At 43.8% G+C, this 69,120-nt stretch overlaps 3 protein-coding genes and 2 pseudogenes across 4 annotated transcripts; 3 read left to right on the forward strand and 2 right to left on the reverse strand.

Moving 5' to 3' along the window:
• Window positions 1-13,985: 13,985 nt before the first annotated feature.
• LOC136489863 (uncharacterized) lies at window positions 13,986-15,089 on the reverse strand. Its single transcript, XM_066486384.1, has 2 exons — window positions 14,511-15,089; window positions 13,986-14,435 (listed from the first exon to the last, which is right to left on the reverse strand). Exons 1-2 carry the CDS (start codon window positions 15,087-15,089, stop codon window positions 13,986-13,988), a joined length of 1,029 nt encoding a protein of 342 aa, XP_066342481.1.
• A 1,056-nt stretch (window positions 15,090-16,145) lies between these two features.
• On the forward strand, window positions 16,146-17,759 carry LOC136489864 (uncharacterized; annotated as a pseudogene).
• Window positions 17,760-26,675: 8,916 nt separating this feature from the next.
• Window positions 26,676-29,735, reverse strand: LOC136487387 (L-type lectin-domain containing receptor kinase IX.1-like). The gene is made up of 2 exons (XM_066484546.1): window positions 28,210-29,735; window positions 26,676-27,621 (listed from the first exon to the last, which is right to left on the reverse strand). The coding sequence occupies exons 1-2, from the start codon at window positions 29,733-29,735 to the stop codon at window positions 26,871-26,873; spliced, it is 2,277 nt and encodes a 758-aa protein (XP_066340643.1). The 3' UTR covers window positions 26,676-26,870.
• Window positions 29,736-30,587: 852 nt separating this feature from the next.
• LOC136487388 (uncharacterized) lies at window positions 30,588-31,642 on the forward strand. Of its 2 annotated transcripts, XM_066484548.1 has the most exons (3): window positions 30,588-30,911; window positions 30,998-31,216; window positions 31,502-31,642. In XM_066484548.1, exons 1-3 carry the CDS (start codon window positions 30,588-30,590, stop codon window positions 31,640-31,642), a joined length of 684 nt encoding a protein of 227 aa, XP_066340645.1. The 2 variants fall into 2 exon arrangements, with proteins under 2 accessions (XP_066340645.1, XP_066340644.1); XM_066484547.1 differs by having other exon boundaries at window positions 30,998-31,642.
• Window positions 31,643-43,387: 11,745 nt separating this feature from the next.
• On the forward strand, window positions 43,388-60,571 carry LOC136485916 (uncharacterized; annotated as a pseudogene).
• The last annotated feature ends 8,549 nt before the right edge of the window (window positions 60,572-69,120 follow it).

The following is a 69,120-nucleotide window of genomic DNA, read 5'->3' on the forward strand; positions in this document are numbered from 1 at the left end:
AGGTGCTCGTGGTTCGGACCTCACATGGGATCAAGTTGATGAAGCCATTGGTGCATCACGTGAGCTTCGAGGTCGTAATCTTCCTAGGACCTACGCTCGTCGTGCAAGGCAAACATCAAGAGTGGTTGAAGAAGATGAGGAAGAGGGAGAGGAAGAAGAGATCATTTTGGATGATGATGATATAGATGATTTTGGTGAACAACCAATGGATGCTACTGAAGATGGTGGAGAGAACGTGGATGCTTCTAACGATCTCGATGAATTTGCATTGGACGACTTTTGAGAGATGAGAGATTTGGAAGTTTGAGAGATGAGAGATTTGGAAGTTTGTGCTACATTTACATTGCTATTTTGATTTGCTAATATTGTAGACTATACCTTTTAAGCTACATTTGCATTACCATTTGTCAATATAATTTGCTAATATCCTAGACTATAATGTATGGTGTCGCCACGCCGATGTGTGTACGGCGTCGCCACGCCGCGCGCCATAGACGCTGTAAAGGTGTGAAGGTGGTGGGTCGCCGTGCCTCGCCACGCCGCCGTAAAAACTATGCTCTAAACACACCTAAGCATGTGGACAAGTTTATTTGGACTGAGCCTAATCATCACCTTAAACTTGCTTCCTCTAACACACAGCACACATCCCAAATTGTATGCTAGGGGTGGAAACTCTTGCATGTCCGTTTTGTGTGGCGTGAGCTACTTCCGGAAAGTGGCCATTTTATCTAGCGTAGCACCATAACATGCACTCTTATTATATTGTATGCAGCAGTCACCAAGCGTTTTTTCCCTTCACCACTCCATGCATAACTGATCTGTAATCATGCACATTGGCGCAAGATAAAGCTAATGGAGAACATGGATAGCAGAGCAGGTGGCTGCGGGTAACAATGGCTAGCGGGCTGCAAGGACAGCAGCGAGCAAGCTACCAGGCTGGGAACTATTCCCAGGAACAGAGCAAGAACGACGTACGCGACCCTAGCTTTATTGATTTGGCAAAGAATAAGACTATGGGTCGCAAAGCAGCACTAGATTAGGACAAAGCAAGTACTAAAAAACTGGAGGACCAAGCCAGATCTAGAGGATAAAGATATCACCTTTGAAAAGCACCTCGGTTGGGGAAGCAGGGACCATGCGCACATGCACGGGAGTGAGGACCAGCTAGTAGGACTCCCGTCGTGACCTTGAGGGAAAGCACGCGGTCACGTCGGGGGCCGCCGAGCACGCGGACGCAGCGAGCGTCAGCCGCATGGGCGCTAGCTACTGATGGGATGGGCCGCGGCGCGCAGACCGAGCGGGCGCTGGCAAGCGGCTGGAGCGAGAGCTGGCCGCACGAACGCAGCACGCGGCAGGGTGAAGATGGCCACGGCCGCGTGTCAGGGCCGGGAGGGCAACCGTCGCTAGCTGTCGCTGGCTAGGGGTTGGAGACCGACGTGCGGTCAGCAGGGCGAAGCTGCAACGCGTATTGGGGGCGGGTAAGAGAATCGTGCATGGGCCCCACGGGTAAGGGAATTCGGGCGTGGCCAGATCGATCTGAGCTAAACTAAAAATTTCAGTTGGGGTGGAGAAAAATTCCAAGGAAGGGTCGTCTGTACGTACACCGATATTTAACGAGAAATTCCAGCTCCGGAGGACAATAAGTCCAGAGAAGTGTCCTATGTACACGATCAATAATTAACTAGAATTTCCGGCTTGGGAGACGAATAATTCCAGGTAATGTACTGAAAAGAAGTGAGAAAACAAGTGCCCTGGACAGTAATGACCAACAAGCAAAAGGTGAGGTTAATTCTGTGTACTTATGAATTTTTCTGTATGCTTATGATGATCTGTCAAACTTACAGTTGTTGTATGTTTATAAATTAATTTGGTTGTATGCTTCTGATATATAGTCTGTGTACTTATATTTTGTAGGACCTAATTAATAAAAGCACAAACACATAAGTCATAGTACTAGTTCATAGGATATCAACTCAAAAGACAATAGTTCACAATATATGTTCAAATCACAAAAAAGAAACAGCCAAAGAATAATATATGTTCACAAACATAAATAGTTCACAACAGATTTAGGCAAGCACTCATAGTTCACAACATAAATAGATGGTTCACAAACCCAACACAATGATCTGGTCATACATCAGCTAGGACCAACTGCCAAAGATCAGTAACAACACTATCAAGTTTTGCCTTCATTACATCCAAATCATGCTTCAGGTCCAAATTGCGGTCGTTTTAATTGGACAGTGTTATACACAAGGATTGAAGCAGAACTAAATGTACCCTTCTGGTGACTCAAGTACTTCGGTTAATTGGTCCCAACTTGTTGGTCTGGACAAAGGTGCTGGTGAGGCAAATGGATCATACCCTTCTGGTGACTCAAGTACTTTGATTAATTGGTCCCAACTTGTTGGTCTAGACAAAGGTGCTGGTGAGGCAAATGGATCATCTTCCCCGTACAGTGGTGAGTCCGGTGGCGAGTCCAGTGTTAGGGCAAAACTTGAATCTCCTGATGAAGAGCCGAGTGATTGAACTGTGTAACCTGCATGACAATCCGCATGAGGTAGTTTAATAATTGGATTGTGATACATCTCAAGTATGTGGTTAGGGGCGATGTATAAGATGGTTGTACCATACCTAACTGCGGAAGAGCCAGTTGCTGTCCACCTCCACCGGCTTGTCCACCTCCACCTGCTTGCCCAGAAGTCCCTGCATCGTCCTTTGGGAACACTATGTATCGGAAAGGCGTGTTGATCATAGCTGCAATAAGAGTGAGATTTGTTAGAGCGAACAGTGTAACATTAATGTTGCAAAGGTTCTGTTGTAACTGCAGTTACCATTCTGTTGTGCTCAGATTGCCGAGTTGGGACCCGGTGCATATCCTTCTATGTCCATCCAAATTGGCCACATGTAGAGCATAGTGCCTCTGTGGATGGCTACATTCCATGTAGAAGGTATATCTTCTCGGGATGCATATGTCTTGAAGGTTGCAGTGAGATCCTCCTTATTCAATTTTGGATACAACACAACAACCTTGTTCGCGAAGATCGTACTTAAGGCTTTAGCGACGAGCAAATGTGGTGGCAGTCCGTGAACGGTAACCTTGAGATGTTCCATAACTTCTTCTCCTCGTTGGCATTTAGCTGGTGTCAGAGTTGGGGATGGGGGTGGCAGGCCATCGAAGGGTAGTATTGCACAACCATGCTGGGGAGTCCATGGATACGTGACAATCTTTGCGCCCCCAATGTCAATTCCTGGTGTTCTCAAGATTTCAGTGGCTTGCTCTGTTGAACTGCCCCACACCAGGTAATCTAGATCATGTCGTAGAATATTCTCCAAAGTAACATTAACCCCACAGATGTTGACAATTGCATGGTGTATCAGGATGCGATTAATCCGGTCCTGGTTTGCTGTTGTTGGGACCCTGAGAAGTATTGTGTAGCCAAACCATTTTTTCGCATCCATGGAGATCTCACTGTTGTGGAAGATTGTGATGGTGTCCATCCGGCAGAAAAACGCCATCACTCTCTCCTGCAAAATAAGGAACAAAAGATTGTCAATTAAGAAACACAATGTTATATAAGTTGAAAATTTCAGCAGCACCTCCCCTGTACTGGGAGGGTTCCCAAACCTGTAAGAAAAACGCCGGCACGAAGTCCGACAGCCACATTTCTGGCACAATGGCCCACACATCAACATTTACGGCATGAAGGCCAGCAACGACATACACAGCACGACGGCCGACAACCGGGGAGGGAGGGGGGCTTTACCTTGGGTGGCGGTGGAGTCGGGCGACACGGAGTCAGGATCACCTTCGTCTCCGGCTAGACGCGGGGAAAACAGCGTGGACGACCGCGGGGCGTGACACGCGGGCGCGGGGGCGTCACGGTCGTCGGCCTCTCCTTCTCCCCTCCTCTTCTCCCTTCCTCTTCTCCCCTCCTCTCTTCTCCTTCTCCTCTCCTTCTCCTCCTCCTCTTCTCCCCTCGTCCTCCCTTCTCCCTGCTCCTCTTCTTCTCCCCTTATCCTCTCTTCTCTCTTCCTCCTCCTCCGCCGCTCTGCAGAGCCGGGCCAGTGCGCGCGGGGCTGGCTGGGGAGCGTGGTCGGGTGGCGGCGGGGGTGGGCCGCCGGGGAGCGTGGCCGGGGGGCGGGGACAGTGGGCCACCGGCGAGCGTGGCCGGGGGGCGGCGCGGGGCCCGACCAGGAGGGGCGGGGCTGGGCTCGGGCGGCGCGGGGACGACGCGGGGACGACGGCGGCGCTCGGCGGGGCGGGCCAAGCTCGGCCGGGGCGGGGGCTGGGAGGGGCTGAGGCGGGGGGGTGGCGGGGACCACCCGTGGTGGTGGCGGCGGCACGGGCAAGGTGGCCGGGAGCGTGAGAGGGTGAGTGTGTGAGTGTGGGTGTGAGTGTGAGTGTGTGAGTGTGGGTGTGAGTGGCCGGATGAGGAAAAGGGAGGGGCAATTTAATTTATTGCCACTCTTACGGTTGCCACTCCTCCAGTTGCTAGCGTTAAAAGTGCTCCTACATATTTGCCACTGCATATAATTCGCCTCCTACGAATTTGCCATTTTCACCGACTTGTTGTGCCAGATGGACTCACCAGCGTGGAAGGCAGCCGGGGAACCCTATTTGGGCGTGGCAAATGACCATACTGCCCCTCCTCCACCTCACGTTCTTTTCTGGGCTAGGCAAAGGACCGATCCCGGACCGAGAAGCCACCGACTCTACTCCAACTCACGCAGCGCCCTCTCCCTGAACCTCATGGCGGCGGCGACAGATAAGCAGGAGGCGCTGGCGACCTCCCCGTCGGCGTAGCCAGGCCGGCCTCGGGCTGGGTTGCCACCCCCACTCTGGCTCCCGCCTCCATCCTCCTCTCCCCCATTTTTCTTCTGGTCGTGGCGGCGGTCAAGGCAGTGGCGGCGGTCAAGTCAGTGGTGGTGGCCAGGAAGGAGGCGCGGTGGCGGCCACTTCCCCAGCCACAGCCAACGTGTTGTCCCCATTCTTCGATGCACGACGAGCAGTAGGTACGAATCGTACTCCTTGAACACCATTTTGCCCAAATCTGCTGAACCTAGGGTTTCAATCTTATTTTTGTTACATCCAATGTAGTCACACTACGGTTATTGTTGATTCGTATGCATTAAGATGAAGGGGACTGGCTGCCCTCCTTGGTAAGTTCGAGCTTGCATGTGCTGTAGATTTTGGGATCCAGCAGTCCTTTCTTCTATATTTTTTTAATGTGCTTATGGTTCTGTCCAGGATTGATCCTAGAAATGCTTTTGGAATCCATGTTTGTGTTGATAAATACACAGCCACTGGTTATTATGATGACAGTGTGGAAATGGTTCAGCAAGAGCATGATGTGTGGTTTGATCTTAGCACCCAGTGCTCCCTGTCTAAGTTTGTGGAAGAAAAGAGGACAAACATCATTTGGGGTAGGGATCAGCAGTTACTTGTTTGGGGTGTGGACAAAGACAGTGGGATAGAGTGGAAGGTTACTACTGATGAGCAATTCATGGAGATGATAGAGGCCAGATGGGATGAGAAGGAAATGGATGTGAACTGTGAGGTGCTTGACAGAGACAAGGAATCATCCAGACAGCCTAGATGGGATGCAGGAAAGGCAAATGTGCCAAATGAGCATAGTGTTCATTCCACATCCGGTGTAACAGCAGAGCAAGCTAATGCTCAGGCTAATGTTGAATGCACTGATGATGCTTGTAGCAGTCCAGACCATACTAACTTAGATGATCGTGGAATTGATTGGTCAGCTTACACTATATTACAAGAGGAAGAATTAGATGGGGATGCCACTGTCTTAGTAGATGAGGACAAAATATATGAAGCCATGGGCTTCAAAGCTATAGATGATCTTGTAGATGGTGGTGATGGTCCAGCCGAGATACCTGTGGCAGTCATTCCTCCTGAGTTGCAAGCAGAGATGGATGCAGCAGCTATGCTTGTCGATGATAATGCTGAGTTTGAGCCTTTGTATTTCTATGACAGAGATAATCCTGATATGTCTGTAGGCCAAATCTATCCATCAATGCTTGAATTTAGAATGGCAGTGAAACAACATTCTATAGTTAAAGAGTTTGAGTTGGGCACTGAAAAATCAAACAAAAAGAGGTTTAGTTGGGCACTGAAACATTCTATAGTATAGATTCTCATATCTAAATCCTTTGAATATCAAGTTAGAGCCATCTACACTTATGATCTCTACATCATCCACACCAAATATGCACTTGAAACCAAGATCACACAATTGAGCTACCGACAATAGGTTGAAGTTCAAGCTCTCTACTAGTAGCACATTGGAAATGCTCAAGTCATTTGATGTTGCAATCTTACCAAGCCCTTTGACCTTGCCTTTGCCATTGTCACCAAATGTGATACTATCAATCCCATTGCTCTTGCTTTCATTGATTGAATTGAACATTCTTGGATCACCGGTCATGTGTTGTGTGCACCCACTATCAAGCACCCAATGCCTTCCTCTGGCTTTATAATTTACCTACAAAAGAAGATCAATTCTTTTTAGGTACCCAAACTTGCTTGGGTCCTTGTAGGTTAGTCACCAAGGTCTTTGGTACCCAAATGGCCTTCTTCTTTGGGCCCACAATTGGTGTACCAATAAACTTAGCCTTCACACCATTGGCACCCTTATAAAGCATGTAACAAGAATCAAATTTGATTGAGGATACATTAGGTAGCTTGTTCTTGTTAGTCTTGCAACTTTGCTCTATATGCCCAACTTGCTTGCATCTATTGCAAAACCGGCCATTGCCCTTCACAAAGCTAGCTTTGGGAGTGACAAAGGCTGCCTTGCCTTTCTTGGGGGTATAGCCTAATCCCTCTTTGTTGAGAGAAAATCTTTGGCTACCCAAGCACTTTAGCAAGTGGGCTTCTCCACCATAGGCATTGCCTAAGGCACGAGTGAGCTCATTTACCTCCTTCTTGATGTTCTCATTTTCCACCATTAGTGATGTATCATTCATAGGTGGAGTAGAAGTGGTAGTGCTACAAGAAGAGTTAGTGGGAGCAACTATAGTGGGCATAAAAGAATCATCAATAATATCACATGTTAGTCCCACATCATATGTAATTATCACTTGCTCCTTCTTGGCCTCCTCCTTCTTGACTTGCTCAATGAGAGAGGAGTGAGCTTTTTCAAGCTTAGAGTGAGTTTTGCCAAGCTTCTCATGGGCTCCCATTAGCCTCTCATGAGTGGCATTTAGCTCATCAAAGGATTGCTCAAGAGATTTTAATTTCTTGCGCAATTCTTTGCACTCCTTTCTCTTCATCTCATTGCAAGCGTGCACTTGCTCACACATGTCCAAGAGCTCCTCCTTGGAGTACTCCTCATCATCATCATCATCATCATCATCATTATCATTCCTACAAGAGTCACATTCACACTCATCATCATCACTCTCATCATATTTTACCTTGGTAGGCTTTGCCATGAAGCATGTTGATGGAGTGTCGAAGATGGAGGGCTTGTCGTTGATGGCGATGCTTGCTAGTGCTCTCTTGATAGACTTCTTGCCATCATCACTAGAGTCATCACTGTCTGATGAGCCATCACTATCCCAAGTGACTACATAGCCTCCACCCTTCTTCTTCTTTTGGAAGGTCATTCTCTTTTCCTTCTTCTCCTTTTCTTTCTTATCCTCCTTGTGCTTCTTCTTCTCATCCTCATCATTGTCACTATTGTATGCACAATTTGCTACTACATGATCGGGGCTCTTGCAATTGTAGCATCTTCTCACATACTCTTTCTTCTTGGTGTGATCTCTTCTCTTTCTTGCACCATAGCCCTTCTTCATGAACTTGCCCATCTTGCGCCCAAAGAGAGCCATAGCCTCATCATCAATATCACTTAGATCTTCATCATCACTTGATTCTTTCTTGGACTTGCCCTTGTTTTTGTATGATGATGAACTAGCCTTGAATGCTATGCTTTTCTTCTTCTTATCCTCTTCTTCCTTCTTGTCCTCCTTGTCATCCCCCTCCCTTTCCACACGGTATGTCTCTTGTGTCATGACATCACCTAGTACTTGGTTGGGGGTAATGTCCTTCAATCCTACTCTTATGATGAGCAATCTTAACATCTCAAATCTTGGAGGTAAGCACATCAAGAATCGATGGGAGACATCATCATCCTTGATCTTCTCTCCCAATACCTTCAAGTCGTTGACAATGACTTGCAATCGATGGAACATCTCTGGAATGCTCTCATCTTCCTTCATCTTGAAGCTTGTCAATTTATCCTTGAGGATATACAACTTGGCACTCTTCACCGCCGGTGTGCCCTCATATGTTTCCTCCAATCTCTTCCACACCTCATTTGCTCTATCACAATCCTTGATTTGCTCAAACACCTTGGAATCAATGGCATTGTATATGGTGTTGAGAGCCATTGTATTGCATTGCTTGTTGATCTTATCTTGATTGGTTGGATCATCGGGATCAATGATAGCATAGTCATTCTCGGTCACTTCTCATACTTGATCATTGATTGAACCAAGATACATCCTCATCTTTCTCTTCCAATAACCATAGCATGTGCCATCAAAGAACGGTGGTTTGCCCCCCACATGGTTGAACACAACTTGAGCTATAATTTGACACCGAGGTTGTTAAGCCTTTAATCAAACGGTGACCACGACTCCGATACCACTTGAAATGTCCTAATATGGTTAGAGGGGGGTGAATAGCCTATTTAAAAATCTACAAATCAACTAGAGCAATTTGATTAGTAAGACAAATGGCATAATGCAAACTTGCTCTAGCTCTACAAGGGATGCAAGCCACCTATCCAACAATTCTAGTTGCAATGATTACTTAGGCACCCAAACTTGCTATGTAACTACTCACTAAGAGCTCAACTAGATGAATGTAAATAATAAAGCAAGCTCTCAATTCTAATTACACTAAAGAGCTTGTATCAACTAGTTTGCAAGAATGTAAATGAGTGAGTAGGGTGATTATACCGCCGTGTAGGGGATGAACCAATCACAAGATGAAGATTAAGCCAATCACCGGGAGAATGCAAATGACAAGAGACAATCGATTTTTCTCCCGAGGTTCACGTGCTTGCCAACACGCTAGTCCCCGTTGTGTCGACCAACACTTTGGTGGTTCGGCGGCTAAGAGGTGTTTCACAAACTTCGTCCACATGATAGGACACCGCAAGAACCGACCCACAAGTGAGGTAACTCAATGACACGAGCAATTTACTAGAGTTACCTTTCGGCACTCCGCCGGGGAAGGTACAACTCCCCTTACAATCACCGAAGGTGGCCACGAACAATCACCAACTCGTGCCAATCCTTCACCGCTGCTCCAACCATCTAGGTGGTGGCAACCACCAAGAGAAACAAGCGAAATCCGCAGCGCAACACGAATACCAAGTGCCACTAGATGCAATCACTCAAGCAATGCACTTGAATTCTCTCCCAATCTCACAATGATGATGGATCAATGATGGAGATGAGTGGGAGGGCTTTGGCTAAGCTCACAAGGTTGCTATGTCAATGAAAATGTGCAAGAGTTGTTCCTTGAGCCGGCCATGGGGCTATAAATAGAGCCCCCATCAAATAGAGCCGTTATACCCCTTCACTAGGCAAAACGCGCTCTGACTAGACGCTCTGGTCAGACTGACCGGACCCTGGACTCAGCGTCCGGTCCACTGTCTTTTGCCACGTGTCACTCTGAGTTAAAACTGAACCGTCAGATCACAACGGCTACGAAGCTGACCGGATGCTCCGGCAAAACTGACCGGACGCTGAAGCCCCAGCGTCCGGTCATTTCCAGTAAGCTCCCCGAGGCGTATTTCTTCGATCGGACGTGTCCGGTCCACCTTGACTGAACATAGCCTAACAGTGTCCGATCGCTGAGTGACCCAGCGTCCAGTCAGTAGACCGATGCCAACATCATTTTGACCAACTCCATTTCAACTCTAACTTCTTCACCCTTGCTCATATGTGCCAATCACTAAGTGTATCACCTTGTGCACATGTGTTAGCATATTTTCACAAATATCTTCAAGGGTGTTAGTACTCCACTAGATCCTAAATGCATATGCAATGAATTAAAACATCTAGTGGCACTTTGATAACCGCGTTTCGATACGAGTTTCACTCCTCTTAATAGTACGGCTATCTATCCTAAATGTGATCACACTCACTAAGTGTCTTGATCACTAAAACAAAATGGCTCCTACATTTTATACCTTTGCCTTGAGCCTTTTGTTTTTCTCTTTCTTCTTTTCCAAGTTTAAGCATTTGATCATCACCATGCTATCACCATTGTCATGATCTTCGTCATTGCTTTATTACTTGGAATAGTGCTACCTATCTCATAATCACTTTGATAAACTAGGTTAGCACTTAGGGTTTCATCAATTATCCAAAACAAAACTAGAGCTTTCACAAGGGAGGCAAAGGCGGCGGCAGAAGCAGCAGGAGCAGCAAGAGAGGCAATAGCACAGCCACCATGTTTGGCTCTTGTCCCAGTAGCAGCATCAATGGAGGCAGTCCCACCATGCCAGAGGTTTGTTGCCACCATTGACTTGACAAAAAACCATAAATACAAATCTAACTATTTGTTCAATGTAGGAGGTTGGACTTGGAGGAACCGGTGGGATTGGAGATAGTACCAGCAGCTGCTCCAAAGAAAATGGCACCAAGGAAGAAACAACTAGCATCCAAGGTGAAGAAATCCACACCAACAAAGGCTGCCAACTAAGGCTTCCGTGTTGAATATTTTGCATGCGTGTTCTTTTTTGGATGGACCTGTTATGTATGGACATGTATAACTAATGGCTATCATGTGCCACTACTTTAATGAAACTATTCAGTTATGGATCAAGGACCTATTTTGTATGGCCATGTACCACTAATGGTTGTCATGTGCCACTGCTGTAAGAACTAATGTCAATGACCGTGGACTTCTTATGTATGGATCTATGCATGTTGTTGGATCAGTTATGTATGTTGTTATGGTAATTTGTGGCAGTTTGAGCTTGCATTTTTCAGCATATATGCACCATGTTCCAGCATGTATTTTTCACCATGTTCCATATACATGTTCCATCAGTAGTACACAGGTGGAGTGGGGGTGAGAGAAGCTACGAGAGTGCTGTGGGGTGCCTCTGACCCAACCGGGACCAGCCTGGGAACAAAAGAAAAGGGCGAGGGGCAGGAAGGTCATTTGACAGGCCCAAACAGGCCTCCCAGGCTGCCTTCCTCGCTGGCGAGTCCATCTGGCACGACACATCGGCGAAAATGGCAAATCCGTAGGAGGCGAATTGCATGCAGTGGCAAATATGTAGGAGCACTTTTAACGCTGGCAACTGGAGGAGTGGCAACCGTAAGAATAATAATAAGGCCCCGTTTGGCAGGGCTTCACTTCACTAGTGAAGCCATTTTTTTTGGCTTCAGCTCCACGAACAGTTCCACCGGTGGAGCTGAAGCGGTTTTGGTAAACCGTTTGGCAAAATGGCTTCCCTATGAGAGCATATTTTTAGGGGCCTGGAGGAGGAGCCGGGAGAAGCCACTTTTTTTGGCTCCATCCCACCCCAAATCACTATGAGAGCATGTTTTTAGGGGCTTCACAAGTGAAGCTATTTTACTTTACCCCATTTGGTAGAAAACGGCTCCAAACGGCTCCTGAAGCTGGTGGAGAAGCCCTGCCAAATGGGGCTCTATGTGACCCATAGAAAGTTGGTCATATAATACATACATAATTGTATGTATAACTATAAGAAAAAGGAAGGGAAATTGAATAAGATAAGAAAGATTTTGGGTTATACATATAGAAAAGCAAAAGTAGAAAAGAATGAAAAATAGAATAGAGGGGGTTTCGAATCCAATCAAAAAACCTATTTTGGTCTTAGTATGGATAAGAGATCTTCATATGTTATATTATTCCACTATCAACCATGAATTGATTTGATAGATCCAATATTCATAATATTGAATTGATTCAGTATTATCAGAATGCAAGTCCTCCTCTTGAATTTACAGGATACCCCTTTTTCCTCTCCATGGGATTACTTCCCGAGTTATTGTGAAAAAAATAAAGAAGTTATGGAAGTCAATATTCTCGCATTTATTGCTACAGCATTGTTCATTCTAGTCCCTACTGCCTTTTTACTTATTACTTATGTAAAAACAGCCAGTCAAAATGATTAATAGGAATTCCAATTAATCATTGAAGAAATGAAAAAGGGATTAAAGAAAATAAAAAATCCAAGTCTTAATTAAATTGCCCAAAAGGGAGAGGCGAACAGGCTGAAGCCGCATCCATCCATCTCCCGTGCTTTTCCCTTCTCCCTCCTGTGTTCTCTCTCCCTCTCGTCTCTCTCCCTCCCGTCTCTCCTCCCGTCTCTCTCCGTCCCGTGTTCTCTCTCCCTCCTGTGTTCTTCCCCTTTCTCCCTCAACAAACCCTAGAACTGGAGAGTGGAGATAGTGGGCGATTGGAAGCCGACACACAACGATAGGATCTGCGGCTGCGACGAACCCTAACCACCAGGGCGTGTCCAGTGGTGGCGATGGAGGCGCCCTGATGGAGGGACCGGAGTCGGGCGCGCCGATTTGCATGCGGCAACGATGGAGAACACTGCTCCTAGGTAATCTTTCCTCCTCCTTTCCCTTGTTTAATTGTGGTGACCACAGTTCCCTTGATTTGGTGGAATCGATTAGCTGTGCATGTATACACTTTGATTTGGAGTTTGATTTACTGCATGGTAGGGATGGGATGTTTGTGCTAGAGGTTAAAGTCCAAGGTTTTGCTTCCAAAGATTCTGCTAGTAGGAATCACCAAAGTTCCTTATTGTTAGAAGGGCTCTGTTTTCTTTCCTTACCTTTTGTTCTGGAAATCAAGGAAAAAATTGTTTCTACTTATACTTGCTCCTAGTGTTGTTGTAGTGCTCTTGATCTAGCAAGATACCAATACTTCCAGTGACACCTTTTTAAATGTATATTTTCTTATACTGCAAAGGTAATGACATTTCAAAATATGGATTGTGATAGGCCAAGAAGGATACAGTGGACAAGGTTTGTGAAATTGTGAAGAAGCAGCTTGCTCTTCCTGACCACACTGAAGTTTGTGGTGAATCCAAATTCTCTGAACTTGGCGTGGATTCACTGGACACGGTAAATCACAATATTTCTTGCTGATGCCATCTATATAGTCACTTTTTAAATGATTTTGTGATGGAAATGTATGGTTGTTAAATCCGTCAATAAACTTAGCCTAATGCAACTACATTGTCCCATTTTTTCTTTTTCCTGAATAATTAGATAGACTGCAAACTGTATGTAAGCTATGACCTATCCACTTCATACTTGGGAGTTAGGAACTTTGATATAACCACTGTACTCCATACTTACGCCTTCAGGACATTGTCAGCCAGTCTGTAATTTGTATTCCCTATAAGGACCAAAGAAGCGCTTCGAAAGAATGTTATGCCTAGTATCACAAATAATACGTACTCCCCCCTCCCTGGATGAATCAACTTCTAGAGTTGTCATAACTCAAATCTTTCTTAACTTTGACCAATTTTATACAAAAAGGTACTAACATCTCTGACAACAAAAAAAACATAACATGAAAATATATTTCATTTTGTATCTAACTATACTAATTTTGTGTCATAAATATCAGACTTTTTTCTATCAAATTCAGCCAAACTTAATAAAAAAAATAGACTTAGGACAACTCTAGAAATAGATTTATTCAGGCCGGAGGGAGGGGATCTAATTTGATAGACGAATGCTTGCTCTTTTGGATATTTTTTTCCTCAAGATTTTACTAAAGGTCCTTCCAAATTTGTCACAGGTTGAGATTGTCAGCAACCGGTAATTCCTTATGGTCTCTAATCCAGTTATTAAATGTCTCAGCAATGTTACTAGTTATATAGTCACACTTAATTTCTGGATTGAAACCACACCTGTACCATTAAGTGCTATAGCATCTACGCTCAAATATACCTCCCATTAAGTGCTGTAGCATCTACGCTCAAATGAGGCCTACAACCTTCCAGGAATCCATCAATGCATGGTTTCAGGGCACAGAAAAAACGGTGGAAATATACCTCACCATCTACCTCAAGAACATCGATCTGAACGACACTCCCAGGACTCCGCTTCATCACCTCGGCCTTCCACCTAAACAATAGCTCAAAGCTATCTGACCATTTCCCATAAATCTCTTCAAGAGCTCTTTTTTTACCCCGTTGTACAGTGTCATATCCAATTATACACCTATGTATTGGGTTTGTCTCCAACCTCGTTTTCAGTTCCTTGGTACCAATGTTTGGTTCAACTCTAAGGATATCCACAGCCCTGCTAGCTACCCACTTGCAACTTGGAGTTGTAACCTGCATCCTCTCACTAGACACACATTCATGTTTATCAACTAACACGGTTACCTACAAAAACAAAAAAAATATTCAATTACATAACAAGATGAATGATTGAATTAAGTGATACAAAAAATATTTTACCTCCACAGTAGCGCTGCCATCCAGTTTCGACCCATTTATCCTCCAAGGACAAGGGCCCGTCGATTCATCACCAGACTTGCAAAAACCCCTATATTTCTTCGTAGTTGACTTCTCTACTCCTAAATGGAACTCCTTGATGGCATATGTCCGCACTGCTAGCTTGAACTCTTCCATTGTTGGGTACTGTGTCCCAACCTCCATTGATGGGTTGTTCTTATCATATGAAATGACGATCTCACCCGGTACGGCATCATTAGTAGGAATGGCAGCACCATCAACATCTTGACCAAGCTCATTATCATTGCCTTCTTCATCCATTCGACGATCAGATGCTTGTGTAGGTATATTTGGTGTGCCCTCATCTCCCAATCCCAATAGCTCACACATCTGACTCTCGCTCATAAGTTCAATTCGACCTTCATCATCAACTGTCTCAACTATCTGTATGGTAGACCAATCAACTCTTTCTGTATTTTCGACATCATTTACTAGGGCTAGGGCAGCAGGCCCCGACGTTGCCTCGACGTCCATGGCAACCGCCCCAGCGTGGACATCTTTGGCTGGAGGCTCTTCCTCCATGGAGGGCAGATCACCGGCGTGGGGGAGGGAGAGGGCCGGCGGTCTTCACGACGAAGCGGCGGGCGCCGGTGTTCTCGCACAGGAAGGAGTAGCGTCGGTGTTCTCGTGACTGCGCGTATACGGAGTAGATGAAACGATGGAATCCAGAATAGATGAATCGATACATTGCTAGCCAATTTCTCTTGCTGAAGGGTAATAGGGTCAATACAAAAAATACATGTATTTTTAGATGACAAAAGAGATTAAAAATGAAACAAAATGTCATTAGAGCTTATTGTAATTGTTTGGAGTCCTATTTTGGAGAAACAAACGCTAGGAGTCCTATTATAGAGAAACACAACGTTTGGAGTCCTATAATAGCCAATTTCTCGATTGTAACTGACTGGCACTATTTCATGAGGTAATTGGTGTTATCCGAAAATCCTCAAGTCAAAATGAAGATATAAATGATTACTTGCTAGCATTTGGTTTTGGTGCCTGATGAGGTCTAGCTTTGGAGGATTTATTTGCTTTAATTTTGACTTTATGTCCTAGCAGATCAGTAATATTTGGGCTCCTAAGTAAATTGCTAACTCCTTGAATGAACCCAGGACTGGTCATAGTCCATTCGATTGACTCAGTAGTATCTCACATCCCACACATAGGGAGCCCTTCTTTTTACATACAAATAAAAGAAGGAAAATTATTAGGAATGACAGATATTAATCAGGAACATGCATCTGAAAGTTTAGCATCAGTGTCTTGGTGAGTTTCAGAATTCAGAGTTCAGTTACTTGGATTTGCACAATATTTCATTACTTGGGATGCTTGATTAGTATATTGACTTTACTTGTATCTTTCTAATTATTCGAAATATTTTTACTTATATAGTAGATGACGATCATGATTTCTGATATGTGTATAAACCAATATACTGAGAAATAATCTTTGATATCAATGTTATCAATTTCGCCACATCTAAATTTTTTTCCTTCCTCCGCCACTGGTCCATGTCCTCCATTAATAGCTTTATCTTGTGCCATATCTCATACTTGTTCTTGCTTTATCTACTGCAGGATGGGTCGCAAGAAGGTGGTTCGCCCTGAAGATGAGTCGGGTAATGGAGATGCTTCTCTGCCTCGCCCCAAGAGAGCGAAGCAGCCCACTGCTAAGCCTCCACGCAACAAGCGCAAGGTGTCAGCAGGACGTAGCAAGAACTCCTTCCACAAAGCAGCAGATGACTTGTACTTGCCCAATGTGGATGTCGAGTTGGTTCCTATGACTGAGCAATTATTCACCCATCCGAGCGATCGGCGTTTTATGGATGACGTTCATCCGCCTCGCCCTAAGGACTATTTTAGCAACCAAGGAGAGGTCTTTGGCAAAAGGTTTGAATGCCCATCTGAATCTCGAGATGCTGATTTTCATGATCCTCGCTTTGGGACTGTCTTTCAACTGGACTACTATGATTCAGTGATCCTTTCCAAGAGTCAGTCAGTGGTTTTACAGAAGTACATTGATTGGGATCATTGTGTCAAATTGGGTGATCCTGAGATGACTAGAGCTCTTGAAATGTTGGAAAGGCGTAATTTCAAGAATCTCATGACCATGCAGTATCCGTGGAGCAATGAGGTCATTGCACAGTTCTTTGCTACTGTTTGGTATGAGAAGGCCACAGCTGATCATTATGGTTATATGCATTTCTCCATCGAAGGTTAGCCCTATTATGTCTCTTATGCTCGCTTTGGCAAAATTCTTGGATTTGAGTTTGATGACATAGACAAACATCGGCTTAATTGCAACCCTCACCATGACATTGATCTCTCTTTTGCTTACAATGAGGATGCTACTGCCGATGACTTCTACACCGTCAACAACATGAGAAAGGTTTATCGCTATTTTAATTTGTTGGTCCAGCAAACTTTGGTTCCCAAGATTGGTGGTGCTTCAGTGATTTTATCTTCTATGGGTCCCTTCTTGAAAGCTTTTCAGGAGGGTAATGAGGAGGATTTCAGTGCTTTTGGCTTCATTTATAGGCAGATTCAGTTGACATCTTGGGATCCTAAGAAGTCATGTACTCATGCTCCCTATATCATGAAGATGATTGAGGTAGTCACTCAGAAGGAGTTCATCAAAGAAGTGAGCCATGAGCCTTACCGACCTGTGAGAATTAGTGAGACAGCAAAGAGGAGAGGCCGCAAGCCCAGTCAACCTCGGCCTCAGTCTGTGCCTTTGCCTTCCTCCTGTGCCATAGCTGCAGCTTATCCTGAAGACGTCCAAGGTCTTCTATTGCAGGGTATGCGCTCTGTGTTTGGGATGTCCATGGCCATCTATGAGGCCAACAGAGAGCACCACAGGTTCATCCAGGAGGAGCTTCACCGCGCTGAGGTCCAGCGCAAGATGATTGCCGAGCACGAAAGTGTGACTTTGTCCCCAGTTCATCCTCAACCTCCAGCACCTCAGCAGCCCGAATGGTGGAATCTGTTGTTTCAGCAGTCTTTTGTGCAGCCACAGCAGACACAGTTTGACACCGACGAGCAGCCATAGGCCTCGTCCCATGTTCAGCAGGGTGTTGGTGGCAGCTCGTCCTCGGGATGGGCTTCCGCCACCTATGGTATAGCTGGTCACTTCTTCGGCCCTGCCTTCGACGTTCTCTACTCCACCTCCTATCCTTCTACTTCCGGTGGATAGCAGCCCGGTGAGACCCAGGAGGATGACGGTGTCAACCCTTCTACTTCCGGTGGAGAGCAGCCCGGTGAGACCCAGGTGGATGACGGTGTCAACCCTTCTACTTCCGATGGACAGCAGCCCGCTGAGACCTAGGAGGATGACGGTGTCAACCACGACGAGTGAGGCGCACGTGTTCTTCAATGACATCTTTGTTTTTGGTGCTTGACGCCAGAGGGGGAGAAAATATATGTTTGCCTCATTTATCTATATGCTATTTATGTATGGACCTTGGACTTGTATCATGATCTATATCTCTTGTTGACTTCTATCTATATTTTGGGCTTGTATGACTATATATTGTGATGAACTATGTGTGATTTTTAGTTGGTACTTAATGGTTGTAAGGACATGTTAATGTTAGTTTGCTTATCTAATATCATATCACTTGTGATGGTGTATGCCTTCATTTATTTGTTGTGTGATATCCATGTCATATGCATCACAATTATTTTTGTGACACCTTTGCACACCTAGGAAAGCGTGCATGTATATGATTTGTTTCCTAGCACTTTCACTAAAATTGTGCATATATATGTGGCCTTTTATGCCAAATTGTAGATTCAAAACATATATGCATATATTTAGGGGGAGCTTGTCATATCCAAAGTGCCAATTTGTGAGCTTTATATGTGTTGTTATCAATCACCAAAAAGAGGGAGTTTGTAAGTGCAACAAATCCTATTTGTGAGTTTTGGTGAATATAATGACAAAGCAATAAAGAGCTAAGGATGTTTCGTGAGATTTTTATTTAATCATCGATGTGAAAAGTCCAAATGAGAAATGGGAACCCTCAATTATTACTTCAAAGCTAGTAAGTCATGCTTCAACTTGAGATAATTTCATTTTATTTTAACTTCTCTTGATCAGTGATAGGATGTCGTACTGTACAGAGGCCAGGATCAAAAGTATATCACTTGCAGGTGTCCTAAGTGCTCAAAAGATCAATTCTATTTTCTCTAGACGCCTTCCTAAAATCATCCTTGACTTATATTTTCTGGTCCAAGCTAGCTTAAAAATTCTTCTCAGCCGAAAATTCCTTTTCCTTCAACAAGAATTTTCGAAAGCCTACTCCTTTGAAATTTCTTACTTAGCCTCCTTAAATTTCCAGAGCACCCCTCTCTGTTAAAGACCGCAAATTAACTTGAATTTTATCCCTCCCAAGCAAGAAATTCAACAAGAATTTTTGAAAGCCTACTTCTTTGAAATTTCTTGCTGAGCCTACTTAAATTTCCAGAGAACCCCTCTCTGTTGAAGACCGCAAATTAACTGGAATTTTATCCCTCCCAAGCAGAAAATTCCAGTGCGGTAGTCTTCCTGGTTCGCTGTCTTATATTCATTTTGGCAATGCCCTTCTTCCCGGCCTTCTCACTTGACAAGCGTCATGCTATGGCCTCCTTTACCATTGCCGTGCTGCTACAGAGCCTTTGTTGCTAGCTAGCTGCTCTTGCTTAATTTTATCCTCTCTGTGTTTATTTATGATGAAAAACATTGTTGCTTGGTAACGACCGAACTAGTTCAACGGCATTTTAATAGAGTTCGTGGCATTATCTCTGTGAGTATATCTACTCAGTTACAGAATATATAGCTAATGAACATACAGTATGTTTATGCCAACTCCAACACCAATAATTTATTCCATATATATATAGTTATTAATTACTCAGTTCTAGAATTTTACACCAGAAAGCAACCAACTGCAAGAGTTAAACATATACATCCACATGCTAGCTCCTAGCTCTACCAAGTATATATATCATACATATCAGATTCCATTTGCCCGAATTTGAGCACCAGCAAATTAAGCAGTTGAGGAGCTCACCTGCACAAATAAACAACAAGTTAAGCAGTTTGCTAAATCACCTTGTTCTAAAAAAATCACAGGGCATATTCAAAACTCACATTAGCATTATTTTGTGTGTACTTGCCATTTTCGGTGTCTTTTTGCCATGGGGCCATCCTCCTTATGACCATCTCTTAGGTATGGTGTTAGTTCGCTCGCCGAAATCTTAGGGAGGATGGAAGTATCGAAAGGAGGGATTTCATTAGATTGAAAATTGAACTCTTCCTCCTCTACTTGATTTTCAACTCCGACAACCTGCTTCTTCCCAGGGAGAACCACTCGTCGTCTCTTGTTTCTAGTGTCACGCACATAGAAGACTTGGAAAACCTGACTTGCGAGTACAAATAGAAGCTAGATCGAGTAATTAAGCACGAGCACACACCCTGTTGCATAGACCGAGATAGAATTAAGCACACGGATTCCATCACGCAGTTGTAATTTGATCATGGTCACACAATCCCAAAAATTAATTACAATGCTATTATTAGCAAATTTGGTCGCTGCTACCTTATCTATCGAGCTGAGCTGAGCACACGCCCCAGGCAGGACCGACGCCTATGTGGTTGTTGTCGGTGGACAGACCGTATGCCAAGAAAGGAAGCCCCAGGATCGAGAGCAGAGCTGAGCTGAAGCGGACCAGATTTGGCCAGTCGGTGGCCTCAGCTCCACCCTTAGCGGAAGAGTTGATTTGGCTTTATTTTCTTCACACATCACAATGAATTAATTAGCTGAATCACCTGCCATTCATCAACTGGGCCGGGTTAGCTCAGGAGTTCGGACACCTGCAAGTAAACATCGATCGATTCGCTGTCTATACAAGCTATATGTCATGCTAACTTGACAAATTAATAGAGAGCATGCACAACATGCATGGCATGTGGTAGTAGTGTGCCAATGGAAGTACCTTTATACTCTACCGCTCGCTGATCTGTACATGCTCCAATGTCAATGATCGTTCAAGGAGTTAATATTAATACCACCAGATCCAAGGTTTAGGTAGGTCCTACCCATTCGAATCAAGAAACATATTAATACCAAAGATGAAAAGAACAGATCCCGCTGCATACTGTACTGGGTTAATTAGAAGTCTCAGATCGAGGTCAGGAATATATGTTTGCAATTAACCTCCACTAATAAAAGCCAGCCACATCATCACGATCCATTTCTCGCCACTTTCAAGATCAATGAGAGGGAAACAGAGTGATTTTTTTTTAGCTGAGCTTTGTTTCTGAAAGGGCCAAATAATATAGATATGGCCGGTCATGTTATTATCAAAAGCAAGAAAAGGCCAGGTAGATGTCTGGGTTTTAGGCATCCGACGTCACAACTTGCTCGAAACCTTCTCAATTTTTTATCATAGCATCTACATGCGATAACATGACGCCCCGACAAGTTTTGTGATTTTCGGACTTTGTTCGGATTTTATATGATTTAAATACACTTTTCCCGCAAGTACCTCGTCATGTTACGTCAACAAGATGCTCGACATTTCATGTGAGTTCCTAGATACGGCCTCAACATACACCAAATATCGTGAATATCATTTTTTGAATCACCAAATACAATTATTTCATGCACCTGCAGTTCAAATTTGAAGTATGCAAAAAAATCAACGAAACAAAAAAAATTAACGAAATATACCAAAAAAAGTCAAAATTGTCCCAAATTTGAACAAGGAGTTTTAAATAATGTGAGAAGGCCTCACAAAAAAAATGGTGCAAAAAAAACAAAAAAAAATTTCTTCCCCGAGTGCCTTCCCTGGCACTCGGCAAAGAGACCCTTTGCCGATTGCCATGACAGCGCACTCGGGGAAGCTAGCCTCTTTGCCGAGTGCCAGGGAAGGCACTCGGGGAAGAATTTTTTTTTTAACGGCGTGGGCAGATGTGCCGTCAAGTAACATTTTTCTTTGCCGAGTGCCGCTCTTCCCCGAGTGTTGCACTCGGGGAAGAGGGCCTTTGCCGAGTGCCGCTCTTTACCGAGTGCTAGGAACTCTTCGGCACTCGGCAAAGCCTCTCTTCCCCGAGTGCAACACTCGGGGAAGATTGGCTTTGCCAAGTGCCCAATTTTTGGCACTCGGGGAAGCCTGCGACACTCGGGGAATTTTGCCTCTCCCGTAGTGACACTGTATTAAAAGGCAGCCTGATGCCTTATTCTTTTTTTTTTGGAATTACGTAGTACAATATAGACGCCCACAACATGCACGTACACTCACCCCTATGAACACATGCGCACAAATCCTATTCTTTTGAGCAGCTCCGAAGGACTGAGCCGGCGGGGTCGTCGCCTACCACTGAGATTATAGGGCCGTTAAATCCTGGAATAAATTTAGAAAAATACGAGTACTCGTGCCAAGTCGAGAACTTACGCCCACCATAAAAAAAGTATTCCTTTCTCTTTCTCTTTTCGGGAGCAGAGCTTCAAAAGATGGACAGTAACGATCGCGTAATATCAATTTATCGGCCTCGTCATCGAAAGCGGCTTCCAATTGCTCGGAAATTCTCAGCTATATGGGGGACTTTGATGGTGAGCAAAAAGAATTGATCAAGAAATTGGTAAACTTTCGCATGATCGATGGTAAAAGAACGAGAGTTCGTGCTATTGTTTATAAAACTTTTCACCGCCTAGCTCGAACTGAACGCGATGTAATCAAACGAACTCGAGTGGTCATGTTCCACCACATGGAAGCCATATTAACTGATCTATGATCAGTTCACCTGATGCCTTATTCTTGTATACAGATTTAGTTTTGGAGCTCAGCTTTCATATGCAGCTTAAACCATAGAGTTTTCCAACTCGCAAAAAAGTATTGGGAGGAAAAAATAAGACCGTCTCCAACAGTTTTCTATAATTCACTTCTAAAATATAGAAGACAATTTTACATCAGGAATCCTATATACTATATATATATATATATATATATATATATATATATATATATATATATATATATATATATATATTGTATGTTTGTATCAGGAACCTTTTTCTACTTTTTATTCTTTCTCATGTCTTTCCACCTTAAATTGGGACGGTGATAAATCCGTGGAAGATATCTGCGCGTTCGGTAATTTTTTCTAAGTGGCAAAAGATTAAGAGGTGGTATTGAAAACGCTTGGAGATTGATTTTTTCTATTCTTGACAAAAATTCTAGATGCATGATTTATTGGGAACTCTTAGAGGTTGGTTGAAACAGGAAGGGATCAGAGCCGTTAATTTTATTTTACTGCGACTACCATATACACCAGAGTAGCAGACCAAGAAAAATATTCCTAGTATACTAAGCCCTTTTCTAAAATGTAGGTCCTATATAATCGAAGGCTAATTGGGTGGCCCGTCTTTGCCTGACACAGACCCATTAAGGCAAGGCCCGAGTAGAATTAGGTCGGGCCCTATTGCTCAGGGTGCCGTGCCTATCCATGGGCTATGCTTCCGGTCTATGCATGGCCCTACAAGGTATTGGTCGTATTTTTATATTTTTTGATTTGAAGGAAAGGTATTGGTCGTTGTGGCCTGTGGGTTGATCTAGGCTAGTTTGGGACCAAACCATGAATGAACAGGCCTATTTGTGGGCCACCATTGGCGCCACGTCCAGTTTCTGCTTCGCATCAGCCTTCTTAGGTAAGATTAGTGGTGACAGAGGATTGGCTTGGCAGCCAGAAGTATTATGTAGTAGTTACGTGGAGAGATGATTTAAATATTAAAGTGTGTAAATGAAAGGAAGTAAACAAAATACAAGAGATCACATATAGGGATGAAAAAGGCAGGGTATGGGATCCTGATATCACCTTTTACTACATTTTAATTCGAAATACAAATATGGATTTGGATATTTTTGAATAGAAATACAAAGTCTCGGATTTGAATAGGAATACAAAACAGCTGCACTCAACCAAAAGTTACCCAAACGGTCTAACTCCACGAAATCTAGATTCACCAAAATGGTGGATCGGGAGGCTAGATTCAACGTTTTGGTGGAGCTTCTCAATGGGTGCTCCACCAAACTCAAATTGGCGGAGTTAAGAAAAGTTACATGTCACTGCCACTAGTTATACATCTCCCTCCCGTACCAGTTGGTTTTCTATTCTATTCTTCTCCTTCTCGTGAACAACAGACTCCGTCACCCACCTCCTTCCTCCCGCCGCGACCAACAGGGAGGCCACTGCTCAACAGCAAGCTCCCCAACTCTGGAACTTGTCCCCCTTTTTCTCCCCAGCCCCTTTCTGCCCCCTGGATGCCGGCATGGCTGGTTTGGCTGGGGCACGGCCCTTTGAACGCCAGCACAACTCGCCTAGCCGTGGCTCGGCCCCCTTGGCCGCCCGCACGGCTGGCTTCGCCAGGGGCGTGGCACCGCTGGCAGCCGGCGCAGGTAGCCTGGCCGGGGCACAACCCTCCTGGCCGCCAACACAGTTGGCCTGCCTGCGGCGCAACCCCTTGGTTGTGAAGTTTTTTTAGACCACGAGGAAATAAAGAACACCGCGTAGTTTTTGGTCAGACACCAACACATGGGGCCTATCTCGAGGGCAGATCAGTGCATTCCAACCAGAATGTCTTGTGTGGATCTAAAGTTGCTCTAGCCAAATAGTTCCCTGGTAGGTCCATAGTGGATCTCAGATCCACTAGTGAAGTTGCTCTACGGTGAATCCCAGATCCAGATTCACTTGTTCAATGGTGGAGCTATCCCCAACAGCCCTAAATGCTTTCCTAATCGCACTTGCATATCTATGTGGGGGAGATGTGGCGGCAATGTGGTGGAGAATATTGGGACTCGAGAGATGGACAGAGGCGATGATGGAGCTTTGGATTGGGCAAAATCTGTCACAGATATAACCGTGTTGAGAAGAGATTATTAGATCATGGATACAAATGTTTTCCTCACACCGCCTGCGGATGCCAAGACACACCAAGTTACTCTGCCGTGTAAAGTGTGCTTCACCTGATGCCTCAGGTCCCAAGTGCGGTTCACAAGAGCCCAAGATAAAGAGCTCTCATTAAGTTATTTTTTTTTGGCTCTTACTCTATATTTTCTTGGATGTTGCGGTGTTGTCCTACATTCCTTGGCAGCCAACCAGCCTTCAAGAAAATCATCCTTGAGTGCCAAAACATACAAAGAAAACAGTTTCCTTTATCCTCTATCCATGACAGAATTTGCTTGATGGTTTAAGCATTTTTCCTGACGGTTTTTGGCTCTCAAGTTAATTCGGAATTCGTATAGTGATTTGATTTATTTTCTAGTTCCTCCCCGAACATAACCTTGATGACCATATGTCTTCTTACCTCATCGCATAGGTTGTATTTTGTTGTTTAGTTTCTTTTTTTTAACATGAAAGTTTCAGTAAAGACGCTCACAAACATACACGCACACTCATTCATATGAACACATACACACATGCTTTATATTGATGACCACCTCCAAAAGACTTAGCCGACAGATCTCGAATATGATGAAATAATTTGAAATAATAATAATTTTAAATCATAGAATAAATCTAAGAAAATCTGTGCATCTATGTTAGTTGAAGACTTGACCTGAATAAAAGAACCAATTTTTTTTATCTAAGTGCTTCGTTTTTTTTAAAGGGTTTGGTGGTTTTTTTGGAGTATCGAAGCATACTATCAAATATGCCCATGCGTTGCAACGGGAGAAAAAAAAAGACTGTTGTACATTCATGAAAATGATGACAAAAATGGTATATATCTATTCATATTTTACTTTTTTATAGAGATTCAAATCTACAATTTATATTCTGATGAGCATGACATCTATAATATAAGTTAATATTGGCAATAATACAACAATGTCTTATTAAGTCTGTATTGAATTTAAAATACAATCTTTATAGGTTTTTTTCGCTGGTTACAAAGCACATAAATATTTTCATACCCTCTATATGTATTGATATATTGATATAGTGAAATATTGAGTTCTATGACTTTCGCCCATAATCAAGAACCGACATATCTGCTGATGAATATGATGGATATGACGGGAGACTGGGAGATAAAATATAGAAAAAAGAACAAAACTAACAAACTCTTTATATATATATATATATATATATATATATATATATATATATATATATATATTTGAATTGGATTCCGTATCATCGTCGGACGCGAGTTGTTCTAACACATATGACGATGGACCCAATATATTTTGAAATCGGACTCCGTATCGCCCTATACAAGAGCTATTCTAACTCGTATCAGCATGAGCTATATTATAAGTCCGAACGTAAGGAACTCTCCATTATCTGGTAGTTAGAGGAAGACAGACAAAAAAATGGATGGATGAAAAAATGGGCTGAAATTTTGTCTATTTATTATTAGGTATAGATATAGATATAGATAGGAGGGGTCAGGACCCTACTGTTTATCCATAGTAGAATTTGGACAGGTAGCAAGATGTTATATTTTTTTTAGAATTATATAGTACACGTATATACACTAACCTCTATGAACACACGTGCACAAACCTACCCCTATGAGCATATCCGAAGAACTGAGCAAGCAGACCTCGAGATTCACGAAGTCACCATATATAGGTGCCTCGCTGTCGACGGAGACGTTGCCTACCATTGAAAGCATAGCACCGTTAAATTCTAAAATAAATCCAGAAAAATACGAGCATCCATGTCAAGTCGAGGACTTTGAACCCGGTTAGCCAGGTTCACATTTGTGTATTTAAAGGTTGGAACATGCCAAGTAACAGGAGACTATTCGCGGGCGACACAGACGAGACCCATGAGCCATGATTTCGTACGTGCAACCATACACTAGAGATTACATGGAAGGTCCACCAGCCTTACGGATCTTCTAGTGAGATACTTCATCCATTACAAATTATCAGGTTTTCTGATTTTTCTACAATACATAGGCAACTAATTAAGCCTCTTGCGCAAGTTGAGTGGAAATCAGGGGACACGTACTTTTGGGTATGAAGGTGAAACAGATGTTCTTTCATTTTGGAACGTTCATAATAAAAGATGGATCCCAAATTAGATGCTCGGAGGACAATTTGTTGGGAAGCAAAACACTTCGCGAACAATAATATTCATGCTTATACAACATAGCAAGAAATAAACAGGCTACAATTGCTGAAGTTCTTAGTTCATCCCCACCAAATTTGTCTTGGCGCAGGGATCTAATAGGCGCAAAGTTAGCTAAGAAATAAACAGGCTACAATTGCAGTTTGCTTATTAAAGTTTGAACAGTACACAACAATAATTATACTACCATGTAGAATGGGGTGGTAGTACTACTGGTAAAGTGGCAAACGACTCCGACGAGCCTGCCGTCGTGCCAGCGGTCTCTGCCGAGCGGACTCCGCTAGCGAAGGAGCTGCCGGAGACACCAGAGTCATCGACGACCGTCGAGGCAACGTTGCCAACAGATGGTGGCGTCGCCAGCTTGCTGTACATGTGTAACGAGAGCGCCGGCAGCTTCAACTCCTCGGACTGCAGGACCTGCATGGCCTCAGCGATGGATGGGCGCTGCCCGGGGTCACGGTGCGCGCACCAGAGCCCGACGAGCAGAGCACACTCCATCTGCCGGTCATGGGCTTCGTCTCCCCGCAGCCGCACATCAGCGGCATCCAGGACGCGGCCGACGCCCTGCTGGCAGTACAAGGTCTCTACCCACTTGAGGAGCGAGAAAGACGGATCCTGGCGGTCCACAGGTGACCGGCCGGAGACGATCTCGAGCAGGACGACGCCGAAGCTGTAGATGTCTGACTCTGTGCTTCGGCGGTGCGTGTTGACGAACTCCGGATCGATGTACCCCATGGTGCCCTTGACGAGGTCCGTCGTCTGCGGGCCGGTGCCATGGTCGCCGAGGCGGGCCAGACCGAAGTCTCCCAGCTTTGCGTTGTAGGACGAGTCAAGCAAGATGTTGCTTGGCTTTATGTCACCGTGCACAACACGTTGATCCCAGTCCCGATGGAGGTAGTGTAGTGCTGATCCCAATCCCAGAATAATCTTGTACCTATAGATAGTATTTGATTTAATCTTGTACCACGAAGTTAATTTGTAGTTTTAATATATACCAACGAATGCATTCATGCATGATTTTCCTATTAATAATTATGAACCAGCTTCCACATTAATAATCACAAGACACGATTGGAAAAATAATGATAAATCCCAAGAATCGTCACAAAATTCTGAAACACCAACCCATTAGTCTTATAGCATGTACTTAGTCCGTTCCAAATTATAAGTCGTCCTAGCTTTTCTATAGACAGTTTTTAGTAGGTGTTTAGACATGGTATATATTCTACATGGTCAAAGGGAAAAAAATTACAAAAATAGATGATGGATTTATTGCTAATTAGTTTGTAAAATTAACAAAGAAGAAAAAAAGAATATGAAGTATCCAATGGGTTTTGCGTTAGATAAAATGAAGAGAGAAATTATTCGCAAACATTAGTAAATTTGATTAGTTGTTGGAGTTAAATACAATTTCTTCTAGTGTTCTAAGCCAGTTCAGGAGTATTGGTTCGATAGAATAGTGAAGGAAAAAAGATATAACTATAACCGAGTAACAATGTTCTTGATAGGATGCATGTTGTACCTCTCGGGCCAATTTAAGACCTTGTCAGTGCTGTAGATGTGTTTGTCAAGGCTCCCTTCGGGCATGAGCTCGTAGACAAGCAAGAGTCCTCTACGGCTATCACACCAGCCTAGCAGTTGCACAAGATTGCGATGCCTTAGACGTGCTATGATCTTTACCTCAGCCTCGAACTCTTTCCGGCTCTGAGACGATGACTCCGAGTTGAACTTCTTGATGGCTACCTCCTGCCGCCGCCGCTGCAGCTGCAGCTGCTGCTGCTGCTGCTGGTCTTCATTGTCGTCCTCGTTAGAAGAACCGGGGAGCCGGCCCTGGTACACGCTGCCAAACCCCCCACGCCCAAGCAAATTCTCGTCTGCGAATCCGCCGGTTGCAGCGGCGAGATCGCGGTAGTAGTAACGTCTTGGACCGGCGACACTCATTTCGAAGGTGGCAGCCTCGCCGTTGTTTTGCTCGTCGGATTCCTCACTGTCGGAACCTTGACGTGGGCGGCGATTTCTTGCATGCGTCCTCCATAGGAGAAGGACCGCACCTGCACATACGAGAACAGATCCTGTAGGAACTAGTACCTCCAGTAGTAATTTCGCCGAGGGCTCTGGTTTGATGACTGCCCCGGCAACCTCTGCCAACTTGGGTTCTTGGAGTGTCGAGTTGAAGGACCAAGACAGGAGCTGGTGCAGCTCCACACAGTCGCCGGTCGATGCTGAGAATCCGACAGCCACAATCTCCGGCAAGCTTTGTGTAAGGTTGACGGTCGTGTTCAGGGCGTACGGAGTACCGTTGATCTGCAGATCAATGGCTAGCATCTTGGTCACGTTGTCGTAGCTGATCATGGCCGCCTTGGTGAAGGGGGATGTGAGGTTGTTCATCCCTGGAGTGTCCGTGCTCGCCACAGACACGATGGAGTTGACATCGATGCCGATGTGCTGGATGGTACTGTTGTCCCATCCTACATTATAGAATGTGTCGAACTCGACGGCAACAACCCGATTGTCACCCGTTGCGTTGAAATGGTTGCTGGGGTTGAAAAGGTAGAGGTCGCCGCCTTCCGTTGCGGTTGCGTTGGGCAGGACGATGCCGCCGCCGGTGCTCGAGTTAGAGTTAGGCCAAGGCGCAAGGAAGAAGGCCATGCCGTCGCCCGTCTGAGATGCCCACGTGTCCATGCACCGGTTGGAGTCGGACGGCGTGAGGTTGAAGGAGAAAGTGGTGGTGAAGCTCGCTACCTCGCCGGTGCTCTCTTTCCATAGCGGCACGGGCAGCTTGTACCACACCCGACCTTGGCTGTCGGTGATTTCTCCTCGGAGGTCCTTTGTCAGCTCGATGGCTGATGTGGTCTTGTCGAAATGCGCATCGCGGTAGCACATGAGCTCGAGTCCGCCGCAGGGGTCGTCACCAGTAGTGTTGGAAAAGTTGAAGCTGAATGAAACCGATGACGACGAAGGAACGTGCATGCATAGCACCAAGAAAGAGTAGCTGAGGCAGATGAAAGCGAGAGAATATAAGGGGGCTGATGCGCTCGCGCGAGCCATCGTTGGAGCTTGGCAAGAAAACAATGCTTCTCGTATATATATCGCGGTAGTAGTAACTCTGCCTTTTGTTTATTGACTGGCTCTGTTGGGGTGACCGTGACTTTGGCTGAAGAGAGGAGCAGTCCAAGTCGTCGTCTCTACGGTTCATATCTCTTCCACTGCTTCTCCACGACAGTCCAAGTCGTCGTCTCTACGTCCCGTCATAGGCCAACCCCAGTCAACACGTGAATTTACTTGCATGCCCATCACTGCAGCTTCCAGGAAGAAGCACTGATGATGATGATGATGCGGACACCAAAGGACGACGAGTCCCATCTGCCTATACAGTGTTTATCTTGTGCCACTACGGGAGAGACAAAATTCCCCGAGTGTCTCTGGCTTCCCCGAGTCCCACCAACCGTAATAGAAGAATGAACAGAACTCAGGCAAGAAGAGAGATAGAGATTCTGACAAGGGAGCAGTACCTACAGGTAAATAGAAAACATCTCCTATTGATCTCTTTTTAGATTAACTATGCCTAATTTGATCTTCTGATGGCTTGTAGGTGATTCTGAGCTGGTGCGCCACCTTTCCCAATTGCTGGGCTGCTATAGTGGACAAATGGTTGGACGCGGACTGGCAGAAGGCGCACCAAGAGAAAAGCGAGCACCGTATGCTGATGCCAGGTGTACCTCACCATCAGGGCAGCGCCAGCCTCAGCAAATACAAAAAGACATATGTAAGTCTCCACCACTTGTCTAATCTAGCCGCGCTCAATTCTACATGATTCCTAACCACATGTTGTCTTTCTCGCAGGAGACGGCGCACGGTGGCTAGCCAATTGGCCAACTCACGGCGTATGCTCTAGCCCACATGGGCCCGGCAAAGTCCAACATCGAGTACAACCCGGATGTGGGCCCAGAGGCGTACACCAACTCCAGCGTCCACACCCGCCTCAGTTCGTACACGGAGGCATCAAGGTTAGTCCACGGGTCGGACTACGATCCGAGGACCGAGGAGCGCCTTGATCCTGAGCTAGTGATGAGGATTGGGCAAGGCAAGAAGCATGGGCGGTTCTACATGGGCGACGGCATCCTCGAGATGGGCTGTACTCCTCCTCTCAACCGTCTACGAGCAGCGAGCACGAGCTCTAGCGTGCCCATAAGCCAACGGCCGACAGCGGTGGCTTCAATCCAAGTAAGTATTCTAGTTTCATTCGTCGTTCTTTCACTTTTACGTTCCTTAGCTCTGCATTATTGAAACATTGGGGTCAAATATTGCAGGCCGAGCTGCAGCAACTTTGGGATCAGCAAAAGAGTTTGCTGGCTGAGCGTAAGGCTGAGCGGGCCGAGCGGGACTCCGAGCGTCAGAGGGTACAAGCTTTGGAGGCCCAGCAAGATGGTTTGCTCAAGTTCGTGCAACAACTTGGGCAGCAACAAGGTTGGGAGATCCCAGCAGAGCTGCTTGCACCACCACCACCATATTGTCGAGAGTCTACTCCGGTGAGTATGAGTACGCATGTTTTACTTTCTTTGCTCATGCTTAGTGTCAAACCTAGTGATGGCCTTCGTGCCGGATTTGTTGATGTGTCGGCATTCGTGCCGGATTTGTTGATGTGTTGGCCTTCGTGCCGGAAATGTGGTTGTCGGCCTTCGTGCCGACGTTTTTCTTGCAGGTTTTGGAAACCTCCCCGTGCAGGGAAGGTGCTGCCGAAATTTTTAACTTTTCTTTACACTCCTTACATTTTTATCTTGTCACTCACGTGCAATCTCCTCTCTTTTTTGCAGCATCAATCGGGGCGGCGTCGAACCATGTCGAAGGGTCGCCGGCATCGCACGTCGAGCCATCCCCACCTGGACCGTCACCGGGATCGCACGCTAGGGCGTCCCACCCCTCACAGTCGCCGTGAGCCGCCTTCGGAGACGTGAAGGAAGGCAGATCATATTGCACAGCTAGGGAAGGAGGCAATCAGAACACTTTTCCCCTGGTGCTAATTAAATTCCATCCTCAAATATTGTAGTATTCCATAGTAGTTCCTGTAGTGATCACTGAATCAAGTAATATGATTTCTTTCACTAAATTTAGACTGAATCAAGTAATATGAGTGCTCTTCTAAATTCTGATCCCATGAATTCTCATGGTTTCAACATGGTGTGTTAAATGTCTGGTTCTTACAGTTTGCTAAATGTTTCAGGTGCACCACATTGGCTTTACCAAAAATGTGGTGGTGTGCTGGACTTCTAGATTTGATTGCTTACCATGATTTCTTTCATGTGATACATAAAACACATGGTAGCTATCTTACTGGTGAATCATGTTTTAGGACCCCATTGAGATCATGTTTGTAATATATTGTGGATTTCGGATAAATTTGGTCGTTTGTGATATATAAATGTGGTTTGTGACATATTGGTGTTGATTTGTGGTTTGTGATATATATATATATATATATATATATATATATATATATATATATATATATATATATATATATATATATATATACTCTGTTGTTTACATGGAAAAGCAAAAAACAAAAAAAAAGAATTTTAGAGGTGGCTTCCTCGTGCTGTGGCACTCGGGAAAGAGGGATTTTTAAAAAAAACAAATTTCTTTGCCGAGTGCCTGAGCTGCGGCACTCGGCAAAGAGTATTTAAAAAAAAATCAAAAATCTTCCCCGAGTGCCTGTGCTGTGGCACTCGGGAAAGAGGGATTTTTTTAAAAAAAACAAATTTCTTTGCCGAGTGCCTGAGCTGCGGCACTCGGCAAAGAGTATTTAAAAAAAATTAAAAATATTTCCCGAGTGTTGCACTCGGGGAAGAAAATAAAAAAAAAGCAAACGGCGTCGGCCGTCGGCCAACGGCGTCAAGTCTTCCCCGAGTGTCAGCACGGCACTTGGCAAAGCCTTCCCCGAGTGCACGATTTTCGACACTCGGGGAAGACGCCTTTCCCGTGAGAGGATTAGCCGGAGGGTCTTCCCCGAGTGTTGCACTCGGGGAAGGCTTCCCCGAGTGTAACTGGGCCTTCCCCGAGTGCAACTGGCACTCGGGGAAGCCAGCAGTTCCTGTAGTGTGCGTGAGACGAATAAGGTCCTGTTTGGTTATCCTAAAATTCCTATCACATCGAATGTTTGGACACATATATGGAGTATTAAATATAGATTAATTATGAAACTAATTGCACAACTTGCGACTAATTTGCGAGACGAATCTTTTTAGCCTAATTAGTCCATGATTTGACAACGTGGTGCTACAGTAAACATGTGCTAATGACAGATTAATTAGGCTTAAAAAATCATCTCGCAAATTAGCCTCCATCTATGCAATTGGTTTTGTAATTAATCTATATTTAATGCTCCTTATTAGTATCTAAACATTTGATGTGACATAAATTTTAGGAGCGACTAAAGAACCAAACACCCCCTAAGCCAGCTAATTGATACAGAGAGGCAAAGTCAAGCTGGTCGGCGTTGGGGAATTTTTTTTAACACTTTTTGTAAACTAATTTTAAATCTAACACTCTTTTATTTTTAAAAGTTTGTTGTAGAGCCTACTCATAAATTAGATCTGCGGTACAGACATGGGGTGTTTGGTTCCACCAACTAAAGTTTAGTCTATGTCACATCGAATGTTTGACACTAATTTAAAGTATTAAACGTAGACTAATTACAAAACTAATTGCACAGATTGAGACTAATTTGCAAGACGAATCTATTAAGTCTAATTAGTCTATGATTTGACAATGTGGTGCTACACTAAACATATGCTAATGATTGATTAATTAACCTTAATAGATTCATCTCACGAATTAGTCATGACTTCTGTAATTAATTTTATTATTAGTATGCGAACACCCGATGTGATATCTAATGTTGTACCCGATGTGACACCTCCTAAGTTGTGTGTTCTTTTCTGTGGGGGAGTCTAACCATGAGTGAAATAATGAATTTGGTTTGTGGAGGAAGGCTTGACTTGCATCGAGATCTCGTTTATGAGTATACAACAGTCGTAGTAATAACGAAGTTGGCTTTTTTGGGGAAGACTTGACTTGCATCGAGATGCGCCAGGCGTGCATAATTTTAAATACAAAAAAGGGAGATTAGTTCTCTGATCTTGTGCCAAAAAGATTGATCAACTTGTGCTTCGCCCTGACATACATTAATTTACAGTTGGATTAGGGCTCACTGCACAAGAAGGTGGTATCGAGTATGCCAACCATAACTTGTACTCCCTCTGTTCTAAATTATAAATTACTTTGACTTATTTAGTATATTAATTTGTTATGTATCTAGATATAATATATGTCTAGATATATAATAAAATGGATGTATAAAAAAAAAGTTAAAATAACTTGTAATTTGGAACGGATGTAGTATTTAAAAACTACCATTTGTCCTTCAGTGTGAAGGAAAGATCATAAACTAATTTCAAAATTTAAAATTTGAAATTTAAAATTTAAAATTATCAAACAATCTTGGATATTGATATGGTCTATATGAAAGTTATAGTTCTCAATACAATCTACAATTTGTAGTTGAAATTTTTTTGTTTGAAGTCATTTAGTATCCCAAAATTTAATTTTAAATTTCAAGTTTCAAAATCTATAAACATACAATAATATTTTGGGACCCAAAACAGTTTTAATTCAAAAACTTTTCAACTACAAAGTCGTAGATCGCGTCGAGGGCTTCAATTTTGATATAAAGTTTGTCTTCATTCAGGTTCATATAAAAAAAGTTATGAATTATTTTTTGATATAAAGTTTTTAGATCACCCTGTTTTGACCCAGATGAGACTAAGTTTAGGGAGCGGGATGACACAACTGAACAAGTTTGAGGACTTAAACGGTCGATTTGCAAGTTTTGAGACCGGGATGTCACAGCCGAACAAGTTTAGGGACCGAGATGACACAGATGAACAAGTTTGAGGACATAAACGGTCGATTTGCGAGTTTAGGGACCAGGATGACACAGCGGTACAAGTTTAGGGACCGCTAGTGCACTTTACTCATTTTTTTATGTTACGGTGGGTTCCATATATTGGTCCATATAGACTCTTGCACAAATAGTAGCTATAGCTCACTGATATAAAAGCTGACCATATGGACTACCAAGTTCATATTGTGGTTGCTCTCAGCTGCGTTTCACTTAACGTTGTATACTGAGGTCGTACTCATACAAGAACATGTATGCATGCATAGTAAAATAACATGATGATGGCATGGTTTGCTACAAATTTAAAAATCTATAGTTTACAAATTAAAAATGTAAATTAAATTTTGATTACACTATTGTGTTTATTGTAATAAATCCTTTAAAACAAGACCCGCATGGATATATGTAGATAAATTTTATTATCGAACATTTATCTCATAAAGAAAGAACATTCTCTTTTATTATATAGAGACCATGTTTAGGATTAGCAAACAATGTTCCATCTTCACAAGGGAACAATATCCCAGATCTGAGAGAACAAATTATAGGGTAATACGATAGTATTATAATATATGTGAAAATAATATATATGTTTTGTATTTACTATCTTGTATATAGAGTTGAGGCCAACAACAAGAAAAAAAAGAGATTTACCTGGGCTCCTAGAGCGCATGGGCCGCTGCCTCCACTTATCATTATTGGGTCTAGAAAAAGGAGTAGAGAAACAACCCAGGCAACTGCGCGCGTGGAAGTATGAAGTACTCAGCGCATGGTTCTAGGCCGACGTGTAACTGTTACTCGCTCCGTCCTAAATAAATATTGTTCAGCTTGAGAGACTTACCATCCATGTCGTCGTCAGGTTATCAATGTGATGGATGAATTATTGAGCGACGCCTCAGTCAGAGTTGAATCAGTCGAGTGGCAGAGCTGAGCGATTGATAACCTGACGACGACATGGATGGTAAGTCTCTCAAGCTGCACCACTCATTTGTTTATTGGAACCATTAAAATAAATTACCCATAGCAGTTTGCTCGGTTGGCAGCGTTCCCCGTAGTGACAAGTTCCAGGTCGGAAGTTGGACTCCCCACCTTCGCATGCGTAGGTTTACACATTATAAAAAAATCTCGTTGTCAGTCTCATGCTAAAAACACATGCGTCACAGTCTCACATGGACTGCACTGCCGCTATATATAAGTGGAACAGGGTTCGAAGATTTTCTCGATCAACGTTACGCACATGTTTAAGGGCTGGCACAGTCTCACGTGAGCTATGCTGCCTCATGTATACATATAAGTGGAGCAGAGGTTTGAGGATTTTCTCGATCTGCGTGAAGCACATGTCTAAAGGCAGGCACAATCTCACGTGAGCTACGCTGCCGCTATGCATAAGTGAAACATGAGTTCGAGGATTTTCTCGATCTACGTGAAAATAACTTTTTTCGATCTACGTGAGAAGATCACTTTTTATCTTAACTAGGAAACCGAGGGGTGTCTCCCACATGGATGATGTTTTTTTATTTATGAAAGTCCTGCCCCTTTTCTTGTCCCCAACTCCCCACCACCGCTCCTATCGGCTCCATGGAGTTCGCGACAGGGGCACCGGGCACTCTGCTTGATGCGTCTGATCTTTCATCATCATGCATGGATGATATAACAAAAAGAGGTGCGGGTATTATTTTTCATTTTTGCCTCGCTTCATTTCGCAGCAGATCTCTCATGTCACTTCATTTTTTTTATGTTACGGTGGGTTCCATATATTGGTCCATATAGACTCCTGCACAAATAGTAGCTATAGCTCACTGATATAAAAAGCTGACCATATGGACTACCAAGTTCATATTGTGGTTGCTCTCAGCTACGTTTCACTTAACGTTGTATACTGAGGTCGTACTCATACAAGAACATGTATGCATGCATAGTAAAATAACATGATGATGGCATGGTTTGCTACAAATTTAAAAATCTATAGTTTACAAATTAAAAATGTAAATTAAATTTTGATTACACTATTGTGTTTATTGTAATAAATCCTTTAAAACAAGACCCGCATGGATATATGTAGATAAATTTTATTATCGAACATTTATCCCATAAAGAAAGAACATTCTCTTTTATTATATGGGGACCATGTTTAGGATTAGCAAACAATGTTCCATCTTCACAAGGGAACAATATCCCAGATCTGAGAGAACAAATTATAGGGTAATACGATAGTATTATAATATATGTGAAAAATAATATATATGCTAGCTTTTGTATTTACTATCTTGTATATAGAGTTGAGGCCAACAACAAGAAAAAAAAAGAGATTTACCTGGGCTCCTAGAGCGCATGGGCCGCTGCCTCCACTTATCATTATTGGGTCTAGAAAAAGGAGTAGAGAAACAACCCAGGCAACTGCGCGCGTGGAAGTAGGAAGTACTCAGCGCATGGTTCTAGGCCGACGTGTAACTGTTACTCGCTCCGTCCTAAATAAATATTGTTCACTTCAATAAATAATTTTAACTAATTTTATATAAAAATATTAATATATATATATAAATATTAATATATATATATATATAGATCTTTCCTTCAATGTGATGGATGAATTATTGAGCGACGCCTCAGTCAGAGCTGAATCAGTCGAGTGGCAGAGCTGAGCGATTGATAACCTGACGACGACATGGATGATAAGGGGGTGTTCGGTTCCATGCACTAAATTTTAGTCCATATCACATCGGATGTTCGGATGCTATTTAGGAGAATTAAATATGAGTTAATTATAAAACTAATTACATAGATGGAGACTAATTTACGAGACGAATTTATTAAGCCTAATTAATCCGTCATTAGCATATATTTACTGTAGCACAACATTGTCAAATCATAGACTAATTAGGCTTAAAAAATTCGTCTCGCAAATTAGCCACAATCTGTGCAATTAGTTATTTTTTCGTCTATATTTAATACTTCATGCATGTGTCCAAACATTTGTTTATTGGAACCATTAAAATAAATTACCCATAGCAGTTTGCTCGGTTGGCAGCGTTCCCCGTAGTGACAAGCTCCAGGTCGGAAGTTGGACTCCCCACCTTCGCATGCGTAGGTTTACACATTATAAAAAAATCTCGTTGCCAGTCTCATGCTAAAAACACATGCGTCATAGTCTCACATGGACTGCACTGCCGCTATATATAAGTGGAACATGGTTCGAAGATTTTCTCGATCTACGTTAAGCACACGTTTAAGGGCTGGCACAGTCTCACGTGAGCTACGTTGCCTCATGTATACATATAAGTGGAGCAGAGGTTTCAGGATTTTCTCGATCTGCGTGAAGCACATGTCTAAAGGCAGGCACAGTCTCACGTGAGCTACGCTGCCGCTATGCATAAGTGAAACATGGGTTCGAGGATTTTCTCGATCTACGTGAAAATAACTTTTTTCGATCTACGTGAGAAGATCACTTTTTATCTTAACCAGGAAACCGAGGGGTGTCTCCCACATGGATGATGTTTTTTTATTTATGAAAGTCCTGCCCCTTTTCTTGTCCCCAACTCCCCACCACCGCTCCTATCGGCTCCATGGAGTTCGCGACAGGGGCACCGGGCACTCTGCTTGATGCGTCTGATCTTTCATCATCATGCATGGATGATATAACAAAAAGAGGTGCGGGTATTATTTTTCATTTTTGCCTCGCTTCATTTCGCAGCAGATCTCTCATGTCACTTCATTTTTTATGTTACGGTGGGTTCCATATATTGGTCCATGACTCCTGCACAAATAGTAGCTATAGCTCACTGATATAAAACGTGCAACTAAAATTTTTCATAGGCATGGGCCACCAAATCCATAATCACAGTGAAAATTTTTGTGCTCTTGTAATCTTTTCGGTGCACCGCGCACATGTTTAAGCTTAACACTATATTAAAAAGGCAGCCTAATGCCTTATTCTTTTTTTTAGAATTACGCAGTATAATATAGACGTCCACATGTATGAACACACGCGCACAAATCCTATCCTTTTGAGCCGCTCCGAAGGACTGAGCCGGCGGGGTCGTCGCCTACCACTGAAAATATAGGACCGTTAAATCATGGAATAAATTTAAAAAAATACGAGTACTCATGCCAAGTCGAGGACTTGAACTCGAGTGGGCATGTTCCACCACATGGAAGCCATATTAACTTATCTATGATCAGTTCACCTGATGCCTTTTTCTTGTATACAAATTTAGTTTTGGAGCTCACCTTTCATACGCAGCTTAAACCATAGAGTTTTCCAACTCGCAAAAAAGTATTGGGAGGAAAAAATAAGACCGTCTCCAACAGTTTTCTATAATTCACTCCTAAAATATAGAAGATAATTTTATATCAGGAATCATATATACTATTTCTAAATTATCCTAACTATATATATATATATATATATATATATATATATATATATATATATATATTCTTTTCTCTATTGTATGTTTGCATCAGGAATCTTTTCCTACTATTTATTCTATTCCCACCTCTTTCCACCTTAAATTGGGACGGTGATAAATCCGTGGAAGACGCGCAGATATATCCGCGCGTTCGGTGATTTTTTCGAAGTGGCAAAAGACTAAGAGGTGGTATTGGAAACTCTTGGAGAGTGATTTTTTCTATTCTTGACAAAAATTCTAGATGCATGATTTATTGGGAACTCTTAGAGGTTGGTTGAAACAGGAAGGGATCAGAGCCGTTAATTTTTTTTTACTGCGACTACCATATACACCAGAGTAGCAGACCAAGAAAAATATTCCTAGCATACTAAGCCCTTTTCTAAAATGTAGGTCCTATATAATCGAAGGCTAATTGGGTGGCCCGTCCTTGCCTGACACAGGCCCATTAAGGTAAGGCCCGAGTAGAATTAGATCGGGCCCTATTGCTCAGGGTGCCGTGCCTATCCATGGGCTATTCTTCCGGTCTATGCATGGCTCTACAAGGTATTGGTCGTATTTTTATATTTTTTTATTTGAAGGAAAGGTATTGGTCGTTGTGGCCTGTGGGTTGATCTAGGCTGGTTTGGGGTTCCAACCGTTTGGAACCAAACCATGAATGAACAGGCCTATTTGTGGGCCACCATTGGCGCCACGTCCAGTTTCTGCTTCGCATCAGCCTTCTTAGGTAAGATTAGTGGTGACAGAGGATTGGCTTGGCAACCAGAAGTATTATGTAGTAGTTACGTGGAGAGATGATTTAAATATTAAAGTGTGTAAATGAAAGGAAGTAAACAAAATACAAGAGATCACATATAGGGATGAAAAGGGCAGGGTATCGGATCCTGATATCACCTTTTACCGCATTTTAATTCGAAATACAAATATGGATTTGGATATTTTTGAATAGAAATACAAAACAGATGTCTCGGATTTGAATAGAAATACAAAACAGCTCCACTCAACTAAAAGTTACCCAAACGGTCTAACTCCACGAAATCTAGATTCACCGAAATGGTGGATCGGGAGGCCAGATTCAATGTTTTGGTGGAGCTTATCAAAGGGTGCTCCGCCAAACTCAAATTGGCGGAGTTAGGAAAACTTACCTGTCACTGCCACTAGTTACACACCTCCCTCCCGTAGCAGTTGGTTTTCTATTCTATTCTTCTCCTTCTTGTGAACAACAGACTCCGTCACCCGCCTCCTTCCTCCCGCCGTGACAAACAGCGAGGCCACTGCTCAACAGCGAGCTCCCCTACTCCGGAACTTGTCCCCCTTTTTCTCCCCAGCCCCTTTCTGCCCCTGGATGCCGACACGGCTAGTTTGGCTGGGGCAAGGCCCCTTGAGCGCCAGCGCAACTCGCCTAGCCGAGGGGCGCCCCCTGGCCGCCGGCACGACTGGCTTTGCCAGGGGCGTGGCACCCCTGGCAGCCTGGCCGGGGCGCAACCCTCCTGGCCACCAACACAGTTGGCCTGCCCACGGCGCAACCCCCTTGGTTGTGAAGTTTTTTTAGACCTCGAGGAAATAAAGAACACCGCGTAGTTTTTTTCAGACACCAACACATGGGGCCTATCTCGAGGGCAAATCAGTGCATTCCAACCCGAATGCCTTTTGTGGATCTAAAGTTGTTGTAGCCAAATAATTCCCTGGTAGATCCATAGTGGATCTTAGATCCACTAGTGAAGCTACTCCACGGTGAATCCCAGATCTAGATTCACTTGTTCAATGGTGGAGCTATCCCAAACAGCCCTAAATTCTTTCCTAATTGCACTTGCATATCTATGTGGGAAGCTTACCTACCCAACCCTTGAGGGCATGCCCCCTCACCCAATTCGGCACCAATACCTCGAGGAGAAGGCCGCACGACTCATGGCCAAGCGAACTAGACTCGAGGATGAACGGTGGGAGCTTGAACGTGAATGCATAGGGCTAGACCACAATGCGGCAAGCCTAGTTGTGCTCGAGCCAAAGCCGTTTAGCGTGACATGTTGACTATATATATGCCGGGGCGCCCTACTCCTGATGTTCCCCTGCGCAGGGGAAAACATTGCGGACACCATGTATGTCCTCGTAGAGATCCCAGACAAACTAGATGAAGCGGGTGGTTCACGATCGAGAAGCAGGCAAAAAACGTAAAATAGAGCTAAAAACACATGGAGCGAAGCAGTCCCAGATAAGACTGTAGTAGTCTTCGTCAAGGCTAGTAGGGTAGTGGGATTTTTTTTGTTTTTTTCTTTCTTTTCTGCTGTTTCGTTTTGTATATTTTTACAAAGCTGCTCCCACAAGGCCGCGAGGGTGCAACATGTGGCCCTGTCTTGCCAAACCGTGCGCCGCTGGTTTCTGAACCAAATACTTGTACCGGAGGTTTATTACACTAGAAAACAAATCAGATCTCTGTACTCTGAGTTATGTATACACGTGGGGCCAATTCCGAGTCGAATTTGGAGTGCACTACCTCCTTCGTCATTGTTTATGCATATATAGATGATGTATTTGTAAGTATATGGAGTATATTCGAATTCGAACACGTATTCGTCCTTATGTCGTCTTGCATCGATTGTCGCTTGATGATGTATTTACAGTAATAATAATAAGTATATATATACAGGTTCCGGTGACACACATCGCTATCGAATCGTGCGCCTCCCGGTTGGAATCGCTTGCCGTCAAAGCTCGTCGGCCGCCCTGCGATAGACTATCAACGATTCAAGGAGGACCGTAGCGGCCAGCCGCCGCCGTCCATCATCACTGGATCGACAAAAAATCTAACCCACGGTAAGTTCCATTATCAACCAGCTAGTGTGCCTGCTTTTAATTTGTTTGCTTCTTCCTTAACCAAATTCGCTTTGTTTGTTTCTTCCCTCTTGTTCCTAGTGTATCCTAACTTAATTCGCTTCTTTAGGTTTGAAAACGTGTATTAGCAAAGAATTAACCTTGGTCGTGACGAGTGCCACATTAACCCCTCTGCTTAGCCGGTGCTAGGGCTTTAAGGTCTACATATATTAATATAAATAAATAAACTCATATGTAATCTAAGTAATGACAGATCTAATTTCTGAGAGAGCTGATATTATACTATATGTCTCTTATTATTGGGAAACCTTTTTTGGTTGATCATGCATCTCTGCGTGTCCGATCCTTTCGTTAGGCAACACACTAAGCATTTGTTCGGTTAGTCTTAAATCTGAATGGATTAGAGCAGATTGAGGGAGATTTTAATTTGTAAGAGGGAATTAAACTCCTCTCAAGTCTCAACCCCTTTGAATTGGAGACTAGCTAGTCCTAAGGGTATGATATGGGCTAATAATAAGCTGGCTAAAATTAGCTGAATATGTTTATTTCCTCAATTAATGGACTAATGGCTAGAACATGTGTGATAAAAAAATAGCCTTGCTATCAGAGCAACTTCAGAAGACTATGAATAGAGATTTTGGTAAAACAATACCTTTCAACGACCTTTTTAATTGGATCGCTCTATCTTCTATTCAGCTAAAGATGGAGAGCGATAATGACTTGGCGTGCGCAAAAGAGACAAAAAAAAAGCTATTAGAGGCTACAAAGATATAGAAAACAATTTTTACTCTAATGACTATCAAATGATGATTTAAAAAATAAGTTTTAGAAAGACTCTTTAAGATGCTCTCAGCCTACACCTATGTAGGTAACGCCCTGGTTAGCCTCTCAAGAATCTTGAAGATGCTCTCAGCTACACCTATTTAGCTAACACCCTAGTTAGCCTATCTCTTTAAGTGCATTTGAACATGCCCAAATGCTGGTGCTCTTAGGCCTGTTTGGTTTAGAGTTGGGGCGTTGGGCAGAGCTGCTTGGCACAGGCAACACTCCCAGGCGTTGGATCTTGGACGCCTGGGTTTGAGTTGCCTGGCCAGGCTCTCATCCAAACAGCCCGTCATGCCTTAGGCTCCTTCCATATGCTCACCTACATGGTTCTCTTTCACAAGGGACCAAGAAATATGCCTAAGGCATCCGTCTCACCCATAACTTCAATTTGGAGCGCCCTAGATTCATTGATGTGCCTAGGCGAGTCTCCCAACTCAGCATCTTCTTCTAAAGACATAAGCTATTTGGTTGAAACAATTATGAAACCTACCCCTTGCCTTGAAACAGCTATAAAATGTTTGTCAGTTTCCACCTATCTGTAAAAGGTGAAAAGTTGAAAGGCAAAAGTACAGAAGTTATGCTATGCGAAAGAATTCGCTTCGAAAAAGAGCTTTATGTTTCACCTATTTAGTTGGTGTTCTCTACTTTGACTGTGAGGGACACGAGCGACCCACACACGCTAGTACACCACCGTCCAAAGCCCAAACCCGCCGCCTGCAGCTCGACCGCCATGGCCGACGGTGCCGATCCCCACCGCGCAACCGGCGCTCCACCGCGCAGAGGGGCTCCTCTCCACGCAGGTGACGGTCGTACTGTGGCTCCGCTCACAGCAGAGGAAGGCATCGGTCTCCCGCGGCCGCGGTTCGGCCTCGGCAACCTCCAACCGATCACGGACCGCTTCGGGCCGCTCTGGGAGGACGTTGCCGCCGGTCCCGACCCAGCATCCCGTGCCGATGTCGTGCGCCGCCACCGCCTATCTGGGGCCGGGTCCCAGGCATCCTCCTCCGCGGCGCCGACGATGGACGGTGGTGCCAGGGACCCAGGCTCTCCTGCTCGCCGGCTACCTCCCAGAGGAATCGAACTCCAAACCCGTTGGGTAACCAACGAATCAGGACAGCACCTCATGGTCGGCATCCCTAGTCACCGGCGACAAAGTCTCCTGTCTCAGGCTTCTTCCTCAGCTGCGCCATCCTCCGAGTGAGTCCTGTCATCTTCTTCTGCTCTTCCTTTCCCATACGCAGTCCGACGAATATTATTCTCCATCTTTCTCCCTCAATCTACTGTGGATGGAATTGCTTGCAATATGACCTGGAATTGGCTCCACATAGTAGGAATTGCAAAGTGACCTGAGACACTAGATACAGACACTTAACGAAATCATTCTTTTTTACTCCAAATAAAAAGACATTCCCTTAAGCTTGTGTGCTTAATTCTACTCCCCACCTGATACACTACGGGAAACAGGGGCTTTGCCGAGTGTTTCCTACTTTGCCGAGTGCTAAATGTCGGGTACTCGGCAAAGATAGACTTTGCCGAGTGCCGCACTCGGCAAAGCCAAACACTCGGCATATCCATCTTTGCCGAGTGTCAAGCACTCGGCAAAGTATAGCACTCGGCAAAGCCTCCCTTTGCCGAGTGTCGGGCTCTCGGCAAAGCTAAACACTCGGCAAAGGCTAACCGAGGCGACGGCGGCCACCCACCGTTAGCCTTTGCCGAGTGGTCGCCGTCAGACACTCGGCAAAGCTGTTTTTTTTATTTTTTCTTTATTTTCTTTGCCGAGTGCCCTATTTCTGGCACTCGGCAAAGACCCGTTTGCCGAGTGCCAGGTATGGCACACGGCAAAGGAATTTTTTTTTTGCTGCCAGATTTTTTCTTTAGGGTTTCTACAGTTCTTTAAAGTACATGTTAAAATTTGGTTGAATTTTGTGACTTTTTACTATATTTTTAGAATTATTTTTGTTTTGTTGATTTATTTCGCAAAAAGCAAGTTTGAACTGCAGGTGCATCGAATAATGAAATCTAATCATTCAAAAAATGATTGTCATGCTAGTGAGTGTGTTTTGAGGCCGTATCCAGGAACTTGCGGGATATTTTTCACATCATGTTAACGAAACATGAGGACAAAGTTGCAGCCAAAGTGTTTTTAAATTGTATAAAATTCAAACGAATTCAGAAAATCACGAAACTTGTGGATGCATCGTTATATAGCATGTGGAGCCTATGGTAAAAATTTGGAAAAGTTTCGTGCACGTTGTCACGTACGGTGCTTAGATACCAGGACATCTCCACATGTGAAAAATATCCCGCAAGTTCCTGGATACGGCCTCAAAACAGACTCACTAGCATGACAATCATTTTTTGAATGATTAGATTTCATTATTCGATGCACCTGCAGTTCAAACTTGCTTTTTGCGAAATAAATCAACAAAAAAAATAATTCTAAAAATATAGTAAAAAGTCACAAAATTCAACCAAATTTTAACATGTACTTTAAAGCACTGTAGAAACGCTAAAGAAAAAATCTGGCAGCAAAAAAAAAATTTCCTTTGCCGAGTGCCAGAAACAGGGCACTCGGCAAAGAAAATAAAAAAAAAATAAAAAAACAGCTTTGCCGAGTGCCGGCCCGTGGCACTCGGCAAAGGACCTAACATCAAAATGGGCCCCGGCCGGCCCACCCCGGCCAAACCCTATCCCCAACCGCTCCCCGCCGCCTACGCACCGCCGCCCACGCCCGCGCCGCCGCCGCGCCCGAGCGCGCTGCCCCGGCGCCCCGCCCCGCGCTACCCCGCGCCCGCGCGGGCCCGCGCGCCCGTGCGTGCTGCCTGCGCAGCCCGCGCCGCCGCCGCGCCCGTGCGCACTACCCCGGCGCCCCGCCCAGCGCTACCCCGCTGCCGCCGTGCCCGCGCGCGCTGCCCCGACGCCGGCATCAAGCCCCGCCCCGACCCTCCCGACGCCGATTTGCGCCGCGCCGCGTCCGGCCCTGCTTTCCGCCGCCGCTACCGGCAAAGAGCGCCGCACTCGGCCCTGCCGGCAGCTGCCCCACCGCTCCCCGCCCCGCCACGCCCCACCGAACGACCGGTGCAGAAGGAGGAGGCCGGAAGGAGAGGAAAGAGGAGGTTGCCTTCCCATTCCGTTCCCGGCGCCATCTTCCCCGTGTTCCCGTCTCGTCGACGCCTTTGCCGCCAAGGTATAATGATGTGCCATTGTGATTGTCGGCCTTTGAGCCGTTGTGATTGTCGGTCTTTGAGCCGTTGTGATTGTCGGCCTTCGAGCCGTTGTGATTGTCGGCCTTCGAGCCGTTGTGATTGTCGGCCTTCGTGCCATTGTTTTTTGTAGGTTTTGGAAACCTCCCCGTGCAGGGGAGGTGCTGCCAAAATTTAGAATTGACCCAAATCTATTTGTTTTTCATGCAGGTGAAGGAACTGTATGAGCGGAGCCGGAGCACCTTGGCTACACCGATCATCTTCCTCGGCGTTGCGGGTCTGCCTGCACCGCGTCGCCTCGCCACTGCACCGACTCGCCACCGCCCCGCTAGCCTGACTCCACCGACACCCTAGGTATAACCCCTCTTTTGCATACCTTGGTCGTAGATCGCGTAACCAAGTTAGGCATTTCCCGTCCGAAAGAGATACGGTTGGTGGTATGCATATCTTTGCATATCTACGGCCGTATCTTTTTCAGATTGTCCATGTTATTTGGACAGCCCGCGGATGCGTAGATGAGTTTAGTTTCCATGGTCCGCTCCGATCCGAGACAGGGTTTCGGCATTACCGTCCCCGTTGTTCTTCGGGTACACACTCTCCCTGCTAGGACGTGTATCGGGAGAACAGCGGGGAGGTGCTGCCGAAATTATGTCTGGGATAGGAGCAGACCATGGTAACTAACCTCATCTACGCATCCATGGGTGGGATTAGGACCTATCCTCACCTATTAGACAGTATGAAAGTCGTGTAGATGTAGTTGATGGTTGCATTACTCGCTTGCATTTTAGAGGATGGATGACCGTCAGTGGATGTACACGGGCTGGAAAAATGGAGTACACAGATGAATGGTTTCGCAAGACCGAGGCTTTTTTGAACAAGGCATTTGGCAAGGCTTCGTCATCACATCTGCTAGAGCCGTGTCCCTGCTCCAAATGTGCAAACAGGAGAAGGATAAACAGGGTCGACATGGGTAAACATCTTGTGAAGAATGGATATATGCCGGGCTACACCCGGTGGATCTACCATGGTGAAGCCCATCGTACGAGAGAGGAGGTTGTGAGACCACGTGTCGAAGCTTTTGATGATGATGCCGGTGTACCAGACTTGTTAGATGATGTTCACCAAGCACTCGGCGTTGACGAACGCGAGAAGGAGGAGATGGAGGCAGCCACAAAGGCTTTCTACGAGATGATGAACTCTGCTCAGAAGCCCCTTTACGATCGGTCCTCGGTGTCTGAACTTGACGCCATTGGACGCTTGATGGCGTTGAAGTTTGAGTTAAACATCAGTCGAGACGGCTTCGATAAGATGTTGATCATGATTGGCACCCTGCTTCTGGAGGGCCACATTCTGCCAAAGAGCATGTACGATTCACAGAAGCTCCTTCGGGCACTTAAGATGCCGTATGAGCAGATACATGCTTGTCCGAAGGGGTGCGTCCTATTCTAGAAAGAACATGTGGACGCAAAGTACTGTCTAAAGTGTGAATCGTCTAGGTACCTAGAGACAGACTCTGGTGATGGTCAGAAGAGTCAGACGACAGTCCCAGTGAAGATCGTACGGCGTCTTCCGTTCCTATCGAGGATCCAACGGCTATTCATGAACGAGGAATCCGCGAAACAGATGACATGGCACAAAAATGGAAAACGGTACAGTCCGGAGAAGATGGTGCATCCAGCCGATGGTGAAGCATGGAAACACTTCGATGACATATATCGTGAAAAAGCAGGAGAGGCTCGTAATGTACGTGTTGCATTGGCAACAGACGGGTTCAATCCTTATGGAATGATGGCTGCCCCATACACATGTTGGCCCATGTTTGTTATCCCCCTCAATCTCCCCCCCGGTGTCTCCTTTGAACGACATAACATATTCTTGTCGTTGATAATTCCTGGACACCCGGGGAGTAATATGGGTGTGTTCATGGAGCCGGTGATTGATGAATTGATCCATGCTTGGGAGATAGGGGTATGGACATACGACAGAGCTACAAAGACAAGCTTCAAAATGCACGTTTGGTACCAGTACTCCATGCATGACTTCCTGGCGTATGGGTTATTCAGCGGTTGGTGTGTTCACGGGAAGTTCCCATGCCCAGTATGCAAGGAAGCTTTGAGGTTCATCTGGTTACGGAAGGGTGGCAAGTATTCGTCGTTCGACGCACATCGGCAATTCCTCCCTTCTGAGCATCCATTCAGACAAGACATCAAGAACTTTACGAAAGGTGTCGTAGTGATAGACCCTCCACCGCGGATGATGACTAGTGCCGAGGTTCATTCGCAGATAGATGCTCTCGTGTCCGCTCCAGATGGTGGGTTTGTGGGATATGGTGAGCAACATATGTGGACACATAAGTCAGGCTTGACGAGGCTCCCCTATTTCGATGACCTTCTTCTGCCACATAACATCGATGTAATGCATACCGAGAAGAATGTCGCCGAGGCACTTTGGGGAACACTCATGGACACTGAAAAGTCTAAGGACAACACTAAGGCTAGAGTGGACCTGGCAACGTTATGTGATAGACCAAAGCAAGAGATGCAGCCTCCTAGAGGCAACAAGACATGGAGGCGGCCTAAGGTCGATTTTGTCTTGACCAGGGATCAGAGGAGGGAAGTACTTCAATGGATCCAAACGCTAATGTTCCCTGATGGGTATGCAGCGAATCTGAGGAGGGGAGTCAACTTAGGCACTCTGTGAGTCAACGGGATGAAGAGTCATGACTTCCACATCTGGATTGAGCGACTTCTTCCAGCGATGGTTCGAGGCTATGTCCCTGATCATATATGGCAAGTGCTTGCAGAGTTGAGCTATTTCTTTCGCCAGCTTTGTGCAAAGGAGCTTGACCGGTCCGTCGTTCGTGACTTGGAAAAAGCGGCACCTGTGTTGGTCTGTAAGTTGGAGAAGATCTTTCCACCCGGCTTCTTCTTGCCGATGCAGCATTTGATTGTGCACCTCCCCTATGAGGCACGTATGGGGGGCCCGTGCAGGTCCGGTGGTGCTATCCAATCGAGAGATGTCTGAAGACTGTTCGAACAAAATGTAGAAATAAGGCCAAAATTGAGGCTTCCATTGCAGAGGAAACCGTTAGGGAGGAGGTGGGAACCTTCACACAGAAATACTACAAATCGAACCTCCTTCCTAGCGTGCATAATCCACCCCCTCGTTACAATGCTGGCGAAAATGAATCAAAGCTCAGCCTTTTCCAAGGGCAGCTCGGAAGCGCAAGTGCATCGACCACTAAGCAATTGAAAAATGAAGAGTGGCGCAATATCATGTTGTATGTGTTGACCAACCTTGTCGAGGTGCAGCCGTTCATTGGGTAAGTTCTCAACCCCCTTGTTTCGATACGCCGTCACACTATTTCGCATCCAAACCCCTTATTTCTCTTTGGTACAGGGAATTCACTCGTCAAACCTGGCAAGGACGAAGGGATCCAACCCCGCAGGAAACTGATACCCTTCTTTCAAAGGGTGTGGGACCAGGGAGGCCCGATTTTATTTCTTGGTTCAAACGGAAGGCCCAAACTGATGTTACTATAAGTGACGAGTTAAGATAGGTTGCAAACGGCTGTGCCATTAGGGTCAAGTCATTTAATGGCTACGACGTGAATGGATATCGCTTTCAAACAACATGCTACGAGCAGAGTCGGCCCAATCGAAACACCACAAATAGCGGAGTTTTAACACCAGGCACTGATGAGGTCCAATATTATGGAAGAATTGAGGAAATCTATGAACTTTAATTTCATGGTTCCAAAGCTCTTAATCCTGTCATATTCAAATGCCACTGGTTTGATCCTGGAGCAACGAGACGGACCCCTAATCTTGGGCTAGTGGAGATTCAACCAGATTCCGTCTACCCAGGAAAAGATGTCTATATTGTGGCTCAACAGGCCTACCAGGTGTATTATATGCCATACGCGTGCCAAGACGAAGAGCTTAAGGGTTGGGCTATTGTGCACAAGGTACCACCACATGGTAAACTACCTGCCCCAAACGATGAAGATTACAACTTCAATCCAAGCACATATGAGGAAGAGTTATTTCAAGAAGAGGGGCTACAAGGAAGCTTTGTGATAGACTTAACCGAAGCGATAGAAATGGAAGTAGACAATGAAAGGGTTGATGATGAGGATGCTGGAGATGAGGTCCAAAATGTGGATGACCTACAAATGCTTGAGCGATTACGTTTAGGCAATGACAATGAAGACAACATTCCTCCTTCAATTAGTGTTGATGATTTGGACATTGTTGATAGCGATGATGAGACCTATGATCCAGCTAATCCAAATAATGACGATTATTTCTAATAAATGTAATACTAAAGTTGATTATCATTTTGCATCTATTTCTAATTAAGTGTTTTTTAAGCATGAATATTATTTCTAATACATGTAATACTTTTCTTTTTTTTCAGGTGATTCAACAAAGATGGCGGGTGGGCGTCACAGGCCCGTCAGGTCGCTTTACCAAGCGGGGGAGGAGGCCGAGGGGTCGAACGTGAGGAGGAGGAGGAACCCGAGGAGCAGGAGGCCCCCGGCATGTCTCTAGGTGTCGGAGGAGGCGGAGCCGGTGACGCCCGTGGAGAGGGCGCACGAGGAGGAGGAGCAGCAGGAGGAGGAGGTTTCGCAGACGCCCCCCGAGGGCGACGAGGAGGAGGCGCCCTTCGACGAGCAGGAGGCGTTGGCGGGAGGCACGGGTTCCTCTTCCTCTGCTTCGAGGGTGTACCTGCGAGGTCCCGCGAGCCTCCCTGCTTTTCCGCTTCCTCACCGCCGCCCAGTGATTCGCCCTGAAGGGCAAAAGTAAGTAAACTTGACATTTTATTTGCCCCTACTTCATATGATAAGTTCAAACAAAGATGAACTGCTAATTTTTCTTAATCACATGTGCAGGAACTGGGTGGTTGTGTCCGGTGTTGGTGCACGCACCCCCAATGGCATTCTGGGTCTTCTGTGCAGGCAACACTACCCTGGCGTCATCACGTACAATAACAACACGTTGGTGGCCTGTTTGTTTAACCACTACGCCATCGCCGCTGATACGGAGCCGTACCCCAACAAGGCAGCACGGGTCATTGGGGAGTTCTGGGTAAGTCTCCTCGCATAGCATTGCTTCTTTCATTGAACTTTTTCTTTAAAAAATATCCATACAAATATTGTGTTTGTCCGCAGGCTTATTTCAAATGCGAGGAGGGATTTGAGGGCAGGAAGGATCAGGTGGCGACCAAAGCCTGCAAAAAGCTCGTCGTCGACATGATTCACGAGGCCAAGATCTAGGCCGTTGTCACCTACTACGGGTCAAAACTTGGACAGAGGGTCAAAAAGGCTGACGCCAGAACCATGGACCTGACCCGGGAGCAGTACATTGAGGTACATGAGAACATCCAGATTGATTCGTTTTGAGAATAAGTAGGTTTAATTCGATCATCTTATATGTCAATTACTGGATGACATGCAGATGATTCCCTGGTGGTGCGGATCATATCCCGAGGCGTGGGAGAAGATCGTGGACAACTGGTTTACAGAGGGGTATGCCTCGACGCACAACGCTGCAAGAGAACGGCGTTTGGAGATGCAAGGACTAGCACACCATCAAGGCAGCCGCAACCTCGCCGGATACAGAGATGCATGGGTACACGAATTCATTTATCTATTCTGATGCTCAATTATGACTGATTTCTAATCTTCTTGATGTCTTTCTCATAGAGGGCGGCACATCAAGGCCAGGAGTGCTCGGACTTCCAGGCATGGTGCATGTCCCACAAGGGAAAGACGACGTCCGACGTCTCCTTTAGCCTGGAGGACGGGCCCCAGGAGTACACGAACCCGAGCGTCCACACCCGCATCAGCGAGTACACGTCGGCGGCAAGGTCAGTCCATGGGCCAGACTTCGACCCGTGCACGCAGGAGATTGATACGGAGCTCGTCATGAGGTTGGGAGGAGGGAAGAAGCACGGTCGCATGTGGATTGCTGATGGCACAATCGACTCCACCGCTGTCCCCGACCTCTCCACGATCCGAGCCCGGAGCACGAGCGAGAGCCCGGCCATACGCACACGGCCGACCGTTGCACAGCAGCAGGTCGACGTCCTTGAGGTAATTTCAGTTTGACTCGTCGTATATTGACTTTTACACACCGTAATTAGCTATGCATTACTGAAACATTGGAGTGAAATGTTGTAGGCCCGGCTCGAAGAAGAAGCTCGGCAGCGTCAAGAGCTGCAGGCGCAGCTGATGTCCCTGCGTCAGACCTATGAGAGTAGGTTGACGGGCATCACAGAGACCTATGAGAATCGGTTGTTGAGCATCACGGGCTTTCTTCAAAGCCTTGGGCAACATACGGGTCTTGCTGTGCCACCTGAGCTGCTCGCTCCACCACCTCCACCTGCAGCCTCACCCAGGGATGGACTTACACCTGTGAGTATGAAAGTTAATTGCAGTCTCTTACATGCAACTAATTTCTAATTGGCTAGCCAAGTACATGTCTAACACATAGAATATATACTCCTTTGTGCAGCCTCAGTCGGCGGGTTCCAATAATCCGCCTAATTGTCAAGATCCGTATCAGTCACCGCCCGATCAAAGGCGTATTTGGTAATGAGTTTGAACTTGTCCATGTTCATGGAATTGTGGTAATAAACTGGATGTTAGATGATGAACAACTTTTGAACTTGTGAATTTCGATGTGATATATTCAGACACTTATGTTTGTGACTTCTAAATGGTGTTTGTGATATGTAAGTGATGAATGTGTGATAATGGGATGGATGTGTGATGAATGTCATGGATTTGAAGAATGTGATGAATATCTGTGAAATTTTCTGTTTGAATGTGTGATGGAAGTGTTGGAATGTAAAAACAAGAAAAAAATAGGCAATTATAGACGCTTTGCCGAGTGTCACACTCGGCAAAGTCCTCTTTGCCGAGTGCAACGCCCACTGCACTCGGCAAAGCTGGCAAAAACTGCATGAAAACACCAGATTTCCCAGCTTTGCCGAGTGTAATGGCAAAGACACTCGGCAAAGCTGGGCTCTTTGCCGAGTGTCAGGCCACGGCACTCGGCAAAGGGGAAGGCTTTGCCGAGTGTCAGGCCACGACACTCGGCAAATAGACTTTTTAAAAAAATAAATTTTTTTTTGCCGAGAGGCGACACTCGGCAAACAATTTTGGGAAAAAAATTATATAAATTCTTTGCCGAGTGTCGTACATGAGACACTCGGCAAAGCAACCGTCACCGTTAACGGCTACTTTTCTTTGCCGAGTGTCCGGTCGACACTCGGCAAAGGCTTTGCTGAGTGCCCGACAAATGACACTCGGCAAAGAAGGCTTTGCCGACTTTTTTTTCTCCGAGTGGCCTTTGCCGAGTGCAGCGCTCGGCAAAGCCTTTGCCGAGTGTTTTTAGGCCTTTGCCCTGTTTCCCATAGTGATAGATGTTGCTGAAAAATATTATGCCTGTTTTTTTTTTGCTTCCTGGTGAAAAGATCGATTTTTCTTGTTGATGAACGGCACGGATTGTGGATAGTATTGCCCTTCCCATGTGGTCGATTTCTCCTGAAAGCTCTCTAAAATTGGCCAGAAAACTAGCCCCCCTGACTGCTAGAAACAGCTGCTCTCATCTGCTTAGAAACTACCATTGCGCACATACTGTGCATCTTGCTTTGTACAACTATTTTTTTTTTTTGCTCGAACACGCAAGAGAGCTGCGTATCTTTGTATTAAGAAGAGAAGGGGGCAAGAGCCCTTACAACACACACCCACACTCCTAAGCTCTTAGACTTGTACAACTAAAATTGCTGAGAAGTGTTGGCATCTTTTTGGTGCTTGGCTGCAAAACCTTTTGTCGTTGCCCCCCCCTCAAAATTAATGCTTTATTTTTTTATTGGGTAGAATTTAATGAACAATACTTTCTTGCATTCCATGAACATCGAACAACATAGTAGATTGCTGTTACAAACCTAACCAAGTTTGTTGATTCCAACATTCATAGTCATCCTGGACCTGAAGGTAGAATACGTGTTCGACAAAGTGTTCTCTATTCGAACCGCCCAAGGCATTCTCGACCAAGAAGACTGGCAAGGTAAGTTGCTGTTTTTTTACCTTTATTATATGCTTAATACCTGGCTTGTGTTTGTTTCCATAGAAAATTTATACTTTTTTTTCTCTCTGTTCTTTGCATTTATGATCTTTCCTATAATATGTTTTTAATCAGGGCTGAGGCTAGCGCGGTGAGAAGCAGCGAGCTTCATAGTCCGGTTATGGATTTGCCAACATTTGAAGCGCTGTCTTTGAGCGACCCTTCACTTTCCACCCCAGAAACAGCTGAAATGACTAATGTTGATTATGCACCTCGCTCTGAGTGAGTTCTTTTCTTATGTTCCACTTTTTAAATTCAGTTGCCCTCGGCCATATGCAATTTGATGGGACCCACACCATTCACCATCTAAATCTACTAAGGAAAAGTGCCGAATTTCTTGTGGTAGCACTTTAAGTCGGTGCCATATGGTACAAATTGTAAAGTGAGAAGAGACGGCACACACAGATCCATATATTCATTACTTTTTTTGCTAAAAGTTATCGCTCTAACCTCTGAACTGTAAAACTGATCGTGTGCTTAGTTCCCGTTCCCAGGTTATTGTGCTGGAAAATACTCTGCTATTTTTTGCTCCCATAGACCTTGGCTTTTTCGTTGACAAGCCATGTGAATAATGCAAGAAGTAGCTGTATGGTTGCGCCATTTATCTGTTATGAGAATCATTTCAACTAGTAGAGAAACGATCTTTGATCCATCTTGAAATTTGGCTTTAGTCCTGGTATATTTCGCGCCCGGGACTAGAGAGACCTTTAGTCCCGGTTTGTAGGTCTAACCGGGACTAAAGGTCATGCCCAACGGCTACTGCGGCAGACTTTTGCTGCAGGGGACCTTTAGTCCCAGTTGGAGCTACCAACCAGGACTAAATGTTAACTTTTACTCCCGATTGGTCCCTCCAACCGGGAGTAAAAGTCTACTCCCGGCTGGAGGCTACGTCCGGGATTAGAATGGGACCTTTAGTCCCGGTTGCTGTCTCCAACCGGGACTAAAGCTTGAAACTGTAACAGGCAGTCTTTTGAGCTGACACTGACAGGGTGCTGTCCCCTGCTTGCATTTGTTGTCGTGCTTTACTTGTACTAGGAAGTAGCGTACTTGTGTGCTTGGCCGGGAGTACTTGTGTGCTTGGCCGGGAGTAAAGCTTGTGTGCTTGGCCGGGAGTAAAGCTTCAGAGAGTCTTTTGAGCTTCAGAGAAACTTCAGAGATACCTACATACAAATATACATTATCTGTGGATTTGAATGATTAGAAAGGCACTTTTAGTCCCCAACCGGGACTAAAGCTTGTGTAACAGGCAGTCTTTTGAGTTGACACCGATGCAACTGAACACGACCAAATCAATTAGTCCCGGCTGGTATTATCAGCCGGGACTAAAGGTTTTTTAGTCCCGGGCGTTTACAGGAGCCTCGATGGGCCGGCTCGACCTGAAGCCCACACATAGGAGCGGCCCAGTACGCAATATGCTGGAATTGCTGGCCAGTCCCACCTATTAGCACCACCTCGCTTGCTCAGAAGAGTGAAAGCTAACTTAAAAGCTCAGCTCTGGAGCCATGTAGCACGACTTTACTTGAAACGGATCTGGTCTATAGGACTTTCCTTGATACTTTAGTTTGTACAAAATGTTACGTATATTCTAGCAGCGTAGAATGCGTATTCGAAAGCCAAAACGAATCATCAAATGAAAATAGAAACAAAAAAAAAAGAAAATAGAAAGTCCCGGTAGCAGCGTAGAATGCGAACGAATCATCAAAAGAAAATAGAAAAGAAAAAGAAAATAGAAACCCGGTAACAGCATAGAACGGTAGCAGCGTAGAATGCGAACGAATCATCAAAAGAAAATAGAAACAAAAAAAACCTTTAGTCCCGGTTGGTAATACCAACCGTGACTAAAGGCCGGCCCACGTGGCTAGGCCGGGACGCCTCTTTAGCCCCGGTTGGTCTTACCAACCGGGACTAAAGGTGGATCTTTAGTCCTGGGCGAGAAACCGGGACTAAAGGAGGGGTCCTTTAGTCCCGGATTCTTGCTCCCGGTTGGGAAACCGGGACTGAAGGGGTTTCCCAACCGGGAGTAAAGCCCGTTTCTGTACTAGTGAAACTATCCAATTAAATTAGCAAACTGCCTCGGACCCCAAAAAGCAAGCATGTATTGTGCTACCAGTGGTTTGTACAACCAAAAATTGCGTATCATAGCAAAATTTTGGACTGCTATTTGTTTCTTGCTCCCCAAAAGATTCCCTTTTTATATTGGTGGGATATGGTGGATATTGCTTGCCTGTTTAAAAAATGTGTTTTTGTTCAACAGAACCATTTCAGTCTTCCTAGTTATATTTTTTTACTGCTTTATTTGTCAGCAGTAAACCATTAAACACATTATGGTCAAGAGGTCATCATTTGCTCTGTGAACCAATCCAACTTGCATGCTAGGACAACCACCATGTGTATCTATCCAGAGAACAAAGAATGATCAAGAAATGAACAATCTTGTCCTATACGTATCAGTTACAAGCTAGGCTGACTTTTCATACCCTTCTAGCATTTCACAATTAAATCACAGCTACAGAAAACAAAAAGTTCTTTGTAGGGACGTAAATGTAGCCGAGGCTCTTTGAGGGATCCATGTACTTTTGATGTTTACTAGCTTCAAGGGATAGGAAATTGCATAGAACTGCTGTCCAGTGAGCATTTTTCGACCCTAGCTGTATAGAAGTATTGTGTAATCTGAAGTCATAAGGGCTTCTCTGTTTTTTTTTCTTGAACTGCGCAAGAAAACTGCGTGTCATTTCATTAAGTATAGAAAAATGAAAAAAACCAAAGGAGAAGCAAAACCAACTCCCAAAGAATAACAGGACCACTCGCAGCAAAGAAAAAAAAACACGACAAAAAACCCATCGCAGCATAAGCAGCTGGTGGCAGAGACGTACAAAGGAGCTGCTGTAATGCCTTAGCACCAGCCCAACACCAGGGCTTCTCTGTTTTATTTGTTATCCTTGCGATTTTGGAATGTTTGGCCTGGAAACTTTTTGCTGCCCCTCAAATTCATTATCTTTTCACATGTATAAAAGATTCCAATAAATATAGTTCGTTTCCTTTCTTGGCAATGGAACAAGATTGTAGATTGCTATACTAGTCAATGTACTTACATGTGCTGATTCAAAATTTGTAGTCATCCTGTAGCTCAAGGGGCTGGAACTGGAACCCGTGTTGGGCAGAGTGTTCTCTATTCAGACCAGCCCAGACAGCCTTGCTGTTTACCTTTATATATAGATACATGTTTATTGTCTGACTTGTGTAGCAAATTCATAATACCTTCTTCTGGATATTCTTTCTAATGATTATTCTTCCTTTGTAAATGTTATTTTATCAGGCAAGAGGAGCATACCTGTGTGGTGAACAGCAGTGAGGTTGATTAGGGAAGTTATGGAAGAGGCACTGTCATTAAGTGATCCCCAACTTCTGCCCCCTCAAACAGAAACAGATGAAGAGTCTACTGATGATGACTGTGCATCGTAAGTATATTTTGCTCTTTGTTTATCTACGCTGAAATTTAATGTTTTCTATCTCTACATAATGGCAAGAATCCTCAAAAACAAAAGTTAACTGTAGATATATGAGTTTAATAACGTAAAAAAGATAACAAGAAGTAAATTATGTGACAACAAATTACACTCTTTTGGTATGAAATTGTCTTGCTTTAATGCATTACAAAGAACGAACAAGGAGCACATACATTGGTAACTCTATCTAAGTGTCTTCTCGCCTGTGCAGGTTTCCTACTACTGGACAGACTGAGTTCTTTTTCAACCGACCAAAAGGTCTATCACTATCTATGGTGCTGTCTACGCCCCTTTTTATAACTGTACCAAACGTCAAGGAGGAAGGCCCCAAGCTATATTCAGATGTGGAGTATGTACATCATCACTATTTTCTATCGATACTGGCATTTTTGTGTTTTATATATAAGCCTGAAATACACCGGAAATAGTAAGAAGCCTTGTTGAGGCACTAAAATTATAGTACACACACAGACGGACCAAAACAACATAAGCAAGTAAACAACACAGTAGCATGTGAGTAGCTGTAGCACCACACGATGTTAATACACTATTAATTACTCTGTCAACAATGTAAGCTATGGACATGATGGTTTTTTGAAGTTGCTAATTCAGATATAAACCTGTAATATGCAAAAAATAGTTATTTTATTTTCCAAACACCTCTAGCACGTGCATGGTCAGGTGCATAGTGGAGTACTTATGAGGGTGAGTAAGCAGTATAAGTGACCATGACGGTGAAAACCTTTTGTGTTCATTTGTTGTATTCATGCTTTCATTTGTTATGTAGAAATGAATTCATTTGCTCAATATCACCAGTCAGCAAAAGTTCAGTTTGCATTCCAAGACCTTTCGTCTACAGCTGCGATTTGAAATTTGATATGTTGGATGCTTTTAATAATATTACCATGCTTTTCTTCAGCCCAAAGGATGTGCAGCGTATGGTTAAGGAATACTTAGATGCGCGCCCTTGTATGAACCTCCGCGCAACTTCTTATAACATTCTGGCTGTTGAGGATCCCACTCTTAATGCCCGTGCTGCTGAATTGGGTACAGAATCACAGCTACCCAATGTTATTACTGGACAGGCTTCTGTTGCAGCTGCTCACCCTCGGCATAGTATGGTACCAACTGAATCGAGGTAGAGGTTCTAATGTTTTGGTCTGCTTTTCCTTCTATTTTATTTCCATCACTATCTGCTGATATTTGGTATTGATTTGTTTGGGAGTACGCCTGCTTACTGTATTTTTCTTTGTTCTTGATGAAATGACAGAATGATTTCTTGTGTTGTGCCGTTGTTCAATAAAAAGAAATTCCCCTAGGTTTTATTGTTTTATTAAGTCATATATTGTTTTTTTCTATATATGTTCATCAGGAAATAAGCCTTCCTGTCATATGTAAAATGGAAATTTTAGACTTTAATAATTTCCATATGCTGCATTGTTGTGATTGCATAATAGTTTTTTAAATATATTTTTAGAGTAACACAAACCTTGTTCTCAAATAATTTCAGTGTCTTGCTACGTTTTTCTTGAAATAAAAATAAAGGTTGGCAAGTAGGCCCCATGATTTGAATTTGGTCTGGCATAGCTAAAGCAGTGCTAGTTATTATGGTCTAAGTTTGCTGGTAGGGAAGGATAAGGCTAGTGACCATGAAGGTGCTGGCACAACTAGTGCAGTGGTGGGAGGGAGAGAGGAGGCTGAGAGGTTAGAAAACTGAAGGGGCTTAGTCTTTCTTTTACTTTTGCTTAACAAACTTACTAATGACTTGGAAGGCAAGGATGTGACACCATCATCAGCCTCATAGTATATAGTGGAGTGGGAGAGTGGTGGTAGCTGCCCTATGTAATGTCGCCATCCTCGTAGGAGTAGGATGCTGTGGGACATCATAGGCTTGGGGCCTATGACTGTCCCTATATCAGACAATGAAATGCTGTGGTAGTAATAAGTTGTTCGGCTATTGCTACGCATTTGGTACTCTGGTAATATTTTGAGAGAATATTGATAGTATTCATGTATGGTGTCATTTACCCTAACTTTTGTATTTTACCCTCCTATAGTCATCCAGACTTAGCAAGAGTGAAGTTTCTAAACAATTGGTGCATGTCGTGCTTACAAACTTTTATTTGAGTCATACCTCTAGTGTAGCTTTATTAATTTTTATGTATGCAAAACTATCGATGTTTGGAATTGGTTTTATGATACTTTGATTCCCGCCATAGAGGAAGACGTTGGTCTCAAACTAGTTGTGGATTCAGGCATGAAGCTTCAGCGGAAGAAACTATTCCGACTGGAATAGCCTGGATGAAGGAGGAGGTGATGCTCTGTTTCAAGAAGCTCATTGACATAAATCGAGATCTTGCGGTACGCATAGTTTTATACAAATTAAAATTTCAACCTTTACAACTATTACAATATATCCCTATGTTCATTTTTTGTCAGGAGCTGGAGGACTACCGCCTTGATGAACTTCAGCACCAGTGTTTTAATGTGGAGAGCTATGACAAGGTGTACCATCATTATAACTTCACTGTGAGGATGAAGATGCCAGAAGCTGATTGGAAGGTGAAGCTGTATTTTGCTGAAGTGAAGGAGGTTTTTAGGAAAAAATATTATTTATGCTATCCATTGGATCCAAACGAAAATGGTAATAGCAACTGTATACAATATCATATATGAAATAGAGAATATGTGTGAATTTACTTACAGTTTTCTAATACATTTTGCTTGCCTTTTTTCGCCAGGTCAATGCTATGCATGCAAGAACCAAGGAGTGGAACATCTGAGACACCCTGCCATTGACCTATTTGAAATGGGCTCGCCTGATGCATCATGCAATTTATGGTACACTGATGATGAAAGTGACGAGGAAGCAAAAGCAACACGTTTTGAGTCTGACAGTTTGGATCTCGGCGTTTTGTTTGGTAGTTACGTGTGAACATGATGCTCCAGGTTTCGGTAGTAGGTAATTTGTTGTATCCGAGCTTGTGTACTGGCGGGATGTAGCGAAGCACTTAATTTGTGTGTGTGTGTGTGTGGATCTTTCACTATGACTGAGATAGTATTTCTTATATATCTGCTTATGTAGTTTCCTGTGTGCCAACCAAGTTACTTAGTTAGCTCACGAACTTGGTGACATTTCACATATTTTCACTACTAGAGAACAGACTTTAGAACGATGTTCCAATTTGGCATTAGCCTCGGCATTTTTTGCCCCCGGGACTAAAGGACCCTTTAGTCCCGGTTGGTAATACCAACCGGGACTAAAGGTCCCTACCCAACGGTCGTCCGCGGGGCAGGGATCTTTAGTCCCGGCTGGTATTACCAACCGGGACTAAAGCTTTTAGTCCCAGTTTGGGTGATGCTCCAGAAATAAAGATTAATCTTTAGTCCCGGTTTGGCCCCCTAACCGGGACTAATTATCCCGGCCTATAATTCAGCTCATTTCTTCCTCCCTGAGCTCGAGCCATTCCATTCAAACTCACTGCCTCTGTTCTTTAGCTTGCTGTTGTTCTTGCTCTCTCCCCCTCCATTGGTGTTGCTCTTCGATTTTGGAGGTAACAAACTTAATCCTCTTATGTTTTATCAGTAGCTTATCTCATTTTGCGATGTAGATGCATGTGTAACTTTATATGTTGGACTTTATTATGATTTTATATGTTATTTTTAGCTCAAAATCACATGATGATTTGCATATATGTTTGGATAAACAAAAGTTAAATTAGTTCATCAAAATCACGCCTCGCTCGTCCTCGCTGGAGCACGCGCCATCCTCGTCCCCGGTGGCTTACGTGATCTTAGAATTAATTTTTCCATGAAATGAAAAACTTAGTAAATTGTTAGAAAATTGTAGAAAATCCGTACTAGTTGAACTTGCGGACCGTGTTCAGCTCGGCAAGCATGTTCTCTGCCGAGCGGTAACGGACGTCAAGGAGGAGCTTTGATTCTACGAGGGAGAGCGGCAATGGTCGTGGAAGACCGTGTTCCCTTTCTCGAAGAATCGGAGCTCTTCCTTGGCCAAGTACGGTGTCGTCCGGTGGAGAAATGCTCGCCGAGATGATCACATAAGCAAGGTCAACTAGTACGGATGGTTATTTATTGAAACATGTTTTTGAGCTATAATTTGATGGATATTTGATAACTTCAGACCTACAAATGTCATCTACAAATGTTACTATCCTCGGCAACCTAAACGCCCGCGAGCTCGCCGATATCGAGCAGGTCACTTAGAATTATTTTTTTCATGAAATGAAATACTTAGAAATCATGCCTTTTATTTTTTAGAATTAAATTTTCCATGAAATAAAAAACTTAGAAAATAGTTAGAAAATTGTAGAAAATCCATACTAGTTGAACTTGCGGACCGTGTTCAGGTCGGCGAGCATGTTCTCTGCCGAGCGGTAACGGACGTTAAGGAGGAGCTTTGATTCTACGAGGGAGAGCGGCAACGGTCGTGGAAGACCGTGTTCCCTTTCTCGTAGAATCAGAGCTCTTCCTTGGCCAAGTACGGTGCCGTCCGGTGGAGAAATGCTCGCCGAGTTGATCACGTAAGCAAGGTCAACTAGTACGGATGGTTATTTATTGAAATATGTTTTTGAGCTATAATTTGATGGATATTTGATAACTTCAGACCTATAAATGTCATCTACAAATGTTACTATCCTCGGCAACCTAAACGTCCGTGAGCTCGCCGATATCGAGCAGGTCACTTAGAATTATTTTTTCCATGAAATGAACTACTTAGAAATCATGCCTTTTTTTTAGAATTAAATTTTCCATGAAATGAAAAACTTAGTAAATAGTTAGAAAATTATAGAAAATCCGTACTAGTTGAACTTGCGGACCGTGTTCATCTCGGCCAACATGTTCTCTGCCGAGCGGTAACGGACGTCAAGGAGGAACTTTGATTCTACGAGGGAGAGCGGCAACGGTCGTGGAAGACCGTGTTCCTTTTCTCGTAGAATCGGAGCTCTTCCTTGGCCAAGTACGGTGCCGTCCGGTGGAGAAATGCTGACCGAGATGATCACGTAAGCAAGGTCAACTAGTACGGATAGTTATTTATTAAAACATGTGAAATCCGTACTAGTTTTATTTAAATATATCATTTTAGAAAATATGAAATTTACACTAGTTTGCAAAAATAAGTATAGAAAGTAGATGACAACTGGTACCGGATCCTCGGCCTCTCGTTCGGTTGTGAAACGACTGAGGCCAGAACTCCCTCTCATTATCTATGGCAAGTGTAAGCAGAATATTGTGATGGAGTACCGAGTCAAGAGACAGGGACCCAACAAGGGTCGTGTTTTCTACAAGTGCCCGGATCGCGATGTGAGTTTCTTACGCATTTTATAATTATGGCTAATTGACCTGCTTTTCTTGAATATTTTTGACTAAATATTTTTTGGCTTTAATTTTAGTGGGAGGGCAATGGATGCGATGGTTGGTACTGGGAGGAAGATTATGCTACATACGTGCAGAATTTGGGTGCGCTTGAGGTAGCGGCTGCTGCTGATGAGTCAGTGAGCCAGCAGGAGAAGCTTATTGATATTCAACAGAAGAATGATTTGTCTGTTTTAGTTGCGTACGATCACGAAATAATTATGTTACTGAAGTGCATTGTAGTTTTAGTTTGTTTAGTGATAGTTGGGATTGCTTACGTTGTAGCCAGGCTTAGTTAATTAATCAACCGTGTGTGTGTCATTTATGTTGTGTAATAAAATACTTAATTATGTTCAAGGTTTTCATAATTTGTCGTGTAATACAGATTATGTCACGCCATTGGATGTACAATGTCGATCGCCGCTCCCAAGACTTTATTGAGGGCTTGCACTATTTCTTAGGTGTGGCCGAAGCAAATAAGCGGGATGGTTTCATGTGCTGTCCATGTGCCCTATGTAAGAATTTAAAGGAATATTCAAGCTCAATGAGTCTTCATTCATATTTGCTTAAGTCAGGTTTCATGTCAAACTATATATGTTGGACTAAGCATGGAGAAAGCGGGGTAATAATGGAAGAAGGTGAAGGAGAAGATTTAGACATTGATGACATTATTGCTCAGTATGGTGCCTTTGATGATACTACAATGGGGGGAGATGAAGAAGAGGTAGCGGTAGAAGATGATCTCGGTGATGCTCTTGGCGATGCCATTCGTGATGCACAACAAGAATTGGAAAGTGAAAAAGAGAAAGTTAAGTTCGAGCGCATGCTTGAGGATCATAGGAAGTTGCTATACCCGACGGCCGAAGAGGGGCAAAAAAAGCTGGGTACAACACTGTTATTGCTACAGTGGAAGGCAAAGAATGGTATATCCGACAAGGCATTTGGGAATTTATTGAACCTCATAAAGAAGATGCTTCCGAAGCCAAATGAATTGCCCACCACTACGTACGAAGCAAAAAAGGTTGTCTGCCCATTAGGATTAAAAATCCAAAAGATACATGCATGTCCTAATGACTGCATCCTCTACCATGGCAATGAATACGAGAATTTGGATGAATGCCCGGTATGTAAAGCATCGCGGTATAAGATCAGGTGCGATGATCCTGGTGACGTCGAGGGTGAACAACATCCTAGAAAGAAAATCCCTACCAAGGTTATGTGGTATGCTCCTATAATACCACGCTTAAAACGTTTGTTCAGAAATAAAGACCATGCAAAGTTGTTGCGGTGGCATAAAGAAGACCGTAAGGTAGACAATATGCTGAGACACCCAGCTGATGGGTCCCAGTGGAGAGCGATAGACAGGGAATTTCCAGAGTTTGCAAATGAGGCTAGAAACTTAAGGTTCGCCTTAAGTACAGATGGTATGAATCCTTTTGGGGAGCAGAGCACTAGTCATAGCACTTGGCCAGTTACTCTATGTATCTACAACCTTCCTCCATGGTTATGCATGAAGCGGAAGTTCATTATGATGCCGATCCTCATCCAAGGTCCGAGGCAACCTGGCAACGACATTGATGTCTATCTGAAGCCATTAGTTGAAGAACTTCTAGTTTTATGGAACAAACCAGGTGTACGTGTCTGGGATGAGTACAAACAAGAACACTTTGACCTACGAGCAATGTTGTTCGTAACAATCAATGATTGGCCTGCTTTAAGTAATCTTTCAGGTCAGACAAACAAAGGATATAATGCATGCACACATTGTTTTGATGACCTTGACAGTATATATTTGAAAAGATGTCGAAAGGTCGTGTACCTTGGCCATTGTCGATTCCTTCCTTTGAATCACCAAGTAAGAAAGAAAGGTAAGCATTTTAAAGGTAAGCCAGACCACCGGAAGAAGCCTCATAACCGAACCGGGGAAGATGTACTCGCAATGGTCAAGGATGTGAAAGTAGTATTTGGAAAGGGACAAGGCAGCGAATCTGTTCCCAAAGATGCTAAGGGGCACGCACCCATGTGGAAGAAGAAGTCCATCTTTTGGGAGCTACCCTATTGGCAAGTCCTAGAGGTCCGCAACACAATTGACGTGATGCACCTGACAAAGAATCTTTGTGTGAACCTGTTAGGATTCATGGGTGTGTACGGGAAGCCAAATGATTCACTTGAAGCACGCCAGGACTTGCAGGGCATGAAAGAACGAGACAACCTTCATCCAGAGAAGATAGATGATGGACGTCATTACTTAAGTCCTGCTAGCTACACGCTTAGCAAAGAAGAGAGGGACAGCATGTTCGAATGTCTAAGCAGCATCAAGGTCCCATCGGGATTCTCCTCCAATATAAAGGGTATAATAAATGTGCCAGATAAGAAATTCCTAAACTTAAAGTCCCACGACTGCCACGTGCTTATGACGCAATTGCTTCCAGTTGCTTTAAGAGGAATTCTACCTCCACATGTACGTCTAGCCACCGTGAAGCTATGTGCATTTCTCAATGCAATTTCTCAGAAGGCAATCAATCTAGTGGAACTAGCTACTCTACAGAATGATGTGGTTCAATGTCTTGTCAGCTTTGAGTTGGTGTTCCCTCCATCCTTCTTTAATATCATGACACACCTCCTAGTTCATTTGGTGAAGGAGATTAGTATTCTTGGACCTGTGTTCTTACATAACATGTTCCCCTTCGAGAGGTTTATGGGAGTCTTGAAGAAATATGTGAAAGTCCGTTCTAAGCCTGAAGGAAGCATCGCCCAGGGCTATGGAACAGAGGAGGTCATTGAGTTCTGCGTTGACTTTATTCCTGACCTTGCCCCGATTGGCGTTCCCGAATCACGACACGAGGGGAGACTCAGTGGTAAAGGAACTTTAGGGAAGAAAACATATATTGGCATGGAAGACGATTATTTCAATAAAGCACACTACACAGTTCTTCAGAACTCATCATTGGTGCATCCGTATATCGAGATACATAAGGAGTTCTTACGATCCAAGTTTCTAGGGAAGACTGAAGCTTGGATTAGGCGTCAGCACATGGAAAGTTTCAGTGGTTGGTTGCAAAAAGAATGTCAAGGCGATGACAATATTGATGAGCAACTGTATTTATTGGCTAGGCAACCATCATGGCATATCCTCATGTACCAAGGGTACGAGATAAATGGGAATACATTTTACATAGTTGCCCAAGATAAAAGGAGCACCAATCAAAATAGTGGTGTTCGCATAGATGACACAGATCCAAATGGGAATATACAAACATATTATGGCCGCATAGAAGATATATGGGAACTAGACTACACACCTAATTTTAAAGTCCCTTTGTTCCGGTGCCAATGGGTGAAGCTCACCGGAGGAGGGGTAACAGTCGACAAAGAGTATGGAATGACAACAGTGGACCTCAACAATATTAGGTACAAAGACGAACCATTCGTCCTTACTGCCGATGTGAGTCAGGTGTTCTATGTGAAAGACATGTCTACAAAATCAAAGAGAGGAAAAAACGAAGACATCAACTCAATGATCAATGAGCCAAAGTGCCACATAGTTCTTTCTGGGAAAATAAATATAGTGGGAATTGAAGACAAGTCAGACATGTCAGAAGATTACGAAAGAAATGTCCGAATTCCACCCTTCATAGTGAAGAAAGATCCAAGCATCATGTTAAATGATGAAGACACTCCATGGTTACGACAAGATCATAACCAAGGGTCATACGTCAAGAAGAAATTCACTGTTGTGCCCACATGATACAACGATGCATGTTTAATATATTATGTTTTAGAGACGGATATTATGTAATTCACTGTTGTGCCCGCATGATTCAAGAAGTTGTGACTAGTGTTTGATAAAAATTTCTCAAATGGGAAAATGAGCTATGTAACAATTGTAGATCTTGCTGAGATGATCAAACTTGGTATTCAGAGTTTTTTCATCTGAGGTCATTTAGTGTCTCATTTGAGCAAGTTTGACCAAGTCAAATTTGGTCAAATAAAAAAACAACACTTTGACTCTAGTATTATGAACTCTAAATGACTTGAAATTGAAAAGTTTTGAATACCAAGTTTGTTAAACTCAAAAAGATCTACAATTGTTGTTTTGGTCAACTTTCCATTTGAGAAAGTTTGGATGGTTCAAATTTGTGATTTTTAAATTTTGACGCCTACAAACTAGTTTTCGGGACCCTAGATTGTCTCAAATTGAAAAGTTTTGAATACCAAGTTTGTTAAGCTCATCAATATCTACAATCCTTATATAGGTCATTTTTTCATTTGAGAAAGCTTGAATAAAATGTAGTTCAAATTTCACAAGTGTGTGACATAGTTTTAGAAAGTCTATATGAGATTCAAGAAGTTGTGACTAGTGTTTGATAAAAATTTCTCAAATGGGAAAATGAGCTATGTAACAATTGTAGATCTTGCTGAGATGATCAAACTTGGTATTCAGAGTTTTTTCATCTGAGGTCATTTAGTGTCTCATTTGAGCAAGTTTGACCAAGTCAAATTTGGTCAAATGAAAAAACAACACTTTGACTCTAGTATTATGAACTCTAAATGACTTCAAATTGAAAAGTTTTGAATACCAAGTTTGTTAAACTCAAAAAGATTTACAATTATTGTTTTGGTCAACTTTCCATTTGAGAAAGGTTGGACGGTTCAAATTTGTGATTTTTAAATTTCGACGCCTACAAACTAGTTTTCGGGACCCTAGATTGTCTCAAATTGAAAAGTTTTGAATACCAAGTTTGTTAAGCTCATCAATATCTACAATCCTTATATAGGCCATTTTTTCATTTGAGAAAGTTGTAAAACAAAAAATACTACATTTTCTTTATTTTTATAGGTTCAACAAAAATTTCCTGTCAATTTTGGTCAAAAACCGAGACAAAATTGAAACATTGACGTTACAATAATGTGATAATAAATTTCCTATCGAATAATATTAGTTTTATTAATTTTAAGTTACAAATATATTTTTGCATTAACAAAATACTTAGTATTAGTAACATTTATATTCTATATTCATAAAAGAAATTAAAAACTTTAGGTTACAAAATTTTCCTATTTACAATAAATAATTAGTTAATCAATAGTATTTTTTAAAATAAATATTGCAAAGTATTGAAGTTGCTATGGAATTAATTGATTAAACTAGTATTAAACAAAATCAAAATCCCAGGCCTTTCCAATTACGCTGGCGGGTTGCCAAAATTTTCAGGCCTTCAGTCCCGGCCCAGACCAAGAACCGGGACTAAAGGGTGGGCGGCAATTTCGGTGCCGGCCCAAAAATACCTTTAGTCCCGGCTGGTAAGACCAACCGGGACTAAAGGTCCAACCCTTTAGTCCCAGCTGGTGTTACCAGCCGGGACTAAAGGGTCCCGGCCTATATATATCGAATGTCAGTTCTGTTCATCTTCGATCTCGCCTTCGTCGCTCAGCCCCGCCCGGCCGCGCCATCCGCTGTCATCGAGCTCGTCTCTGCCGCGCCGTCGTCGTCTACCCCCACCCGGCCGCACCATTCTCCCGGCCCGCAATGTCGCATCCCGTCTCCGCCGCCGCACCCGACCACACCCTCCGTCGCCGACGCTTCCCGCGCGCCCACCGTACGGCCTCCGTCGAGTACTCTGCTTGATCTGCTGCATGCTCTCGATCGGCCATGTTTTTTAGATTTTTTTTTTACAAAGTCTCGGCTGTATGTTAGATTAAAATGTATTAAATTTTAATTAGTAGTTTATTATTGTTAGTTTTTAGTTATTTTTAGGTAGTTTTTGATATATTAGATTAAATGTATTAAAATTTAATTAGTATTTTATTTAGATAGTTTTTTATTATAGTTTTTGATATATGTTAGATTAAAATGTATTATCTATTACTAGTTTATCTAATTTCATGTTAGATTTATTTAATTGGATTTAGTAATTATATATTCTATCTCTCTATATATATTATATCTAGAGAGAGATTCTATATGTATACATATGTACTTAATTATTTCTATATGTATATATACATGTACTTATTTTCATGTGTTGAGAGAGAGAGAAAATTGTATCTAGAGAGACATTCTATGTGTATCACATGCATATCTAGAGATATAGACATATGCACTTATTTCTATGTGTTGAGAGAGAGAGAAAATATATTGTATCATTATATGTGTATATATATACATGTACTTATTTCCATGTTTTTG

The sequence above is a fragment of the Miscanthus floridulus genome, chromosome 10 (assembly GCF_019320115.1).
Source record: "Miscanthus floridulus cultivar M001 chromosome 10, ASM1932011v1, whole genome shotgun sequence".
Lineage (NCBI taxonomy): Eukaryota > Viridiplantae > Streptophyta > Magnoliopsida > Poales > Poaceae > Miscanthus > Miscanthus floridulus.

Excerpts from the sequence above, each read along its gene's own strand:
- LOC136489863 (XM_066486384.1), bottom strand. The coding sequence starts at position 15,089 with ATGGAGGAAGAGCCTCCAGCCAAAGATGTCCACGCTGGGGCGGTTGCC. Across the intron at positions 14,436-14,510 it reads ATGGCAGCGCTACTGTGGAG|GTAACCGTGTTAGTTGATAA; the intron begins GTAAAATATTTT and ends TTGTTTTTGTAG.
- LOC136487387 (XM_066484546.1), bottom strand. The coding sequence starts at position 29,735 with ATGGCTCGCGCGAGCGCATCAGCCCCCTTATATTCTCTCGCTTTCATC. Across the intron at positions 27,622-28,209 it reads GTCTTAAATTGGCCCGAGAG|GTACAAGATTATTCTGGGAT; the intron begins GTACAACATGCA and ends TACTATCTATAG.
- LOC136487388 (XM_066484547.1), top strand. The coding sequence starts at position 30,588 with ATGGGCCCGGCAAAGTCCAACATCGAGTACAACCCGGATGTGGGCCCA. Across the intron at positions 30,912-30,997 it reads CAGCGGTGGCTTCAATCCAA|GCCGAGCTGCAGCAACTTTG; the intron begins GTAAGTATTCTA and ends CAAATATTGCAG.